The following is a 67,632-nucleotide window of genomic DNA, read 5'->3' as shown; positions in this document are numbered from 1 at the left end:
GCACACACTCAAAGAAGGGTCACAGGAGGACAAACCCGTTTCCTTGTGAACGGCAGGATGCGTGTGCACTCACCTCCTCCCAGGATGAGAGTTGCTAGCTGCCACTGCAGGACATACTTCAGGCACTTGCCCACTCCCTCAGGCGTCATGTTGAAAGAGCACATGGGATCTCCAGCGATGGTGTCTGCGCCCAGCTGCAGCACAACCGCGTCTGGGTTAAATGCGGCGTACACCTCCTTCAGCACGCTGTGGAGAGGAGAAGTGGTGGGGGTTACCGCAAACATGGCTCAGAGGGATGCTGGTGGCATGGCCCTGGTCCCTCAGATCCACCAATGCCTCTCAAGGTTTCTGCATTATCTGCTCCCACCCCCCTCAGGCCAGTTACGCCCCCTCTGCTTCCAGTTAGCCTTCTGCCTCTGCTACTCTCCTGCAGTAAGTTTAGCTCTCAAAGCGCTCATCGCAAGGCTGATGAAGGCAAAAGCATCACTGAGAACACGGGGGAGGGGGATCTAGTCCTGATCAGCTTAATGGAAGCATCAAACCACACGTTTACATTGGCCGCCCTGAGCAAAAGGGCTGCAAGCCAAAACCGGGGCTTTTCTCCTCTGTAAAAGTCATGGCTAAGAGCAGGGTCTGGCGAAACAACAATCCTAAACTCTCAGACACCTCTCACCAGGACAGAACAGGATGACCAGAAGAAGGCTCCGTCTAGGTTCTCACTCTCCTCTCTCCCATATGGCTCTTGAGGCAGGAATACATTTCCTCCGGCTCTAGCGGATGCTGGGGTACAGCAGGGCCAGTGCCCTGGAGACAGTTTATTAGAAGTATTCCCTCTTGCAGAAGGCAATTGGGCACGTCAGACATTTGGCTTTGCTCCAGGATATTTTTAGTATTACGAACACCACAAAGGGAATAATCCTGTTCCCAGCACTGTGCTCCAAAGCCCAAAATACAAAGCAAATAGTAGAGAAAAACATGCTCCTTTCACAACAGTGTTTTTATTTTGCTAAAGTAGAAACACATGTCATCCCTGGAATAAGCGGTTTTGCCTTGGTTAAGAGAACGTAAGCATTGCCAGTTCTTATTTGATATGCAATTAGAAACCACTGTGGTGCCAAATGAGAGAGCTGCTTCCCCGTGACAAAGAGCTTGCATTTACCAGCACTGACCCCACGAAACTTAGCCACTCACTGCACCCAGATAAGGAACCCCACTGAGCTCGGTGTGGTCTGCCAAGGCAGATGCCTGCAGGGCTGAGGCCATCAGCTCTACAAGCACCACAAATTCACTACCGAAATATAGGCACCGCTGCAGAAAAACTTGACCAGTGATGAGAAAAACTCTGGGAAAAAACTCAGCCCTCTCGAGACCAAATATGTGAGCCTGGGGGAAAACAGGATTTCCATTCCGTATGCATATTCACCCCAGTTAAGGCAGCACAGCCTGAACATGCTGAACAGAGCCTGGCACCAGCACCCCAGGTACGTGGCAGGGCCAGGTAGCCAACAGCTACTCACACCACTCATGTTTTGACAGCTACCAGGCCATGTTGTCCACACAGTCCCACCAAGCTAAGCAAACTGAGGCAGAGGGTAAAAATCACAGTGCCAAGGAAAGAGCAGTCAAATCGGCATAAGCTTCCTTCTTGAACTGGGCCCAAAGTCAGCCTCTCTTCTGCAGATGTCAAGGATGGGATGAATGAGAGGGGCTTCCACCTCTGCCCAAGGCCCACGTTGTCCTACCCTTCCTTGGAGTAAGGAGGACTGAACTGGCTTCCTTCAAACACTGTAGGGCTTCTTGACACTGTCTGCTGCTGGTGAGGGCTTTCGTTGCCTGCACTCAGACCTCTGCAAGCACGTCTAGCTCCTGTGAGCTGTCTCTGGGTCCCTCTTCCCCCATCTTGCTCAAACACACTTCTCCACTTTTGCTAGACAGGCAGCTGACACTGGCCAGTTCAAACAGCTCACTTTTTCCCTAGGAAGTTTTACGTTCCTCGTGGATCCGCCAGAAACGGGCAGATGCATGTGAAATAACACAGACAGCAAGAGGTAAACCTTCCTCTAGCAAAGTCTGGGGGTCCCCTGCCCCCCCCCCCGCCCCGATCTCACTGTGCAAGGACAGCCACTTCCACCAAAATGCAATCACTATCACAAGTCCTTCTATTATTTCCCCAATGAAACTCACTTCAGGCCAAGGCTTCCTACTATTTCTCAGCAAGGTCTCCCAGCGAGGATGGAGAAGAGTCTTTTAGCCCATCCCTGCAGGTTTTTGCTAGCTGCATGAGGAATTTTAAATAAAGTTCACTCTCTCCCAGGGCTTTTCATTTTCAAAGCACATTGCAGACATTACCTAAATGATAAACATCTCCTTGACATGACAGCATTTGTCTGTAGCTGGGATCTCTGTTAATGCATAAGGGTAGCTTAGCCCCCTTCTTGCCCCACACTGTGCTCAAGAACAGAGTCATTCTTTCTGGTGTTTTAGGAAATCAGCAGGACTGCTTTGCAGTCTCAGCTCTGTCCAGATGTTGACAGACCCTCACACGCATGCAGGCTACAAGCTTGAGCTGACAATAAAGCCAAACTGACCATACAGCAGCAGGTAGTCCCTTCCACCCATCCTTCCCAGCCCCTTCCTTTTGCTTATGATGGAGCTGCTCTGATCCCACAGTGTGCAGTTTCAGAGAGCTGAACTAGTAGAAAGCTGCTTAGCAGGGTTAGTTTTCTGCTAGGTTAACTCCCTGAACTGGGTCGTGGCAAGCAAACGAGGGGAAGGGAGTGGGTAGCCAAGGATAAGGCAGTGGGAACGGAATTCTTCTCCCCTTCTGGCAGCATCCCTCAGGGAGACCAGCTCAGTCACGCCGTCCCAGCTCCAAGCCTGTCTGGGAACTCCCCATACAGCTCCCTGCCAATGGCAGACTAATCCCAGCTAGAGAACTGACGTTGCATCGAGACGCATCATGAGCACGGCAAAGATCTCTCACCGCCTCACAGCTGGGGATGCAGGAACCTCTGACCTGTGACAGCTGGCTCCAGTGGGATGGTACCCCATCACTGCAGCCAGGGCACAGCGCAGCCAGCGAGGACGTGCGGTCTGGGCTGTGCACTCATTTGGCACATGTGCAAAGGGGACATTCTGCTCCCTTTCTGTTCCGGAACTAACAAACAAGTTCAGGGAAGTCTCGTGAGCGACGTAGGGACACGAAGACAAGGTGACCCCAGCGCTTCCTTTCTGGCCCTGGCAGAGCAGTGTGCCAAGGCAGGGCTGCACTGCCTGCCCTTGCAGCGGAGATGAACAGATGTTGCCAGTTTTCAGACTTCTCCAAGCTCTTTCTTTCAGCAGTATCTAATTCACTGCCCCCCCTGCCAGCCACTGAAGGAAGCGGCTGACAGAGAAGTCACCTTTTTTTACCCCCAGAGAGGTCAGAAGAACAGCTAAAACAGTCAGTGGCTGACAGGGAGGATGGAAGAGAACGGTCTTCTGCAACTGCTCAAGCAAACCCAGAACAGCAGTCAAAATTTCACAGCCCCAGTGAGATTGTCAGTGGAAGAGGACCAGTGCCACACGACGTTTCCTCCTATCGGTGTCAGCAGATGGCCAGCAGCATGGGAAGGAGCTCCCCAAATTGGAGGGCTTTCCTTTACCTGGATATACAGGCAAGATTGTGACTTACACCTCTGACCTCCAAAAAGCTGCATCCAAAACCCACCAAGCAATCAAGTTACATCCGCTGTCACCTTAGCAGTAACACATGGGCCTGCCTGCTCCTCCTTCTGCCCACGCTGCAGGCAGACAAGACCCAGAGCTGCCCGCGGCCTTGCTGCTCTCCAAGCCAGCAAATGCTCCCCACTCCTTTCTCCCATGGGTCTGCAACCCTGCTGCTGACTGCCCCACTCTGTACACGTCCCGGCGAGACCCATGATATGCCAAGGTGACACCTGCACCAGCAAACACCACAAGCCCTGTCTGTAAGCTAAAGAAAGCAGCCAGACTAATTTTGTCACCTGGAAAGTAGGTTTGAGCTGGGGGTCGTGCCCAGACGCAGCGCACACATAACGCCTGCCAGCACAGGCACTCAGAAAGCTCCATGATCCACCAGGTTAACTTGGGCCTTTTTCCCATGTTAAAACTTGGGACCTTTCAAAAGAAAGCAGGGGTCTGGAATTTCAGCCCAAGTTTCAAAATTTCATCCCAAACCATGAAAAACTCAGAACATGAAATCTCTGCAAAGTTTGTGGGACTATGGATGTATTTTAAACTTTTAGAGTCTGGAAGAACATTTAGGATTTGTGCTCTGCTGCATGAAAAGCGACCAATGAATTCCAGATGGTGGGCTAGGTCTCCTGCATTCTCCGCCTGCCCTGTGCTGTGTTCAACCCTTACAGCAATGAGAAGTGGAAGACCAATCCCTTCCAAGCAGATCCCAAATCCAGCTGTCAATCACATCCCTAATCTCCAGAGCCTCCCAACCACACGGCCACTCTGGGGTCTGTATTGTTCAGTGCCTACGCGCAAGGACCAGATTCAGAACCAGCCTCATATTATTGCAGGATTTCCAGGCCACACAGTGCTTTTCACGCCACGCACACCCAACACCTAGAGGAAGTGGGCACCCTCTCGCCAGGAGTCTCCATTTATACCTGCATGACATCAAAAAGCCCCGCTAGATGCTGACAGTCATGCAGGAATTGCTTTTTATCATGCTCTCCATTTTTTGGCCTCATTTTCCCCCACCGCTGTCTGCTTTAGACTGGCACTCCACTGGGAAGAGGCCGCTCACCTCTCCGCTGGCCTCCTCCCCAACACTGTAACAGGGGGAAGGATGTGTCAGTAGATACCCTTGACCCATCGTAGCTAGGAACAGGCACAGCTGGATGCACTGTGAAAGCAATACTGCAGCCTTGCAAGAAACAGCAGTCTCTGCTTTTAGTCTTATTCTTGCAAGTGGAAAACTTTTGCTTCAAAAAAAAAAGAAGAGTCTAGTCTGGGTTTTCCCATCTGGGGCTTGTCTAAGGGCTTCACAAGAGGCACCAAAAGAAAGACAGCCAACGATCAGGAGGCTGAAATTGGATCTACAGAGAGCCATGCTGCCACCTGGGACACTGTAGGTGCCCACATATTGACAGAGGTTGAAAGCTCTCGCTTAGAAGGATTAAAAAAAAAAAAAAAAGTATTTTTCATTTTGCCAAAAGCCTGCAGAATAGGAAAAAGTGGATCAGAGAAGGGGGAACTGGCCTTGCTGCTCCTATATTGTGCCCCGAGAACAATCAGCCTCACTCTGTCTGTGCCACTGCAGGCAGCACGACGAGACCCCAGCCCATGGTCCCACCACCAGGCAGTGCCACACCAGGTACAGCACCTACGTCGGCTGAGTCCATGGGAACCGAGATAGCTAGCTGCTGGGATGCAATACATCCATCACAGTCATCCTGTTTTCCTTTACTAAGACACTGTAAATAGAGAAATAGTATCTTCTTTCTAGATAGCAGGCAAGCCTTTGGTGCCAAAAAGGTCCCGCATGCTTTCCTTGTAAGTGACCCATGTTACTAACGGGTTTCTCCACCAACAAAATGGACATATCACAACTTCCACCCAAGCAGATCTTTGTCACACAGTCCAGCCTGCACCAGCTAAAGCAGAATTTCACTAGATCCATACCTACACACTACTAACAAAGCTCTCCTGCATCATGTATAATGACAGGCCAAACAGCATCTAGATTTTGGGGTGGGTTTGTTTGTTTGGGTTTGTGGCGGGGGTGGGGTGGGGTGTCAGGGTTTTTTTGGTTGGTTGGTTTTTTTTACATTCTGGACCATACTAGAGGACAAACAGCTGATTAGTTATCTCTTTCAGCTATAATTAATTGCGAGTTTATCAAGCAAACTATTACAGCCATTTAAAATAACTCAGATTTCTCTTTGTCTTTGGAGCAAAGAATGCTTTTGAACGTCTCTGGATTATTTCTGAGTTTACTTTTCTGCACTTGCAATGTTTCTCACATATTGCATTTTTTTTCAGTCTTCAAAAGGTTAATATTTAAACTCCAGGTAAAGTTACTGACATCTTTTCAGAACCAATTTCATTCATTAATTTGGGCAGTTTTGGAAGGTGATCAAGCAAATCAGCTATTCTGGATGCTTACAATTAGCCAGAACCATCATAACTTTCTCTTTTGATGGAGAGACTATGTAAGCAGGTAGGCTCCCAGAGTGCTCTTAGTGGGAACATGCCTTGGACACATCTCTGCACGAGCAGAGCATACCACAGAAACTCAGCATCCAGCTCTGGTGCTGTCACTCTCATGCAGCTCTGAAACTTTTCATCCCTGGCTACCTTTGTCTTCAAAATTTTAAAGACATCAGACTTTCCAGAAAATAAATAAATGTCACACTTTTGGCCCCCTTTCCACGCAGCAGCTATTAGTAACAACATACTTTAATTGGAGCCCGTGTCATTCAACTTCCAGAAACAATAGGCAGTTATCGGTGTGCCACACCACCTCGAAAGCAGGATAGGAGTTTATCTACTAGAACAAAAGCGATCAAACACAAGCACTGTAATTTATAGAGAGGCAAGTTCAAAGTGCACATGCTCTGAGATGCCAAGAGCAAACTTCCTCCCTGCTTATTTATATCGCCGTGCTGCAGCAGATCAGCCTCCACTGAGACTGGGGAGGCAGCTGTCCCCGGCACCGAGGGAGGTGACTGTTTTGCACAGCGTCTCCCTGGCTTTTTGCTCTGGGAATGCCTGATCTGGCAGCACCTCGGCAAGGAGCAGAGGGCTGCCAAGGGGCAGGTCTCCTCTCACCAGCAGGGGACACAGGAGAAGAATACGAGGAAATGCTCTGCGCAGGGTGTAGTCAGCCTGCAGAAACCCGTGTTGGAGGGAGTCACGCGCTCCAATCCCACCACAGGTTTGGGAGGCACAGGCAATCATCCTCAGACATCAGCTGGATGAGAGACACACAGTCATGCACATGACTGTCTCCCAGCCAGGACAGAACTCTTTGTCTTTGCCCATGAGATCTCAAAGTTTCTTTGTAGATGCTTTGGTTATATGCAGCTTGGAACCTATGGTACGTTTTGATGTCCTTCAACTGGGAATGCATGCAACGGGCTACTCCTGACTGGGCTCCTAACCCCTACTCAGCCCCTAAAGCTGCCCTGCCTTTTGGAAACACGTTCCCTGGCAGGAAGATGGCTGCTCTACCACCAGCAGTGACAAGTACCAACAACCTAGCAGGAGGCATGGCCACAGCATGACTGCCCTAACGGGCTAAAAGTCCGGAGAGGTTTTAGCCCTCAAGTGTTAGAGCTGAGAGGTGGATGTGCTACCACGTCTGGCAGCCCTAGGCTGAGGTTCCTCTCCCCTTGAAAAGAGCAAGCCCCGCAGCCCAGTTTTGACACGGGCAACGGCTTGTGAGGTCCATCACCAACTGAGTGACAGAGGGGCCTGCCGGGAGGCAGCTCAATCACTGGCAGACATTCAGCCTTTCATTCTTCCAGCATAGACAAAAGGTGTTTGGAAAACACTTTTAGCTCAGCCCCAAGCATATCTCCCACAGATGGTCAGGGTTCAGAGCATTTATTTGAAGAAAAGGCATCTAGCCCTAAGTCCACAGCTAAAAAGTACTTGTCCCTTCTCAGTCTCTCCTTAAACACACAAGGCTGACCTGTGGCAAAGAGACCCTCCAGCCACCCACACATGCGTCTGTATGCTCAGTTTGCCTAAGGATTCGGACAAGACCTCTGAGACCTCTTAAGATCTGTGTTCACTGTAATCAAAAACTGTAAGAGGGGAAGGGGCAAACCTTAAGGAAGGACTGTAACTAAAAATAGTAAATAAACAAAATCTGTGCAGTCTCTGTTCTCTAAAATCCCATCCAAGTAAACTGTATTAGAGCAAGAGGGCTTACGTTTCACAGATCTGGTAATATTTCTCATCCTGAATGCCATCTTGAATAGGTACATTCACGCTGTAATAGCGACCTTTCCCCAGGCCAACATCCGTCACATCACCGGTGCCTGAAAACCAGAAACACCCCATGGTTAATTACAAGGCAAAGGGGATCAGCAGCAAGAGAAATGTGTGGGATGTCTCAGATGAGAGCAGAGAGCCAGGACCTTTGGCATGCTTATGGAGAAGTCCACTTGCCACCACCAATAAAGGAGGGGTTGGATGGACCTGGTTCTCGCCCTCTGCCCAATTCTGTCATGCAGCTTTCAAGGGCTGCAGGTGGCCGCCCAGCAGTGGCTCTGCCCAGAGCTTAGCCACAACCAGAAAGGGGAAAATGCCAAACGTGTAGTTCTCCCCTCTTTCCTTCTCCTGGGTCAACAGGAGAGGCAGCAAGACACCTCTGCTGGACAGAAGGGATGGGACTTGCCTTTGCTGTGGCCTCGTCAGTGATGCGTGAACCACATTAGCATAAACGTCACAAGTTCAACTTGCCTGGGAAAAATCCTGGCGAAAACTTGTGCAGAGAAACAGTCATGACTTTCGAGGTGAAACTAAAGGCATCTTCAACTCCTATCAGAAAAGGGAAGAGAAAAAAGCTTTCATGCATCATTTATGCAAATGAGAGAGTTTAAACACACAAATGAGCCACTCGATAAACACAGGGCAGCAAGCAGAGCAGGAACAGAATGAACAAAGCAGAAAACCAGATGTGGCTCAATAAATCCATCCTTAATCAACAGAGACACAAATTCAACTGCAGTAAAGGTCACAACTGCAATGACTTTGGCAGGTCTCATGCTAATCAGTACTGAATGGACCTCAATTCCTCAGGTCAGTGCCCACATTAGCAGCACTCGCCTGCACTGCTTGGCCTGCAAGGCTGGGGGAGGGAGCTGAGCAGGGATGCCTTGGCCAGAGCTTGGCTCTGATTAGAACCAGAGCTACCGGGCTCTCTCGCTTTTTCTCAGCACTGCTGTGGCTCAACATGCCTTTTCTTTTCCTTAAAGACATATTAAAATAGTGGGGGTGGGGAAGGAAAAAGAAGTAACAGGAAACTTAACAGAAACCAAATGTGGGGGGAAAATGGAGCGAAATGAAACACACCATAAAATTTAGGAGAGCAGGAAATGTTAAATGGTGTTGAAATAATGTCCCTGAAGGAGAGAGCAGTTTCAGCAAGGCCAGCTCTGGCTTTAGTTTTATAGCATCAAGCCTTCTTTTAAAAGCACTGTTTACTACTGACTGCTTCCCTCTTGCACTGGTGGCATTAAACGATTACTGTCAGCAGCTGTTCTGCCGGGATGGGAGACAAGGGACTGGGGGAAGTCCTTGCTGGAGAGCCACTGGCAGAGGGGATTACTGGAATGGGAACACACTGTTTGTTGCCTTAGGGACAAGACTGCTGCCCAGACCCTCAAGAGAGGTCTGATGAGCAGCACAGGGCAAATCCATAAAGTAGGACAAGGCAGAAACGGATTGAGGGAACTTGACTGCACTGAAAGAAGGCAAAGCCACAGCTGTTGCAGCAGGTAAAGCCCTACTGCCCCAACAGGCCTTGACTTCTCCCATTCCTCCCCGAGTCTGTGTGGCTGTGCTGCTTGCTGCCAGCGCTGGGCCTTACCATCCCCATGATGCAAATCCAAATCGATATACAGGACACGGTCAAATTTCTGGCGCAGCCGCAGGATCCCCAAGACAGCATCGTTCAGGTAACAGAAGCCAGAAGCTTCATCTCTGTGAAAACAATGTCCGTGAGGCTGAACATCACCAATGCAATTGCCCCCGATCTCAGCGTTGTCACTTTTACTTTGCAAGCCTCCACCTCGCAAGGGCACAGAGGAGGATGAAGAGCCCAGCCAAGGCCCAGCAGCGACCAAGGGATGGGTCAGGAGCAGCTCAAAGCATGGCTGGGAAGCACAGAGAACATGACTGGTTGTGCCAATCGCTTCTCAACCCTGGGCTTGCTGGCAGCTGGTAAAGCATCAGCTGGCTTTGCTGCAGAGAGGCCCTGACCCATGGGGGGCTTGGCAGGGTACCTCTGACCATTTCACTGTTGCACAAACTAAACATTAGCTTTCTGCACCTGAGATACTTTAAAGAAGTTCAGAGCCACTTGACTCAAACCCACTCTCCACTGTACCTCCTCTCCCTCTGCGGCAAGAGGACGGGCCCCTGGACAGTCCCGCTTGGCCATTTTCCTGTGAGTGCTGGACAGGCACAGGCAGGCAGCCACTCCATCCCTGCTGTCCGGGTCACAGCTCCCGGCAAAGTCCTGGCAGTGAAAGGCAGGTCCAAGGTAGTCGCAACACTCTGCTGCTCTGCTCCAAAGTCTCAGGGTATGAAGGTTAAGCCTCTCCCCAAAGCAACACTCTCCCTTCCTCCCCAGGAAAATGCAAACAGGATGCCCCACATGCAGTGCCTCACAATACAGCCCCTGGGCTCAGCCAGAAGAGAGCCCCAGCAGCTAAACAGAGGACAGATGTTGCATGGAAAGATTTATCCCTGACATACATCAGGGGCAGCTTCCATATTGCTAGCATCAAAGGAACAAGAAAGTTTCTTAATCCCTACTCCACATTTGCTTCAAAGTCAAGTCCCCGTCACCACCTGGCACTAGCCCATATGCACTCCTAGGTCAGCCCTGGACAGCCGATTTAAACCAAAGCTTTACGCTTTGCAACAGGAGACTCCAAACCCCTTTTCCACAGGCTCAAACTCCTCCAGGATCTAAGGTGTGCCTCTTGGAAATGCTTCCTCACTTTCAGCCACAGCACTCGGCTCATTTCCCCTGACACTCCCCTGCTCAGCAAACAGCTGGAAACAGCGAGCAGCAAGCACGGGGTGGCAGAACTGCACTTGCTCTCACTCCCTGCAAATGTCATGGAGCACAGATGCATCCCAGTGACTCTGTTCACTTACAGTGATGCTGAGAACTGGCATGTTAGCAGGTATCCTGGGAATCTTCCTTAACTGTGATTACAGACTGTACTCCTCCCCTCCTTACCAGCCCGCAAGGAAGCAAAGTGAAGTATGTCATATCTCGGGCACTCTCTCCGTGCTGTAACACATGATCTTTTTCAAACTCGAGGCCAAGCAGAGCAGGACACCAGCTCGGACAGAGGCTGACCAGCATCAAAACTGCAGCTCAGGGCCAGCACTTGGGATTTCCCCCCGCACAGATCCACACAGCAGAGCTCAGACTGTCACTGCAGGAAGGGAGGGCAGGGCTGGGTCAAGAAAAGGCACCGACTCAGCATCTCGCCCTCTGCCCTAAACACATACCAGTGAACTGGGAGCTTCAAAAGCCCCAGGTGACAGTGGTTACCATTCCTACCTTTACAACCTTGGAAAGTAACTAAGCCACCAGAGAGGTCTTTTTTGACAAAAGGACATGTATTTTGCTAGGACGCAGGTCCTAGCACCATGCACTTGCAGTTGGGTGTCAGTCTGGCTGGACCTTCACACTGGACTGGCACCTACCACAGCTGCTGCCTACCCTGCAGCATCCCACGCCACCTCACTGGGGTGAGTGGGAAGGCTCCTTTGGGATCAGTAAGTATTAAATGCCTTTTTTAAACAGACTGTTTGCTTCCCAGAACAGTGCTAATAGCACAGCTCAGTGGCAGCAACACGGCAAAGGTTTCTTCTGTTACAGGCATTTTATAAACCATGTAATCAAGGTAAAAGAGAACAGAAGATTTTTAAAAAGCCATCCCTCCTGTGAAGAGCAAGAGGGCTCAGCTCAGCCAAGCTAAACTCCCTCCTTTCTCAACAAGCCGTAGCTGAAGCCATATTCAGCAAAGTGCTGACCAGGAAAAGGGTCCTGATGAGACGTTGCCATCTCTGGCGTTTGCACACCACTGTTACACCTCCAGAGTTTCTCTGCCAGGTCAGAAAAGTCACTGGAGCAAGAGGAGAAACCTGCGCACTCATGTACAAGTTGTTAGGGTTAGACACGTGGTTCATGCTAATTTCTGGGGCTCCCCAGGGAAATAGAACGGCCCTGCAAAGGCCAGTGAGCTGGGGACAAGGAAGGGTGCTGTCTTGCCTGCATTTGCAGACAGGCTTCATGTTTTGGGAGATGGGGGACAACTTAAAATAAAACATATATCCATGAAAAACGGGGAAGCCATGGAAACAAATTATTTTACCACTACAGAATCACAGGATTCAGGGACGAAATTTTTACTTCCTCTCCTGCTGTTCTGGAAGATCATTATTGACATTACAGCTCAGAGCAAACAGCCACCCACAGAACTCGGGGAAAACCAGAGGTCAGTCTTGCACTGTTTCAAACCTCTTATTAGGAAACCGAAAAAGCCACAGAAACCAATTTGGACAACATGTTGCCACGTTCCTGTTCTCTTCCAAGTTGGGAGCGACACCAATTGTTTGCCTCTCCACAGCCCTTCTCTATGGACTTTGCAAAATCAATTCTCACTTGAACTCCCAGAGATAACCAAGTATCAATGGATGGCAAGACACCTCTGAATATATCTGCCCCAGACCCGCACTGCAGTCCATGATAGCACCAGGACTGGGCAGTAACCAGCCTACTCTCAGGCCTCCGCCCTACACTCTGCCTCTTTCCTATTACCTCCTGCCTTCCCTCACCCCTCTCACACCTTGCCCTCTCTTCCAGCTGGACCGCTGCACCCTGAGGGTTCGCAGGGAAGCTGGGAGCTAGGAGGCAGGGTTCAGACACCAGGTGAGAAAACACAAGGGAAGAGATTGTTTTCTTACTTCTTTGCATGATGCCACCCTCCAGGCCAGTTAATCGCTACCTTGCACTTGCCGTCCAGCAGGCACTGGGCTGCGGTGATGGTGGCTCCTCCCACGGCTGCTGCATACTCAAAGATCCCTTCAGTAGCCGGACAGTCGTAACCTGCAGGTAGGAGTCAGTGTGTCAGACACAACAGGCCTTTTCCTCTGGGGGAAGCACATTCTCTTTGTTTTGAGCTATCTCTCTTTAACTGCTGCTCCAACTTTCTGTTCCAGGCACAATGAAAAAGCCACGGCACAAAACCCTCACAACAGGTATCAGATTTGGACTCACACAGCATATTTAGGGGGCCTAAGTAGGAAAAAAATTGTATTGGGTTTGTGTGGCAAGGTTTTGGTAGCGGCGGGGAGCTGCAGGGGTGGCTTCTGTGAGAAGACACCAGGAGCTGCACCCATGTCAGACAGAGACAGCTGCAAGACTGCTGCCCAAGGCCGAACCCATCAGCGATGGTGGTAGTGCCTCTGGGATAACAGATTTCAGATGGGGGGGAAACTGCTGCGCAACAGCAGCTGGGAGAGAGGAGTGAGAAGATGTGAGAGGAACAGCTCTGCAGACACCAAGGTCAGTGGAGAAGGAGGGGGAGGAGGTGCTCCAGGCGCCGGAGCAGAGATTCCCCTGCAGCCCGTGGGGAAGACCACGGTGAGGCAGGCTGTGCCCCTGCAGCCCATGGAGGTCCACGGCGGAGCAGATCTCCACCTGCAGCCCGTGGAGGACCCCACGCCGGAGCAGGGGGATGAGCCCAAAGGATGCTGTGACTCCATGGGAAGCCCGCGCTGGAGCAGGCTCCTGGCAGGACCTGTGGCCCCGTGGAGAGAGGAGCCCAGGCTGGAGCAGGTTTGCTGGCAGGGCTTGTGACCCCGCGGGGGACCCACGCTGGAGCAGGCTGTTCCTGAAGGACTGCGCCCCGTGGAAGGGACCCATGCTGGGGCAGTTGGTGAAGAACTGCAGCCCGTGGGAAGGACTCACATTGCAGAAGTTCGTGGAGGACTGTCTCCCGTGGGAGGGACCCCACGCTGGAGCAGGGGAAGAGTGTGAGGAGGAAGGAGGGGCAGAGACAAGGTGTGATGAACTGACCACAACCCCCATTCCCCGTCCCCTTGCACTGCTCAGGGGGGACAGAGGTAGAAGAGCTGGGAGTGAAGCTGAGTCTGGGAAGAAGGGTGGATGAGGGGGAAAGTGATTTTAGTTTTGTTCTCAATTCTCACTATCCTACTCTGTTATTAATTGGCAATAAATTGAATTAATTTCCCTAAGTCGAGTCTGTTTTGCCCGTGGCAGTAACTGGTGAGTGATCTCCCTGTCCTTATCTCAACCCATGATCTTTTCCATCGTATTTTCTCCCCTACCCTATTGAGGAGGGGGAGAGAGAGAGCGTCTTGGTGGGCATCTGGCAGCCAGTCAAGGTTAACCCACCATAAAAATCAGCAATCAAAATGTTTTCTTGCACTGAGATCATTCACAGATTGGTCCTGAACCAACTTCTGATCTGTGTGCCTGGCTAGCCTGACCTACTGGTCCCTCATACCAATCTTGCAAAAACACTCTCAGTTCTCTGGCTACTCTACCAGGAAAGCCCTGACACGGTCACTGATTTATCTCCCCCCTAAAACCAGACATCCACAAAGGAGACAGGCCTAGGTACGCTGCAGGTCTATAGCTAGAATATGATCTTCACCTATTCCTGCAGCAGCCTCCCTGGAGCCGTTCCCCAGCAAGGCGTGACCCCAGGGCTGCTTCTCTGCCTGCAGACAGATCAGCTTCAGAAACGTAAAGGGCCGATCTAGGAGAGACTCATGAGATCAGCACAGAATCTGCACCACTGCCTCAGTGCTGCGTCACTCCTCCTGTTCCTGAGACTAAGACAGTACCCACAGCCACCTCGCCTGCTTTAACAACTGCATTGCTCAGGCTGTCTTAAGTCCAGGCAGGCAAGAGCGCTCTGCTCAAGACATAAGCAAAGTCACCAGGCAAAGAGCAGCCGCTCTTGTCCCTGGCTGTAGTTTCAGGCCGTTGTTCATGTGTGCCCTCTACCACAGCAGGCTTGCGGCAGCCAGTCTCACCTCTGTTCCACAGGCAGCATGTCAGGGCCTTCTGTCCTGCCTGAGATCCTCAAAGCAGTAGCAAAAGGCACTGGCTCCCGGTATGCAAGGGACAGGCTGAGTTGCACCGAGCAGCAGCACGAGGCTGACAGTACCCTCTGCTGGCAACAGTGAAAACGCCAGCCTGACAGGTGACGGCTGGCTGATGGGGTTCAGCAACACCCCATCAAAGAGTGTTTCCCTCCACAAACAGCCCAGCAGCCCACCTGAGCTCACCCCTCTGTCTAACCTCAGCTCCAGCAAAAAGCATCCTGTACCTGATACTCAGTTAACCTCTCACTGAAGATACGCGTCCTTACCCAGTCCATACTCCACGGACTCCGGATGGTCATCATCCCCCTCCTCACTGACCTTCTGCAGGTGCTGCAAGTAGGCGTCCGTGTGGAAGCTCGCCATCTCCTCCATGGAGGCCACTTTTGGCTTGACTATCCTAGGCAGAGAGGAGGAAGGGAGCACGTCAGGACAAGAGGCTCCAGGGTTCGGCTGGAAGGCCCAGCCTTAACCTCCTCAGACTAGGAGCCTTCTTTTGGCAGTTACTGTTGAAAAAGCAAACAAAACCCCCTCCTCTCACACCGGACTGTCGCTTTGAGTGAGAAAGGTGCTCGGCTGAGCTGGAGTAGGCCTTTCCCCAGCTTGGCACTGTCTGCTGTGTCCACCCCAAGGAGGAATACCTGCAGGTGCTGCCTGCATTAACCTTTCCACTTTGCTTCAAGTTTTTTTTCCCTTTTCTGCATGTTCTCCCAGTTTGAGCAATCCCCAGCAGATCCAACATTCTGGTTACACACAGAGGAAATAACAGTGAAAACGTCCAGGCCCAGCCCAGTGCTGCGGCAGGACACCAGCCTGCTGGGTCAAGAGCTGAGCAGCACCTCTTACTCTTGCTCTTAACTCCGCCTGCATTCAAAGCAGAGACCGTCTCTGTCCTCAGCAACTCGCACATCACCTTTCCCGGGTTTGGGCGCTTTGCAACCTGCCTAAATAAATCTTGCGACATGTTGAAGCCCTCTCCAAACCTGAGGCTCTGGGGGTGCATGCATGCAACACAGTACAGCTCCATTGCTACTGGAAGAATGCAAGAAGCTCCCAGCTCTAGGCTAGCCCAGCTGCCGGGCACTCAGCCCACGCCAGGGCGAACAGCCCTTTGGGTCCGCCTCTGTAACGGTACCTGCAGCCATTTCCCAAGCATACTCTACCAAAATGACCAGAAAGAAAAACATCCTTTAAAAAAAAGTCCCAACAGGACTTTCTGGCCCTGATGAACTGGAGCATGGGATTTTTTTAAGATTTTACGAGATGCTACACAAGAGAGGCTGAGCTAAGCCTTTTTTTGGCCCCTCATATCCCCCAGTGTCAAAAGCCTAATGGGGCAGGAGGGTTGTCACTCTTCTGCATCAGACCTCATCTCGTCTTCTCTCCTGAACAGCACCAAGACCTCACAGAAAGTCTCCCAAATCAATCACAACACAGCAAAACAACACGGTCCCTCTCAGCACCAGCACTGGCCAGTGCATTCGCAGCAGCGCCAACAAGGATGGTTTCTACGCCATCACTTCTGCTCAGGGCCGCAAGAGCAGTGGGTGACAGTGTGCTCTACGGAGAAAGCACAAGGCAATTTGTAGTCCATTGGACCACGAAGGGTAACCATAAGTTATACCTGCCATAACTACCATAATCTTGGCCATTTAGCAAAACAAGCAGACTTTCCTTAGATCCTAGAAATACACACTGCGTAGGCCCCTATAATCATGCTGCCGGCAGGGACAGTGTAAGACCTGCAGTTACTCAGTATCTTCCAAACCTTAGCAGAGAAGAAAATATTCTCTTCACAGAAAATGGGGGCACTTACTTCATCTGGTCAAGTAAGGAATATGCTTCAATCAATGAATGTACCATACTGGCCTAAAAAAAGAACAAGACGACTGTGAGAGCAGCTCTAGCATAGGAGACAGAAGCACAGCAACCGGGGGCTAAACGACTTGCAGCGAAGGTGTAACTGTGACTTCTCCCAGCAGCAGAGCTAAACTGGCACCAGCCTGAGCTGGGTCCCTGGACAGGGTCTCCCCCACGGAGGGTGTGGGGCACAGCAGGGGGTGTGTGGGGGCACTTCCAGGTGTGTCAGGAAAAGGCACAGCAGCCCACAGCTGCTCGGTGCGGGGGGCACCTGGGAAGCGCCACTTCTGTGTGCCAGCCACCCGCTCCCGCCCCGCCAGAGGCGGCGTCAGGGGAGAGACAGGCTCCCCCTCGGACCCCGCGCTCCTCCGGCCCAGGGCCCAGGGTGCCCCCCACCGCTGCCCCTTCCCCCAAGCTCCCCGCACCCTCCCGCTGTCCCAGGTGCCGGCAGCCTCCCCAAAGCCCCCGGGCCTCCCGGCGACCTCCCTGGGGTCCCCTCCGACCCCAGGCCTCACCCCTGCGCTCCCAACACCCCCACGCCGGGGTCCCACAGGGACCGTTAACCAACCTACCCACCCACCCACCGCCCCGCAGGCCCCGCCAGCCCCCCGGCGCGGCGCTGACCCGCTTGGGCACTTTGCAGAGGGAGTCGCAGAGGGCCACGTACTCCGGGCTGTACACGTAGACCGGCGGCTCCGCCGCCATCAGGGCCGCCACGCCGGGACGCCCGGCACTGCCGCCTGCCCGCCCGCCCGGGGCACGCCGGGACGGGGACTGCCCCTCCGGGACGCGTAGTTCCGGCCCCGGGGCACGCCGGGAGGAGCCGCCCTGCCCCAAGCCATGCCGGGAGCTGTAGTCCCGCCCCGCGCGGGCAGGCCGCCGCGCCCGCCCCAGCCCCCCCCGCAGTGCCGGGGACCCAGCCTCCCTGCCCAGCCCGGCCGGGCGAGAAGAACAGGCTCGCGTTAGAGACATTTTATTGGGGGCCCCCACCCCACGCAGCTCGGGGGGGTGGTTCTTCTTTAAAAACGTAGTAGTAACTGTCCTTAAAAAAGGCCCGAGGCCTGCAGGCACCCCCCCGCCCGGCCCCCGCCCCGCGAGGGGAGGCCTCCCGCCAGGGAGGATGCGGCCCTGTGCCCCGCTCCCCCAGGGAGCCCCAGAAGGTGCCCAGTGCTTTCTGCTGGGGCTCCCTGCGCTCGGCCAGAGCCCTGCTGAGTCCCAGATGCAGCTTTGTCCTGATTTTATTGGGACAGAGAGAGAAGTGGGGCGGGGGCTTACAGTCTCTTCAAGCCTCCTCTGCCTGGGGCAGGCTTTGCCATGTGTGGAAGGATCAGCGTGCAACAACTACAGAATAGCTCCTATCGGGAAGCGGCCCTGAGAGACAACCCAGGAACTACTCTCAAGCCCAGCTTTAAGACCAAACAAACCTGGAGATCATAAACACACAGGAAAACGTCAGTCGCTGAGGGGAGCTGCTCTGGAGCCAGCCCCATCTGCAGCGGAGCAGGAGATCTTTGCGCACAGTGCCGTGGCCACCCCTGCACCTATATAAAGCAGCCTGGGGAGTGCTAGCAACCAGGAGCGCTGCGGACAGAGCGGGCAAACAGAGCATGGCACAGCAGTTTGCGCGGCAGTTTGTGCGGCAGGGCACACAAGAAGGGAGTCATCGCCCTACCAGCTCAAGAAGTGAGTTCAATGGTGGTCATAACCCTCTCGGAAGGAGCTTAGCTATGGTATCCACCCGCCAGAAAGCCATGTCCTCTGCGCTCCCCAGAATGGATGTGGCAACCCAGACAGAGCTCCCACGAAAACACGCAGCCATCCAGGCCTCAGGCTGCAGGGCGTGCCAGAGCTTTTTACTAATAACCAATTGCAGTAGCAAGAACAGCTGTGTGAGGTGCGACCAAGTGGACGATCTGCTCAGCTACAAGAAGTAGAAAGGTTAAGGAGCATCAGGGAGTCTGAGAAAGAGAGAGGCTGGTGGAACCACGCTCTGCCCTCCCTGAGACAGAAACAGGAACAGCCACCACAAAAAACCCCAAGATCAAGGGGATCCTGTATCCTCCCCCCGCCAGGCTGAAGGCAGTAGCTTAAAGGAAGGGAGTGGGGGCGGCAGGCGAACCCCTTCCTTGCCCCCCTCGCCTTCCCAGGTGCCTCTGTACAACAGGTATGAGGCTCTGGATGTGGAAGGCCAGTCCATGGATGATGTGGATGACGGTCCATCTACACCAGAGGTGTCACCAAGGTCAGAAAGGCCTACCCCCTGTACCATGACCACCTCCATGAGGAAGAAAAGACGGGTTATAGTTGTAGGTGACTCCCTTCTAAGGGGAACAGCGGGTCCAATATGTTGGACAGACCCTCCTCTTAGGGAAGTCTGCTGCCTTCCCTGGGGCCTGGGTTAAGGACATCACTAGGAAACTTCCTAGCCTGGTGCGGTCCTCGGACTATCACCCATTCCACGTGGGTGGCAATGAAGCTACAACGTGTAGTCCAAGGGCAAGCAAAAGAGACTTCAGGGCCTTGGGACGGTTGGCAAGGGAATCAAGCACGGGTTATTTTTTCCTCTCTCCTTCCAGTTGCGGGCAGCAACATTGGAAGAAACTGACGGACCCAATCTATTAATACATGGCTCTGTCGCTGGTGTCACTGCCAGTTTTGTTTTTTTCAGTAATGGGGTGGCCTACATGGCACCAGGCCTGCTGGCATCAGATGGGATTCACCTTTCTCAAAGCGGGAAGAGGGTCTTTGCTCACAAGCTAGCAGGGCTCACTGACAGAGCTTTAAACTAGACTTGAAGGGGGAGGGGGATAACATCAGGCTTGCCCGTGACCAGCTGTGGGACGACATGCCAAGGTTAGAGGGACAGGGTGCTAGTGAGGGCTCTCAGCCTGTTGCTCTGAGACGTGCTGTGTACACTGGAGCACACTTGAAGTCTTACGGAGATGAGCCAGGGGCTCCTGAGGTAATAGGAGCCAAGAGGAAAACACCAGTGAAACACCTCAAAGGAACTAAGGGGTGTTCCTCTAAGAAGGTGACACAGCTGACAGCCCAGCTGAAGTGCCTCCACACCAATGCACGCAGCACGGGCAACAAACAGGAGGAGTTGGAAGCCACCGTGCTGCTAGAAAGCTATGATGTAGTTGCCATTACTGAAACTTGGTGGGACGAATCCCACAACTGGAGTGTGGCTATCGATGGCTACAGGCTGTTCAGAAGGGACAGGTGAGGAAGGAGGGGTGGAGGGGTTGCCCTCTACATCAAGAAATGGATAGACTGGGAAGAGCTGTCTCTGAAGAATAGCCACGAGCAGGTGGAAAGCTTATGGGTAAGAATTAGAGACCGAGGCAACAAAGGGAACGTCGTGGTTGGTGTTTACTAGCGGCTGCCCGATCAAGGGGAGCCTATTGATGAAGCCTTTTTACTCCAGCTGCAGGAGGCATCACGCTCGCAGGCTCTCATCCTGCTGGGGGACTTCAACCACCCCGACATCTGCTGGAAAAGTAGCACGGCGAGCTGTAGGCAATTGTACTGGGTTTGCCTGGCAAGGTTTTGGTAGCAGCGGGGCTACAGGGGTGGCTTCTGTGAGAAGCTGCCAGAAGCTTCCCCCATGTCCGATACAGCCAATGTCAGCCGGCTCCAAGACAGACCTGCTGCTGGCCAAGGCCGAGCCCATGAGCGATGGTGGTAGTGCCTCTGGGATAACAGATTTAAGAAGGGGGGAAAAAACTGCTGCGCAACAGCAGCCGGAAGAGAGGAGTGAGAATATGTGAGAGGAACAGCTCTGCAGACACCAAGGTCAGTGAAGAAGGAGGGGGAGGAGGTGCTCCAGGTGCCGGAGCAGAGATTCCCCTGCAGCCCGTGGGGAAGACCATGGTGAGGCAGGCTGTCCCCCGGCACCCATGGAGGTTAATGGCGGAGCAGACATCCACCTGCAGCCCATGGAGGACCCCACGCCAGAGCAGGGGGATGAGCCCGAAGGAGGCTGTGACCCCGTGGGAAGCCCACGCTGGAGCAGGCTCCTGGCAGGACCTGTGGCCCCGTGGAGAGAGGAGCCCAGGCTGGAGCAGGTTTGCTGGCAGGGCTTGTGACCCCGCGGGGGACCCACGCTGGAGCAGTCTGTTCCTGAAGGACTGCACCCCGTGGAAGGGACCCACGCTGGAGCAGTTCGTGAAGAACTGCAGCCCGTGGGAAGGACTCACATTGGAGAAGTTCGTGAAGGACTGTCTCCCATGGGAGGGACCCCATGCTGGAGCAGGGGAAGAGGAGTGTGAGGAGTCCTCCCCCTGAGGAGGAAGGAGTGACAGAAACAACGTGTGATGAACTGACTGCAACCCCCATTCCCTATCCCCCTATGCCACTCGGGGGGAGGAGGTAGAGAATTCAGGAGTAAAGTTAAGCCCAGGAAGAAGGGAGGGGTAGAGGGAAGGTGTTTTTAAGATTTAGTTTTATTTCTCATTATCCTACGCTGATTTGATTGGTAATAAATTAAATTAATTTTCCCCAAGTCGAGTCCGTTTTGCCCATGACCATAACTGGTGAGTGATCTCTCCCTGTCCTTATCTCAACCCACGAGCCTTTTGTTGTATTTTCTCTCCTCTGTCCAGGTGAGGAGGGGGAAGTGATAGAACCCGGCTAGGGTTCAACCCACCACAGCAATCCAGGAGACTCCTGGAATGCATTGAGGATAACTTCTTAAGCCAGGTAATAGCCCTACCAGAGAGGATGCAATACTGGATCTGATGGTCACCAACGCAAGTGAGCTAATCGGCGATGTCACGATTGGAGGCAGCCTAGGCTGCGGTGATCATGCACGGGTGGAGTTCGCAGTCCTGAGGGATATGGGTCAGGCAAAGAGTAAAGTCAGGACCCTGAATTTTAGGCAAGCAAACTTGCAGTTGTTCAAGGAGTTAGTCAACAGGACCCCCTGGGAAACTGCCCTCAGGGACAAGGGAGCAGAACAGAGCTGGCAGGTCTTTAAGGATGCTTTCCATAGAGCGCAAGATCCCCAGCTGTAAGAAATCAGGAGAGGAAGGGAAGAGAGCAGCATGGATGAGTTGAGACCCGCTGGTCAAACTAAAGGGCAAGAAGGAAACGCACAGGCAGTGGAAGCAGGGACAGCTATCCTGGGAAGAGTATAGGGACGCTGCCCGGTTGTGTAGGGATGGGGTCAGGAAGGCCAAGGCGCAGCTGGAGCTGAACTTGGCAAGGGATGCAAAGAATAATAAGAAGGGCTTCTACAGGTATGTCAGCCAGAAAAGGAAGGTCAAAGAAAGCATGCTTCCCCTGACGAACAAGACTGGCAAACTAGTAACAACAGACAAGGAGAAGACTGAGGTACTCAACGACTTTTTTGCCTCAGTCTTCACTGGCAATCTCTCTTCCCACACCTCTCGAGTGGATGGACCACAAGACGGGGACTGGGGGAGCAAAGTCCCTCCCACTGTAAGAGAAGATCAGGTTTGGGACCTGACGAGATGCATCCCAGAGTACTGAGGGAATGGCTGATGTAGTTGCCAAGCCACTCTCCACGATGTTTGAAAAGTCACGGCAGTCAGGTGAAGTCTGTGGTGACTGGAAAAAAGGAAACGTTGCATCCATTTTTAAAAAGGGTAGAAAGGAGGATCCTGTGAACTACCGACCTGTCAGCCTCACCTCTGTGCCTGGGAAGATCACAGAACAGCTCCTCCTAGGAGCTCTGCTAAGGCACGTGGAGGACAGGGAGGTGATTCAAGACAGTCAGCATGGCTTTGCCAAGGGCAAGTCCTGCCTGACCAACCTAGTGGCCTCTATGATGGAGTGACTGCATCAGTGGGCAAGGGAAGAGCTACGGATGTCATCTCTGGACTTCTGTAAGGCCTTTGACACAGTCCCCCACAACATCCTTCTCTCTAAATTGGTGAGAGATGGATTTGATGGATGGACTGTTCAGTGGATGAGGAATTGGTTGGATGGTCGCATGCAGAGGGTAGGGGTCAACAGCTCAATGTCCAGATGGAGATCGGTGACAAGTGGTGTCCCTCAGGGGTCCGTATTGGGACCAGTACTGTTCAATATCTTCATCAATGACATAGATAGTGGGATCGAGTGCACCCTCAGCAAGTTTGCAGATGACACCAAACTGAGTGGTGCGGCTGACATGCCTGAGGGACAGGACGCCATTCAGAGGGACCTGGACAAGCTCGAGAATTGGGCCCATGTGAACTTCATGGGGTTCAAGGCCAACTGCAAGGTCCTGCACCTGGGCTGGGGCAACCCCCGGTATCAGTACAGACTGAGGGATGAAGGGATTGAGAGCAGCCCTGCCAAGAAGGACTTGGCGGGACTGGTGGATGAAAAGCTGGACATGAGCCGGCAACGTGCACTTGCAGCCCAGAAAGCCAACCGTATCCTGGGCTGCATCAAAAGAAGCGTAGCCAGCAGGGAGGGGATTCTGCCCCTCTACTCCGCTCTGGTGAGACCCCACTTGGGGCACTGCATCCAGCTCTAGGGTCCCCGGTACAAGAGAGACATGGACCTGTTGGAGCAGGTCCAGAGGAGGGCCACAAAAACCATCAGAGGGATGGAACACCTCTCCTATGAGGAAAGGCTGAGAGTGTTGGAGTTGTTCAGCCTGGAGAAGAAAAGGCTCCAAAGAGACCTTATTGCGGCCATTCAATACTTAAAGGGGGCTTATAGGAACGATGGGGACAAACTTTTTAGCAGCGCCTGTTGCGATAGGACAAGGGGTAATGGTTTTAAACTAAAAGAGGGTTGATTCAGACTAGATCTAAGGAAGAAATTTTTTACAATGAGGGTAACAGGAAACTTATAGTGTTACAGTGGTAAACACTGGCACAGGTTGCCCAGAGAGGTGATAGGTGCCCCATCCCTGGAAACATTCAAGGTCGGGTTGGACGGGGCTCTGAGCCACTTCATCTAGTGGAAGGTGTCCCTGCTCGTTGCAGGGGGGTTGGACTAGACGACCTTTAAAGGTCCCTTCCAACCTAAACCATTCTGTGATTCTGTAACCCCACTCCCCCCACCACTTTGTGGTGTGTGTGCCTGATCCCCATCAGTCCAGCCACACTATCCTACATGGGGTTTGACCTGCAGGATAGAGCGGAGCTGGGACCACTCTAAAGTCACCACCCCTCTCCTGCGCAAGGCTGTGGGAGCTGGGGCAGAGGCCAGAGCTGAGCGTTAAGAGCACATCTGTGATGGCACAGCTAATGCCAAGTCAAGCAGCCAGCTCAGAGCTGCTTCACAGGGCATGCATGAACTCGGGAACCTGCGACTTAGCCATTAGCAACACCGCCAGGGACAGAGCAGGCAGCACGGAGGGGCTGCCACTGGCATCCCCCAGCCAGCCAGAAGCCCCGTCCTCACAGCCTGGTGGTAACAGGGATCTGTTACCACCTTGGGATGCTCCTGGCTCTCACAGCCTCCCCAGCTCTGCACACAGGACCCCTGAGGGGGGCACGATGGGCTGCCTACTTCCAAGCAGCACAGCTATGGCTGGGTTGGACTGTTTTGATTTTGGGTGTGCTGGGAGAGAGACTCAGGCAGCATCCCCTATTCCTCTAACAAAGCTCTTCCATCAGCAGCAGGAAGAGCAAGAGCTCCAGCCTACACTAGTATAAACCCTGCAGATTTGGAATGAAAAGCAGCACAGAACAGGTTAAAAACCTCAAATCTGCTGGAGGCAGGGAGAGTGTGAGCTGGCCGGGGAGCGCTGCAGTGCCAAGCACACACGCCTGGTGAGGGAGGCCCTTTCCATCTCCCTCAAACACCGGCCCCTCCGGGGCTGATGGCCCAGGAGGAGCCGTGCAGGCAGATACTTCTAACACAAGCAGGCTTCAAAGCTCAGCCTTTCCCTGCCAGCCCTTGCTCCACAGGCTGCACACAGGCACAGGTCAGTTTAGCACACGTGTCTCCTGCAGAGCTCCTCAGGAGAGCCGCTCACCCACCGAGAGGCCAGGGACTGGGAGGAGAGATGGCTACGCAGGCTGCCTGCAAACTAGCCTAATGCCCGTCTTTAAAAGCTGTATGAAACAAACTTCCCACGGCGTCTGCAACCTGGGGAGAGGAGCTGCAAGAGCTACTGCATGGCGCAGCCGTCAGTGGGCAGGAAGTCGTACACGTACATGGCCACCGACTTGGACAGGTAGGTCATGGTGCCGAACCGACCACTCGGTGCGCTGTCGTACAGCAGGCTGCAGATGCCTGTCGTGGGATCCCTCTCCAGCATGTGGTCATCAGCGCCCAGGGCTTTCTGGATTTTGGACAGGGAAGGAGAAAGGCAGCATTAGGAATAAGGGCAGCCCTCTTACCACCTTCCACCCCAAGCATCCTCCGTTGCACTCGCAGCGCAACGCATCGATGGTGAGCAGCGGGAGGAGGACACTACATCTTTGCTGTGCCCCATGAACACAATGGGGACAACAGGCAGGACCCTCCAGGTGGGTGAACCCTGCGTAGCTGTGGGGAATGCAGCCAGCAGCCCTGGGTGCAGGCCGTGGCCCCTGCATGAGGCCTGGCCCCTACCTGCTCCTCATAGAAGAGGTCATTGGCCGTGTGCAAGATCTTTTCCACAGCTATGATGCTGCCGATGGTGTGCACCTCCATGTCCACCAGCATGGTGAGCACTAAGATAGCCTCCACCAGCAGCTGCCTGTACTCTGGCTGGGGCACACGGTTGAGGACCGACTCCACGTGCACAGCAAACTTCATTTCCCCTGGGGTCATCTGTGAGGAGGGAGAAAAAAATGCACCCAGAACACCGTATCACAAGCACAAGTCCTGAGCTATGCTGAGCACTCGGCCAGGGCAACCCAGTACCCAACACCGACCCACCTGCCCTGTTTCCCCTTCACATAAACCTCCTACCTCTCTGGTTGTTGAAGAGGGGAGAACAAAGCCCTCCACGGAGAGGCCATGGCACTGCAGAACAAGAAGGAGAGACCACGGTTATGCCTTGGAGAAGCACTGTGCTAAGACATGTAGGTCCAGCCCACCAACTCGCTCCTACTTGAGCACTGTTGCATGCTGCCCGCACACCCCAGCTCCACCTCCTGACTCTTTGCACAGCATCACTCCTTTCCCATCAGTTCAGCATCAGCCAGAGCCCTCCCACACACAGCACAGGGCTCTGCTCCCTGGCTTACCATGCCAAGGATGAGCTGTGCCCGGAGCTGCTTCAGCTGTGGCTCCAGCCTTGCCCCTGCCTGGCTAACGTGTAACGCACCCAAGCAGACCTAGCCCCGTTCTGCAAGGGTCAGCACAGTATGAGGTAGGTCCTGTGTGCCTACAAGGCAGCTCCAGGTCTTCCCCAGCTTTCCAGGGCCAGCTGCAGGCCTTGTCCATGAAGCACGTATCTACACAACATCGGGGACCAGCCCTGGATGCCTAAGTCCCCCTGGCAAGGCTGGTGCCTGGGACCACAGGCTCACATGCATGGAGAGGAGCCAGCTGGATATCCAGCTCACCTTCTGCAGGACCTTCCAGACCTTCTGGTAGAAGCCCACAGGGACACGGTTGAGGGCCCCATCCAGCCGCCGTCTCCGCTGCCACTGGCCGTGGCGGCTGTCCTTACTGCCCTGCTCTTCCAGCATGCTTGAAAAGGAGCCCTTGCCCAGCAGCTCTGAGTGCCCAGCGGACTGGGCAGACAAAACAAGGACCACAGAGACTGCTGCAAAGTTAAATACCCCACAAGAACGCAGCCCGCTGCTGCCCAAGAGTTTGTGCTCACCCAGCCTGGTTCCCAGGGCAGAGCTGCCACCCCCTTCCCCCAGCAAAGCCCACCCTGCAGCCCCGGCTCCCTGCAGCACCCCCCGGAGCACAGCTCCTTTCTGCAGCCACAAACAGGACAGACCCCATGCGTGCAGCCAACAAACACAGGTTACCAGAGAGGACTTCAGGTCGGTGTCCCCGGACTGCAAACTGAGGGGCTGAAGGAGAAAGGGAGAGACAAAAAATCAGACTGTGCCGGAGCAGGGCAGCCATCATGGCAAGCAGAGCAGCAGCAGCACGGACCAAGCTCAGGTCTTGGGGCAGTTATCCCAGGGGCTGCAGTTAGCTGGAGATTGAGAGGTAGTTTTGAAAGGCGAGCTGCGGAAAGTCTCACGTTAGCATCAGAGGGGAAGGACTGCACCGGGGCACGGAGCGGCTGCAGGGCCCCCACACGCCAGTGCTTGTGGCAGCAGTGGGCTCGTGCTGGCCAGCACACAGGAGCAGGGCTGCTACTGCTCTGATGGCTGCTGCCATGGGCAGGGATTTAGTCTCAGGCAGACTGGAGGGCCAGCAGCAAGGTGACTCACTGCCTGTGGATGACCCTCCTCGCCACATACGTGGTCCCTCTGCAATGCCAGGTTTCACACTGCAGCAGGTTGGCCATAAACCTGCTGCATCAGCCTGGTCCCTGCAGGCCCTGTCTCTTTGAGGACAGGACCCCTCCTAGAGCTCAGGACTCCTCCTGGACACACGCCAGGCACCAGAGGAGGTCCCTGTCATTTGTAGCTGCGCAGGAGCCTCTTCCCCCAGAGACGAAACAGCTGGAGAGGCTACAGGCAGGATCCAGCGATCACAAGTGAACTGCCCAGCAGGGCCACTGCTGGTCATGGCACTGGAAACATCATGCCATCCTGCTCAGCAAGTTTTCGTGGGTATAATGGAATCTATTCGGCCATAGCAGCTATGGAGCACAGCTCCCAGCTGGTTGTAATACAATCTCTAAGCCAATACACCCACGGCTTAGAGAAGCCTTCCTCCCTGCCAGTCCAAACACAGCAGGTCCCACTCAAAGGGGAGCTCCCTGAAGCTTGTGGGGCAGTGCCAGCCCTGGGCCCCCACAGTACATTAAGCCATGCTGACCTCTTCCCAGGGAGCCAGCCTCCTTCCCCCGTCCTGAACAGAGCAACCCCGAGCCTGCCGAGCGGGAAAGCCAGCTCATTGCTGCAGCAGCTCGCTCAGCGGGTCTGTTTAGGAAAGCTCATTAACTCATGCATGCTCGGAAGCTGCCCTGGTGTGTGGCGTGAGGGATAAAAGCTGAGGCTGCAGGAAGACCAGGGTGGCTTCACCTTACTCCCAGTCAGAGACTGCCTACGTTTATCCAATTGCTGCAAGAGAAGAAGGAAATGAAGTTTCTGCTGCTGGAAGAGGCCCACCAGGACACCAGCCACGCGTGGGACACTGCGTGGTCCTCCCCACCCCTGCACCTTCTCAAGTACCCCTGTGCTCCCCCCATACTGCACTGCCAGAGCAACCCCCGCCCCCACTAACAGATTTACCCCAATTCTCCCCCCAGGGCAGGACTGGAGCCAAAAGGAGCTCCTGGAAGCAGCTGTAAGCTCTCTGAAGCCCAGGAGCGAGCTCCTTCCTGCTCTCCCATCAATCCTGCCTGTCCTGTAACTGCTTGTCACCCACAAAACCTGGCAGGAGAAGACTGCACCACCTGCCCTCACCTGTTTGATCTCACTTTTCAGCCTGACGATGCCGACACGCTCAGGCTTGGTGGCCCCGACAGCCCCCACCTCACAGATGGAGATAGCGGTGGTGAGTGACGAGTCGACCGATCGCACTGGAGGGAAAGAGAGGTCTAGAGTGGGTACCGTGGCTCAGGGCACAGATGTCCCTCGTTGCTGCTCGGGCACTGGTACCTTTGCACACCCTTGCCCTCTATCCCAAAGAGCACCAGAGATCCATGAGCACAGCACAGAACTGCTTCAGTTCAGGCGTGACCGGGCCAAGTGCCAAACTAAGCAAAGCCCCAAGAGCCACAGGACTCGGGCTCGATCCCCAGAAATCGGCTCAGCACCACCCTGCTGAAGAGCACGGCTTCTCGCTGGACCACTGCAGCGCAGAAGCAGCTGTGCTGAACATGCGGGAAGACAGGGATGTCCCCCACAGGTAGGAACACCCAGAGCTGTCCACGCTCTGCACCAGGACCCAGCTTTGCCCACAGATGCTCTCACAACCCTGCTGAGAGACTCACCGCTCCTTTCCACCCCAAACTCCTTGCCGGAGAGGATGTGGTAGAGGAGGCTCTTCATGTCTGATGGGCTGAGATTCATCAGGTTCTCGGTGGCTTCTCCAGCTGGAGAGAACAGAGTTGGGATGTTGTACCCGGCTTCGCAGCCCTCCTGGGACATTTCTACCTTGCACCCCATTCTGTTAGCAGGGGAAGCACTGGTACAGGAGCTCATCCTCCAAGGATGTACAATAACTCCAGGCGTTGCCTACAACAGGGACTCTTCCCTATGCCAGCCCAACACATGCCTAAATAGAGACCGCAGTGAAATCACCCACCTGTGCTGCCCAAGAACAGTCCCAGCTGCAGACCCCAGGCACTTTCATGCAGGGTCTCATCCTGGCGCTGAGCTGCCCATTTTTAACAGCACTTCTCCTTCCTGGCTGACAGGGCCCCAAGCACCACAGCACCCACCCCAGCCGGGGTGCCGTCCCCACTGCACGTACCCGAGCAGCGCAGGGAGTGCGCCAGCTCCGTTGCCATCACCTGGATGATGAGCCCGATGCGGATGCGGAACATCTCAGCGAAGAGTGCAGGCTGTGTGCGCATGCACATGGCCAAGTACACCATGATCTCCTGAAGGGGAAGAGGCAGATCACCCCACTGCTGCTCACCAGGGCAGACACCCAGCTGTGGGGTCCCCTGCCACCCCAGCCCCTCACCTGGGTGAGGATGGACACACTGAGGTTCTTCTCACTGGCTTCATCAATGAGGCGAACGAGCTCCTCGTAGGGGATCGGGCTGGGGAGGGAACAAACAGCAGAGCAGGTGAGAAGCAGCAGAGCAAACCCTGCATCCCTCCTGGTCTGTACAGCCCAGAGAGGAGAGATACAGGCTGGGGACAGCCACCCAGAGCTGCTCCTGCCCACGGACTCCATAGCAGCGGGCTCACATCCAGCCCCAGCCCAGCACACGTTGGGAGGGAGAGGTGCCACACTCACGCAGAGATCGTCTTCTCGCGTGGCTCCGGGGGCAGCCCCACCGTCAAGTGCTTCTGGTGAGACAGGAGGTCAGTGCAGGCCTGGGGACAGAAAGGGTCACCCCAGGCATCACCAAAAGCTCAAGGTTTGGGGTCTCAGCACAAGACAGAGGGAGACAGAGCTGATGCAGCCACGGTTCGCCTGCCCACTCTGCTGCCTCCTCCCTGACGGACCTCAGCCTGCTAGAGGCCGGCTGCACAGTTCTTACCTCATCCAGAGCTTCCACCTTCTTTTTGAGGATGCCAGAGATGTAGCGGATCAGGGCCCACTGGCGTGTGTCCCCCACTCGCACATACAGCTCAGTGAGGAGCTCCTTGACAGTGGGGCCAGGCTCGTTATCAAGCCCCGTGTGCCACTCGGGCCCCCTGCAGTAAAGGAGATGCCAGGTTATAGCCAGCAATTTGCCCCGCGGCAGCTCCCTGGCAGCCCCCAGGCTTTGCAGGTTGGGACGCATGCATGGCTGTGCTGGCTCTCTCTCTGCTCAGTGAGCGAGCCGGACTTAGAGCTCATCGTACTTGAGGATGTGGAGCATGTAGAGGATGTCCGCTTGCTCCTGCAGCGTGGGGCAGATGCGCAGCTGGTCCACCAGTGCCTTGCAGTCCACATTGCCATCCTCATCACGGGGCAGATTCATCTCTGCATGGAGTGCATGGCTCTGGGGGAAGGGAGACCGACGCTCCTGGTTAGCACCGCCAGCACCCCACACCAAGTGTGGTCTGGTTACGGAGCAAAGGCCGTTCACCCATGGATATTCCCCCTCACCAAGCACCAAGCCTTCCCCATGGAGCCCTGCAAGGACCCTCTGGCTCCAGCTGAAAGGATGGCACTGCTCGGCCAGTCCGGGAGGGACAGCGCTCACCTTGCCATCCACATCGTGCTGGTGGGGTGAACTCAGCAGCTTGACCGACTGCTGGGACGCCTGGAAGATCTTGCTGGGGACATACATCCCAACATCTAAAAGAAAACCAAGGTTGGTGCAGACACTCCTCAACCCCAACCACCACTGCTGTGCCCCAAACCACCCCACATCTGACACACTGCTCCCCCAGCAGCCCCTGCAGAGAAGTCGGCTGTGGGAGAAGCAGCCCCTGCCCACCCGGTTAGAGGAACGCCACGGGGAGCTGCCATCCCTTATCGTTCAGCAGTTTCCACAAGGACTGCACAGGCACCAACCCCAAGATACTCCATGGCCAGGACCAACACGACAGACACAATGTGCCTTTGCCCAGGCAAAGGCTGGGTTGCTCTGCAGTCCATGGGGCCCCCAGCATCGCACAGCTGGGAAAGCTCCCAAAGCGCCTCAGCCTCACCCCCGGGCTTGAGCGAAGGTGCTGAGGGTGCTGGAGTTACTCACTCTGGACATGAAGGTCCTTGGCCTTGGACGCCAGGGACATGAGGTCACGGGTGGTGTGGACAGCAGCCCGGAAGCGGCTCAGCCCTCCCCGCTGGGCAGTGGGAGGGAGGTTCGACTGGGGAACCGTGCGCTGCAGCAGGTGGTCCAAGTACTGAGCAACCTCATCATACGTGTCCGCTGGAAGGAGAAGCAAAAGAGGAAGGGTTCAGCTGCTTTGCGCCAGGGCACCCCCAGACCCCAGAGAGCTCCCAAGCTGTGCCTCAGCGAGGGCAGAGCTTTGCTGGCTGCACAAAGCAACAACGTGGGGCTAGTGCCGGCAGCCAGATGGACAGACGGACAGTGGCAGCAGCTGGGCTCACAAAGCATGGCAGCCACGGCACCCCTGTTCTTGCACTACTCTGCTGCCTGGGACACTGGCTGCCAGCTGGGGCCAAAGTGGGGCTCCCTCCAAGTCCCACCTGGATGAAGGACGCGATGGGGCTGCAGCGTGTGTCTGGTCCAAGCCTGCGCAAGGATAGCAGAGTCTGCTCAAACCCCGCCATGAAACCCATGCACTCTTTCCCTCCAGGGAAGAAGGGGTGGTACAGCCAGGGGCAGCCTGTCCAAGTAGAGACCACTCAGGAGCACGCCAGCATGGCAAGGGCCTCATCCAAGCAGGACTCCAGCACAGGAGCAAGGCAGGGTGGGGTTTGCAATAGTTATTTCTAATTAGGAGTTAGAGGAGGAGTTACAGCTCCTGCCTTGCTCTTTGCCCAGCCTCCAGCAGCTCCCATTGCTCCCAATGACACATTGGGAGCGCCAGAGCCACCACTCGCTAACTGCGGCATGGAGGAGGGTGCTCAGGGGCCATGTGTCTGCTCAGCCGGAAGATAACAGCGCAGTGCTGCCCAGCAGTGAGGGGGATGCCCTAGGGGGGAGATGCCCCACGCCAAGGCAATGCAATACAACACAACGCAGAGCTGTCGATGCACTTCCAGCCAGCGGGCCAGGGCAAAGCCTTGCTGCTCTCCAGCTGGCAGACAACCTCCATGGTGTGCCTGCCCCAGGAGGTGAGCTGCAGACTGCATCTGAGGCTGACAGCACAGCATCCCCTTTCCACACCTGGCGGGGATGCCTCATGCCAGTGCCTGAAGGCTCGGCTGGAGGAGTCCCCCAGACACCAGGCTTGGGAACATCATTCTGCCTGGCTGTAGCATCTGACCACAGGAAAAAAAAAAACAACTTAAAATTGAGCACCTTCTAGCTGCTGTAGATAGGCCAGGCAGGCCCTGTCTCCCATTGGGGCTGGGGGGAAGCAGACACCTTGGAGAAGCCCGGGTGCAGCCTGCAAGGAGACCGCAGGCGAAGCGAGAGGAGGGCAAGAGAAATAAGTCTTCAGAGTCACAGCAGTGCAAACATTGGCTACACGAGCAGCAGAGGCAGAGCAGACTGATGGGAAGGCTGGGAAGATGACCAACACTAGGTCATGCAGGAGGAGGACGTACCCAGGCTTGCTTGCAAGGGGAGCAGCAAAACTTGCACCCCACCATGGTCTCAGGACAAGGTGGGTTGATCACACTGTAATGGGCCAAGGCCCTCTCGGGCACCCTATCCACAGCAGCAAGGCCTCAATTTGGCACCCACTGGAGCAGCTCTGCCCAAGGAGGGTCAAAGGCTTTGGTAAAACAACACTCAGATTGCTTGGGGACATGGTGGCTCTTCCCCACCATCTTGGGCACTGTACCATCACTTTCTGCACCGTCACTTGTGCACCAAAGATCCTCAGCCAAATCTCCCGAGCGGAGGCAGGTTGCTGACCCTTCGTCTCTTCCCCACACAACAGCCTATGAAGGTCGGAGACGCTCGTTCCAGAGCATCCTCCGTGCTCTTCACATCCACCAGCCTCAGCCCCATCTGGCTGGAAAACCCCTCCAGTGAGGGGGCTACAACAGCTGCATCAATTCACCCAGTCCCACCCCACTGGTGTCACCATGAGTGTCACCCAGACAAGGTTAATTGATGGAGGGTCAGATGGGAACAGAAACATGGTGAAAACCCAAGTGTATGAAGAACACAGTGGCGGACACTGGCAGGGAGGTTGGGTGTTACGGGTTTACAGGTGAGTTTGGCATTTGTCACGCCACAGCAGCGACCAGCCTGTTCCCCCTTACCATCCTCTGCTATCTGCAAGCCATGCAGCCACTCCTCGGCGTCTAGCTCCTCAAAGCTGTCAATGCTGAGCTCGTAACTCTTGGCAAAGACCTTACCCTCTGGCCCAGGGTCCATAAAGCTGAGGTGCGTTCGGCACGACGTTGTCAGGAACTCCGACAACTTACCCGTCTGGATCCTGGGCGAGAGGAGGGGAGGTCACACAGAGAGGAAGGGGGACGCAATACCCTTGGCTTTGCCTCCTGGATCCAGGGCAGGCCCTTTGGCAGGGAGAGATGCACTTGCCCAGGAGCGTACACATGGCCCAGTGCCTGCTTTAGCTGCCTGCAACTCCTCCAGCCACAGGTGGGCATGGAAGGGCTGCCCAAAAGCTATTAGAGGGATCCTGCAGCCATGGGTTTAATAGCATGAAGAGCTACGCCCTCTCTTGCATCTCCTCTGTTGGGATTGTAGCCCTGGGGTGCACTTACAGCCTAGCACACCCCAATGTATCCTCCACAGCTTGTTCCCCAACAGCTGATGCTCAGGCCCAGCAGGTACCCTCATAACCTGGCTCTTGGAGGCCACCAGCCCTCTCCCCTCCTGCACCCCAGGAAGCTACGCTCACCTTGCGCCACCGAAATACCCGTCCTGCAGCTTCCGCAGCGTTGCCAGCACTGCGGGGTGCACGCTGCTGCCGGTTTCATCTGTTGGGGACAGAGATACAGGCAGTCAGGCTCTCCCACTCAAACAGGCTCCCAGAAGGTAACACAGGGCCAGGTGGGCATTCAGACACACAAAGCACCATGGCATCAGCCAGACCCTTGCTTTGGGGTGTGCGGCCAGGCTGTGGCACCAAAAGCACCACCCAAAAAGGGAAATTCAGGACTGTCCAGGCTGGATTCCAGGAAAGTCAGGCCAAGACACACTGCAGGCTCCTGGGATTTCACCTTGGGCTGAAGCTGACAGTACCGGACAGCAGCACCCAAACAGCCCCCTGCTCTGTCCCTGGCTTTCACATGAGGCAGCGGAGGGGGTGCTGCTGTCAGGGGCAGAAGACACCACAGCAAAGGGCATGCTCAAGACACTAAGGGGATTTCAAGTACACAAGGAGAGCCAAAAAGGCCTGAAAGCCGAACAGAGTCCCCTCCCTGCACCAGGCTCATGGGGAAGCTGTGAGCTGCTCCAGAGAAGCCATTGCACAGCTCTTTGCTCCTTCTGGTTTGCTGTTTTCCCCTCCCTATTGTCTAGGAAAGCCTTTAGCAGGTGCTTAGTCTTAGTGAAGAGTCAAGATGCAGGAAGCGTCCCAAGAACACTTTTACAGGGGGATTATTTTTTTAGTCTTGCTCCCAAAAGGCCTCCCAACAAGCCTAGCTGCCCAGAGACTGAATGCTTCCGTGCCAGCAAACGTCCTTTGAGCTGCAGGCACTAGTGCTTGGCAGGCAGCCCCGCTAGCTGCCAGGAGAGCTGCCAACTCAGTGTGGCTCCTTTGAGCGGCAAGCTCTTTACAGGACACTACTGGCTGTTCCAACCCTACCGTGTCCCCATTACTGGGACGGTCCCACATCTGCCCACCCCCTTCCTCTCACAGAGGCTGCTTCCCAGGGCTGCTCTAGCCAAATGCCTTGCGAGGCCGGAGGATCTATACCGAGCATGGTGTGGGAGATGGGGAAGGTGATGGTTGGCCGCCCGGTCATCCTCCAGCGGCTGCAGAGGTACGAGAGGTCCGTTCTCAGCATCTCCACAATCATCTTGTTGTCGAGAGCCAGGTAGAACTGCTGCTGGTCTATGAACTGCGAGGACAGCAGGAGATGTGAGCGGCCCTTCCCACAGCCACCAGGTCCCTTTTGTGCCACCCATGTCTTCCCACAGGTGCTCAGCCAGGCCAGCCACACAGCGCACCCAGGGGAGATGCTCCTTTGCACCGACAGCTCATCCCACCTTACCTGGCAGGTGTCAGTACAGTCTAGCAAGGGACACTTAACCCCCAGGGCAGCTACTGGCCACGAACAACTACGAGGAGGTAACACAGCTCAGCAGCAGCATCACCCAGGCCCCACACAGCCGGTCCGTGCTGTGCCTATCCCAAGCGAATACGTGCTTCCCACAGTGCCAGGCTTGCAACCCTGCTCGTCCCCACATCATGCTGGACACAGGGGACAGAGGGATCCCTGTCCTGCCATCAGCCTCCTTCTGGTGTCCTTGTCAGGGTAAGCAAAGAGATTTTCACCCAACACTGATCATCAGAAGGCTGAAACCATCTCCTCCCAGCAAGCACGCAGCCAGGACCACCAACTCCGCTGCTTCACACCACGGAGCTGGGGCTGCTCCAGCCTCCCAGACCATTCAGAGGGTGTTGGGCCACCCCTGAGAACAACTCGAGCACTCAGCCAGTGGAGAAACCTCCTGCCATTCCCTCGCATGACAGCTGGGAATGAGCCTGTGCAATGCCACCCACCTGCGGGGTAAAGGTAAAGATGTTCTTCCTGATGTTGTAGAGCTTGGAGGTCCCAACGACGCCCATGTGCCGGTAGGGCCGTCCTGTCAGGCACATCTGCTTGTTGCGGCCTAGGGGGGCAGGAGGAGGATTTTTTAGTGCAAGCTTCCTCATGAAAGGGGATGCATCAGCAAACAGACAGGCCGCTGTGCTACCAGCCAGCGGGAAAAGGCTGGTTTGTGGTTGGGGTACCCCAGGACCCTGTGTCGAGCTGGCACAGCTCTAAGGGACAATGATACTCTGTCCCCCAGCCCTGCCCAGAGGGCTAGAGACACCCAGGCCCTCCCCAGGGACTCTTGCTGAAACAGGGACATACAGCCTGTCCTGACCTCTGCAACATGCCACACCTCCAGGTCTTTGGGGATGCCAGAAGCTGGGGCAGGGCCACAGGTTCCCCCCTGCACAGGGCTGGCCCCCCAAAGCTGACAGCTCTATCAGTGTTCCTGCTACTCCTGAATTACTCCCAGAGCCCAGGATGGTGCAGCAGCAGCATCGCCCCTTGGTCATGTCAGCCCTGGCAGCTGCCAGGCTGCTCCCCTGCCCCCTTTGCCCATGTCACACTTGGCCTTTTGGTGGCTTAAATTAGCCAGTGCGTGCAGCCTGCGGTGGATCAGGTTTCTCCTTTGGCCCAGGCTGGGTCTCCAGCTCCTGCACAACAAACCCCATGCCCAAGGGGTTACAGCACCAGGGAACGAGCATGCAGAGCTCTGAGCACACACCCCCCTCGCACTCAGCCCTGCTAACCCTCCAACAACAGCCGTCCCGCCTGAGCTACAGGCGCTCTCAGCCAGGGACTGCCAGGAGACCCTTCTCTGGGGTCTGGCTTGCCTCCCCCATTGAGATCTGGGTACAGGAACAAAAGCTGGCTCCTGCCCACACCAGGTCCATCCTATATGGATCAGAGCCTCTGCCTGTCCCTGGGGCAACTGTGCAACTGCAACGCCAAAGCCTTATCCCTTTCAGAATCACCCTGAATAGCACTGCCTGCCACACCAGTTCCCCTTGGGCAGGAGTAGCTTTACCAGGCCCAGGAATGGGTGGCAGAGCCCTCATCAGCCAGGCAGAAAGCAGCAGGGCAAGACATCAGCATCTATGAGCAGGAGTGCCAGGGGATGGGACAGACCCTTCTGCACCCCCTTTGCTGCAGGAGCAGGGAGCCCAGCTCACCCAGTCGGGTGTAGATGTGGCTGAGGATGCGAGCAGGCTGCACTCTGATGGGGTAGACGTCTGCTACAGTCTCCACGTCGATGTCCTCCTTCCTCAGGACAGCCTTGATCTCCTCTGTCTCTGCCAGGATGCACACTGCGGAGGGAGGAGGACAGGCTCAGTGCAGCAGGGGCACAAGGGTGTGACAGCACTGCCCCTGGCCTTTGGGGACACATACAAGGTGTCACGTCACGTAGAGGCAGCTGTCTGGGGTCCCTTCGGGAACCAGTTCCCACTGCAGAGGTCTGCCTTCCTCCTCCTAACACTGTGTACACCCAAGCCTTCCCCACCGAGTGGCAGGAGGACAGGACAACTTTCAACCTCTCTGCAGGGCAGGCTGTAGCAGGTGATATTTCCCTGGGGCAACACAGGGTGGAGCGGAAGGACTTGCACCCCGTCTTATACCCACCTTGCCAGGGCTGAGATCTGGCTGCACCGGCAGCCACCCAGCAAGCAGAGCCACCCCCGAGCCACCCCCGTGAATTCCACACGGGCAGAGTTCCCAGGCCTGCCAGGCACAGGGGTTTGGGACCGGTCCCTTTCCCTCACCTTGGACCACCACATCAGGCTTGGGGACAGTCGCAAACCGGCGGTTGAGGGGATCTATTTCACCGGGAGCTAGAAACCCCTGAGGAAAGAGAGGCATAAGGAGATGAATATTTCATGGGCAGCGTAGAACGGGTGATGTCTACAGACAACCCACCTTTAAGAGGCCCTGGGGGATGGAGGTGACAAATTCCCCACAGTAAGTGGCTCAGGGTGGCAGCATTTGCCCTTTCAGAGCTCAGAGCCTGGCCCCACAGCCCTCCCCAGCACCACGGGTGACCGTACCTCAGCCATCAGGCAGCCCAGGATGTAGAGGGACTGCCCCCACATGAGCGGCAGCTTGCCCATCGGTATCCTGTCCACAGTGTGGGGGTTCCTGTACTCCTCATCCACCTGGAAGACAAGCCAGGAGGTCAGGGAGGGATCCACAGACACAGGATGCTGAAGGAAGCATCATCATTGCATTTTGAAGTCCAGCAGTTTAAAGGCTTAAAACAAGAACCTGTGAAAGCATTTGCCACAGAGGGTCCAAAACATCCTGGCTACATTCCTCCTCTCTTCTCGTGATTGCCCCAGGCACCCGCATCAGACAACAGATCAGCTGCTCAGACAGTGTTTGGGTTCCCAACACTGGCCATTCCAAGGGAACGACTGACATGCCCCAGGAGCACCGGGGCGATGCTCTCAGATGCTGCCAAGGAGAGCATCTCTCCTGTACCACCTGGGCACCAGGAGGCCGTTGCTCTCAGCCCAGGCCCACACAAACACCCTCACCACTGAACGGGAGCTCAGCACAACCTCCTCAGCCCAGGTCCGTGTGTCCTGAGTTCTCAGAGCACCCTGACTCCAGGCTAGCAGACTGTCAGCAAAGCACCCTTGTGTATGGGGGCAAGAAATGCTTTGCGGAAAAAGAGCAGTTTATTTATCCAACATGGTTTTATAACAGCTCCAAGCCACACTTTTTTTACATGGGGTTTCCGTGCACTACATGTGCTGCTTTCCTAACGATTTGGCTTAATAAGCAGTTAAAACCTAATTATCTGGTAATGAGACATTTCTGCTCCCACCGTAGCTCAGGACCGCTCACCTTATCCGGTGGGACACTGTACAGCTCTGGCATCAGGCGCACCCCATTCTTCCCCTTGATGAGAACCCCCTCAAGGGCTTCCCGGTACTCCTGCACCTGAGGAGAGAGGAGAGGGGATCTGCCCCTGGTCATGGCTCCCTGCGTCCTTCCCCCGCACGCCTGTCTTGCCAGGGACTTCTTTCTACCAGCCCAGCAGGTCCTGCCTCCCTTACCTGCTCCATGTTTCCACTGAAAATCCCATCAATGATCAAGTACGCCCAGAAGAGAGGCCACTCGCACTCGATGTTCTCAAACAGCTTCAGCTCAGCAGGTTCGTAGTAGAGGCGGTTGGGGTCCTGCAGGGAGGGCGCGACAGCAAGGCAGGTGGTGGGTGGCAGGATCCCCTCAAATTGACAGGTCTCCCCCCAAGACCCCAGCCTCAAATGCCCTCCCAGTCCTCCTCTGCGGATGATGGCTGAGACAGAGCCAAAAAGCAGTTTCACCTCCAGGCTGTGTCCTTTCCATCAGACACCCCCTCCCAAGCCCCCTGCACTGAGGCCGAAGGGACTCGCCCTTCCTGGGCAAAGGGAGCCTACCCAGTCCCCAGGAGAGCACCCCAGAGCCTCGTACAACAGCACGTCATCCCCACTGCTGCACTGGGGACACCTGCGTCCCCTTCACCGCGCCTGCTCTGCCCCAGCCCCTCAGCGCCTGCCTCCTCCAGCACCACCAGGCTGGCCCAGCCGGGTGCGAGGGCTTGGGCTGGTCACGCAGGGCCAGACAGCAGGGTCCCTCCTGCCATGTGGTGCGACTGCGAGCCTGACACGAGGGAAGTGGTCGGGATGGAGAGCTGCCTTCGCCGAATCCTCCCACCCCAGATGTGCGTGGCGTAGTGCCCCAAGGGACCTATGCTCGACCCTCCCAGCTAAGTGCTTTAACTCTGCTACAGAGAAGGGAGAGAGCTGGCCTTAGCAGACTGTCAGGCAGAGAGAACAGCAGCGACAGAGGGAGCAGATGTTTTCTATAGTGCCTGCACACCGGCCACAAGCTCCCAAACTCCCATTTGACTCCACCCAGCTGCAGTGCCTCTGCAGGCAACGCTGCCCTTCCCGCGCCTCACAGCTCCCCAGAAGTAATCCACGGCTTTGCACACTGGCAAAGCTTGTGAGCACTGGGGAAGTCGGACTGAAGGTGCTGCTGCTCTTCTCTGGCTCCGGAGAGACACAGCATCACACGCTGCCTATTATGGTCAGGTCTGAAGAGGCACAGCAGAGGAGAAGCATTTAGAGGCACTCATGCCCAAAGGAGCCCCACCAGGTTATGGGCCCAACAGCCGGTGATGATTAAAGAGCCTCCAAGTACCATTTCCTGGTTCTGTGGTTATCAAATGCAACTGTTGCTTATAAAATTTTCCTGTTTTCCCTCCCCCAAGCAGCAGAATAAAGTCTCCGCTCGCTCCGCTGACAGCCAAGTGTGGCAGTACACAAGCTGGCTGCTGTCCCAGGACAGGCAGAAGCAGTTTTGTGACCTCCAGTGCTGCCGCAGAGCTGAGGCCATCAGGGAGGAGCACTGCACGGTCACCTCCACAGGCCTCTGGCCCTCGCTCAGGGCTTGTGCAGCCCTGGGAGAGTCGGGGCAAGAGCCCACCTTGGCAGGGCTCCCACATGGGGTAGTGGTCCCGTCTTCCCCCAGCCTAAGAGATACACAACACCACCAGGTCCCAAGATGCAGGCAGAGCCAGCCTCTGCCCATCTGCTATGGGCACGGGTGGGATGTACCACCTCTGCAATAGGCTCTGGCATTTTGGGAAGCCTTACCCAGACCCGTGACACTGCCTGGGGCTACTCAGGGCTCTCATCTTCCCGGTGCTCCCCACCGCAGCCTTTGCACTACACCCAGGGGGGCTGCAAACGCAACCCAGGGCAGCTGCTGCTTGGCACTCAAGTTCTGGCAGGTGACAGGGCTGGGGACACTTACCTCTTTGGGGGTCCTGTATCCATCCCGGAGGAAGCGGCAGCAGCCGTAGCGCCCCTGGAAGGGAAGGAAAGAGGTGCTGAGCAGGAGGCACGGCGTGAGATACCTTGTACCTTCAATGCACAAGCATGAGGGGGGGATCTCCTCCAGCCAAATACCCCGTCACTCGCTCACCTAGGGCTCAGGCACCATGATCACAACCTAGGGCCACAGCACACAGGACTGTTTCTTTGCACATCCCTGCCACAGGTCACAGATACTGGGAGAGGACACGCCCCAGCACCCCCTCCCCAAGCACGTTTTTGGGGAGAAAAGGGCTACAACAGTTTGGACTGCAGCTGTCTCCTGGGAAGGACGAGACAAGGGCAGAGCCGCTCACCTGCAGCTTTGTGATGATCTCTTGCTTGGTGATTTCCACCAGCTCGCTGTCCTCCACGGCGAACGCTGGGTAGGAGATGACAGAGAGCACGCTGGCATCCACCTCTTTGGATGTGGAGGCCCTGGGCAGCATCGAGTGGAGGATGGACTGGGCGAAGGGGAAGGAGGGGTGGTTAGGTTGCCAGGCCGGGCATTGTTCACACTGCAACCCCAGCAGATCACAATTCATCCCGCGATGCTGTAAAGCCCGTGCGGCTCTCACCTGGCAGTGCTGCACCTCGTCCGATAGCACCCGTATCACCGACTGCGGGCCTCCCTTTGCTCCAAAGAGATCCAGCTCATCCAGTGCCTCCAGGGCAGCCTGCAAGCAGGGCGAGACCCAAAGCAGCAAGTCCTCCACCATGCTGCTCATCTGTAAGAGCTCTCACCCCATGCCAGCCCCTCTGTGTAACGCACTGCCCAAATTTAAACCCTGCTGTGGCTGCAGAGCACCCCTGGTCAGAATGTGACCACATCTCCAAAGCCACAGGTAGCCAGACATCAACAAGGCCCTGGACATTTCTGCCACACACCCCAATTAATTTCTCACTCCCAGTTCAGGCAAAACTCAGGCAAGAGGGGCACAGTTTTATCCCAGCACACAAGGAGAAAGGTTTTCCTCCCCAGGAACCTATCACTGCATGGGGCATTGAGCCTCGATAGTACAACATGCCCAGCGTTCCCTGTAAAAAAGCAGCACGGGGCCACTGGTGCTCCCTGGCACCCACCCAGCACCTCTCCCCGACTCACCTTGGCCATGCCAACGGAGCTAGCGTTCAACTCAGTGATGCCCTGGTTCGTCTTGTCCCCGCGCTCCCATATCCCAAAGTCCTGTGCAGAGGCAGCGGCATGTTGGAGCAGGCAGCGGTTCACAGCACACCCAGAAAGCCTTCGAATCCCACCCGTCGGTGGTGCTCCCAGCAGGCGCCGTGGGGCTCTGCCCACCAGGGCTCAGGAAGGACCCACAGCTGCCCCTAGACACCAGCCCACCACCTGCACCCCCAGGGCACGCTCCCCTTCCCCAGCACGGGCTACCCACCGCGGTTTTGTAGGCTGCTTCAATGTAGAACACGAGGTTCTGGATAAAGTTGACTTCATCCAGGCTGTGAATTATGTGGAGGCCTGAAGCAGGGAGAGGAATTCACATTAGTCACTCCAAGCCCAGAGGCATCCCTAAGAAGGGGCTGCAGTAACCCAGGCCAGACCCCTCCTCCTCACCGCACGCCTGCCCCACGGGAGCCACATCCTGGCTGGCTCCCATCCCCACTCCCACCCCTCTACGGCAGCTCTGGGGCTTCAGGCAAACGGGGGCTCTTAGGGAGACAGACATCGAGGGGCCCAAATCCATCCTCCAGTGAGGTTGGGGAGGCCATCGCAGCAGCTTGGCACCCAGGAAGCTGCACCCAAACTGAGAACGTGGAGAGCCCTGGAGATCAGCATGCTCAAAGCTGCAATGGCATCCCCCAACAGCGTCACCTGAGGCCGTCATTTGCGCCAGCATGAGCAGGTAGAGGGAGGTGGCATCCAGCTGTAGGTGACCCCACTCGTGGTCCCCCACCACAGTGGCACAGGTGTGGGTGTTGTACTTGGCATGCAGGCAGTCCCTGGTGCTCTGGCTGTACTTGAACGCCTCCACTTTGTCCACCTTGAGAAGGGCAAGGAGATGCAGGGGTTCATCAAACCCTGTCTCCAGAGAGTTCTGGCAGCCCCAGAGCCAAGGGCTGCCCCATGCCATCAGCCCAGCACGTGGAGCTGTGCCTGGCAGGGCAGAAATCCTACAGCCCCCGGGCTGAGCCCCTCCATGCACCAAGGCAGTGAGCGCAGGCTCACGTGCCACCCTAGTGCAGGGCTGCAGCCATGGAGGGCCCACAGCCACAGTTGCCCCGTGTGGAGAGAAAAGGGTCACCCCAAACGCCCTCAGGGAGAAGAGCTGCCGAGTCCCAGTGCCAGCCAGGCCACAAGACAGCGAGCAGCTGGCAAAGGCTCCACTGGCCACCAGCCCGCAGCACTGGGACTTCCATCACACCGGGACAGATGCCAAGTCAGAGCTCATTTCAAGACTTGCTGGAAGGAGGCCTTCCCTCCGCTCGTCAGGGGAGAGCCGGCACAGCTGGGACCGACGGTCTTTGTGGCAGAGCTGGGCTCTGAGGAGACCACTCAACTCTCGGAGGCGCTCCCCAGCCCCTACCTGTCTCATCATGCACTGGAGCAACCCCCGCATCAGCTTCACCACGCTCTGCAGGAACAAGGAAAACAGCCTTGTTAATCCCCATGCAGCCAGGAGAAGCCCTGACTCAGGATCAGCTGGCCGCTGACCTTTGCAGGGCTCTGGCATCTGTAATCAGAGCCCCTGCTCACATTTCCATGGCTCCTGCTCCCGAGGCGACAGCAGAGGGAAGCAAGGCTTCTTGGCCCGCCAGCAAGGCCAAGCTGCTGTGCTGCGCAGGGGGAGGGAGGGCACGGCTGCAGGACGCAGCTCCCCAGCCCTTGGGAGAAGGGCTACATCCCCAGATCACCCCAAAGCCAGAAGGCTGGACCCTCCGGCTGGGCTCCACTGAGCTCTGGGAAGAGCGGGCTCTGATATCCCTTCCTATTGCCCCCCGCGCCTGGGGACAGCCCTGTCCCCATCCTCGCTGCACAGCCTCCCGTGGCCTTTCGACCCCAGAGCTGGGCCGTGCCAAAAGCAAACCAGCCGGGAGGCGACGGCCGGCTCCCGGGTACCACTGGCCGGGCCGGGACGGCTGCCGCGGGCCCTCCCTCCCGCCGGCTCCCTCCTACCTGCTCCAGCTCGTAGGCCTTGGCCTTGTCCTCGTCGCGGTCGGCATTCTTGCGGTAGGCCAGGCCCAGCCCCCAGACGGCCAGGATGCTGTAGACGTTGTCCCGGACCCAGGCATCCCGGTGGTCGGCGCTGGCGGGGAGCAGGCCCGTCACCGCGTCCTGCGGAGGGGGGAGACACACCGAGGGGCCGCGGCCCCCCTTCCCAGTTAACGCCACCTGAGGGTCAGGCGGCGGCTCCCCAGGCCCAGGGGCCGGCGGGGAGCACCGGGGCCCGGGGGCCCGCGGTGAGGCGGATTCCGCACCGCCCGCCCCGGGCAGGCCCCGCACCTGGTGCCGGAGGATGGTCTGCTGCACCAGGCGCCCGTAGCCGTCCAGCCGGACGCCCGAGTTGCTCCGGCTGCGCATGGCGGCGGCGGCGGCGGCGGCGGGACCGGGCGGGCGCGGCGGGCACCGGCACTGAGGGCCCCGCCCCGCCCCGCCCCGCCCCGGGTCCTGGCAGCGCCCCCGCCCCCCCCCGCGGCACCGCCCGCTCGCCGCCGCCGGCAGCGCTGCCCCGAGCACCGCGGCACTCTGAGCGGCCTCCCCGCCCGCGCTGACCCGCGCTCCCCGCCGGCGGCGGCGGCGGCCCCGGCCCGCGGGGCGCTCACTACCGAGCGGGCAGGACCCGCCGCCATGGCGGCCCCCGGGGGGCGGGGGGAGGGCGGCGGGCGGCGCCCCCTGCCGGGCGGAGGCCGCGCAGCGCTGCGGGCGGACAATGCGGCCACGCGTGGGCGTGTACGGACGGACACGCGCACCGGTGTGCTCCTATGGACGGACACACGGACACGCGTACCGGTGTGGGATTGTACAGACAGACACACAGACACGTGTGCCAGTGTGTGCATACGGATGGACACACGGACACGCATGCTAGTGTGGGTGCATGGACAGACGCAGAGACATGCATATGGACAGAGACATGGACATGTGCATAGGTGTGGACACACACACACAAAGGCACAGACAGGCTCGGACGTGCACACATACAGGTATGCACGCGCGCACACACACCCCCCCACACCTGCACGGGCACATGTGCACAGGCAGACCCACGTGTGCACACATGCATCCATGCACACGTGTACACACCTGTGCATACACACTCTTACATTTCCATGTGTGCACAGCACACACATACACACATACACATGTGGCACATACAGGCACACACACATATACACACAGAGACAGGAATACATGCACCCACATGTATACACACAGATACATACCCACATATACACACACACATCTATACATGCATAGATATATATACACACAAGCACACACAGATACTTCCCATGCACATACATAATCACATGCACACGCACACACACATGTACACACACACATAGGCACAGGCATGTATATACACCTACGTGCATAGGCGCAGGCAGACATGCATGCATACACACAAATGCTCACACACACACACACAGGCGCACCGGCAGCGTGCGGGTGCGGTGGGCTCCTGAGGACCCCAGCACCCCTCACCCCAGGGACCCATTTGGGCAGGTGGGGTCCAAGCGGGTGCTGTGGCGGACTCAGCACCCATCGGGCGAGAGGCAGGAGCCCGTGGCTGCCACGTGCCACCCTGTGCCATCCTGGGGCGCACGTGGCCCTGGTGCCCGTGTAACCTGTCTTTGCACAGGCGGGCAGGGGCAGGAAGCTGCTGGACGCTGGCAGGGGGGCAGCGGGTTTATTGCCTGCACAGAGCATCTGAGCCGCAGCGTTGCCCCGGGGGGCTCGGGGGCACAGTCCTTCCCCAGCCCAGCCCCGCGGGGCACGCAGCTGCTGAGGAGTCCTGTCCCGGCAGCGAGCGCACGGCGCGCCCTGGTCTCCAGTGGTCCCGGTGCAGGTTGGGCTTTCCTGGGGTTGTCGGTGGCTGTCAGCACTCATACTGTGGTGGGGCACAGTGCCCGGCCCTGTGGGGCAGAGCAGCCATGAGCGCTATGCCAGGGTCCCTGGAGGGGGGCATCCCCGGGCTGGGGGCACCTAGGGTGGGGGGCAAAGCTGGGTGCTGCTGGGGCTCGGCCATGGCGGGGTGCCTAGGCTGGGGGCACTGGCACTGGGGGCACTGGGACTGGGGTGCACAGGAGGTCCCTGGGCTGAGGGCAGCAGGGTGTGACGTAGGGGTGGGGTGTCCCAGGGTGGAGAAATCCCAAAGCTGAGGAGGCTGGTGGGGTTGGGGTACTTGTGGGGCCCCACAGGGACATCGGGGTACATGGGGGGGTCCCAGGCCTGGAGACACTGTGGGGGTGGAGATACATGCGGGGTCCCAGGGACGCAGGCTAGGCTGGGCAGGGGGTGATGCGGGGGACGGGCAGGGGTCCCCGCTCACCTGCAGGCCCTGGTGACGCACTCAAGGCCATGCCGGCAGTGGGCACCCAGGGGTCTGCTGCCCACCATCCTCCAGAAGGGCGTCATGCGGGGCAGCCGGGGGGCCGTGTGCCCCCCCACCCCCCGGGGCGCCTGCAGCACCCAGAGGGGTGGACGGGGCAGGGAGGGGGGTGCTGAGCCCCCCAGCCCCCAGCGCCCACCCCCTGTGCCCGGACCCACCTGGAGGGAGCTGGGGAGAAGCAAGAGGAGGGAGAGGAGCAGCGCCAGGCCAGTGGAGGTGCCCAGGGGGGCAGGGGGGGCCCCGCTGGCCCTGCCACCTCGGCCAGTGCCCGGCGCGACGGGGGCTGAGGCTGCCATGGTGCCGCCAACTCCAGCCGTCCGGTGCCTCCACTGGGCACTGCTCCTCCCCGGTCACAGCCCTGCACAAATATTTGAGTGGCCCCGGGCAGTGGGACAGCCCCTTGTCACCCCCCTCCCCCCCGGCTGGGGGCTGCCAGCGCCTCTCTGGGGCACCCACGGGGCACCCACGAGGCATCCGGTGCCTGGGCATCACCATCTGCCTCCAGCTACAGCCCCCAGCAGGGTGCCTGGGGGGCAGCTGCGCTCCACAGCTGGGTGAGCTCCACACCCGCTGCCCCCGTGCCGTGCCTGGCCCAGTTTTGCCCCAACGCTGCTAGGGCATGCGGGGCAGGTCATCCCCCCCCGCCTGGTGTCACCCCAGAGGATGGGGCGTGCAAGGTGGCAGTGCCTGCTCGGGTTGGGCAGCAGGAGGGGGTGGCGAATGGGGACCCGGTTGAGACAGAGCAAAACCCCAGCGTGAGGTTTGGGGCAGGAGAAGGGGCTGGGAGTGGGGCAGGGATGTGCTGCCTGGCCTGGGGGAGAGCAGGGGCCCGGTGCAGCCCCCAGCGCAGGCAGCAGCCTCACAGGCAAGACACCTGCCAGAGCATGGGGTGGGGGCACGTCCCCATAGCCAGGGCTCCTGGTACTCCCCAGAGGGCTGGCACAGATGGGGTGCGAGGCTGTGCCCAAGGGGTTTGCATGGCTGTGGGACCCCCAGGAAAAGCCACCCCCGAGGTGCACCAGGCTGGGGGCCCTGCACCCTCCACCCGACTCTCCCTGGCAGCCCCGGCGCTGATGCAGGCACAGTGCCAGGGTCAGCTGGGGACAGCAGCTCTTTCCCTGAACTGCTGCTCCTCCGTCCCTTTGGCAGCACCTACCCTGCCACCAGTGCAGAGGAGATCACGCTGCTGGGGCAGCCCCTCAGTGCCTGGGGGTACCCCAGGAAGGGGTCCAGCCCAACAGGCACAAGAGCCCACCAGCACAGTGTGTACAAGGATACAGGGCTGGGACAGGCAAACTCCAGTGCCCATCCGTCTCCAGGCACCCAGCAGGTCCAAGGGGTGCCTGCAGCAGGCCAGGGTGCGGGTCCCTGCTAGGGGCAGCACCAGGCACTGGCATCCAGTGGTGCCCAGGGCTGGGAGCATGCCCAGCTCCTATGCCTTTCATCATCACTTGCCTGGATGAGTCAACACCACACGCTTAATGATTGACAAGGGAAAAATCTTCCCTCTGGGGTCAGGTCTGTGAGCTTCCAAAAAAGCAGAAGACATTCCTCTCCCACAGCCTCCTGGCTGGAGGTGTCCAGGATGGAGCCAGCTGGGGACAAGGGGCAGGAGAGGAGCCTGGGGCTCTGTGGCCTCTCACTCTGCCAGGATAGGGGAGAAACTTTGGGGTAGGGGAGGGATGGGTGCTGGCAGCACCCTGCCCCACAGCAAACACCCACAGGAGGGAAGAAGTGCTGAAACATCCCCATGGAGCTTGGACCAGCAATAACAGATGGGGCTGGAGGCCATGCGAGAGATGAGACCCTGGCAAGAGCCATGAGCTGAGGATGCAGAGGCAGTGGCAGTACCCAATTGGCAGGTGGCCCTGCCACCAAGCACTGGGGACAAGGATTACAGCTGCCACCCATGCCTCACTGCTCAAAGCGGAACTTTGCCCCAGCTTTGCAAACACAGGGCATTGCACCCAGGAACAGGCAGGTTTGCCTGCAGACACCTTCCCAAAATAGCCCTGGCAGCCAAATGCCTTGGCTGCGGTGACAGACAGCCTGGGGAGACCCAGCTCATTGGCCCCCCCATGGTCCCCCAGGAGCTGCCCCATATAGAGGGATGTGGGACATCTCTTGTCCCCAGCCCCACCGAGGCAGCTGCCTGCAGCCACATCTGGTGTCCCCCCCGCGCCAGGCCAGGTCTGTGCTCCAGGGGAGCCTCTTCTCCCAGCTCCTGCTTGAACCAGCTGGGATTTACCCCCTGCACACAGGAGGGAGCAGCACCCACCCTCTCCAGTGCAAGCACAAGGGTAGCTGCACAGTGACATAGTCTATGCCAGCCTGTCCCGCGGGGCACCCGCTGCACCCCAGGGACAGAGTAAGAACAGACCAAAATGGTCTTTAGCAAAATCCATCAGTTTATTTACACAGTCAGCAATAAATAGAGGAAAGCCAGGCGGCAGGGGAGCTGGGAGTGGGACCGACCCCTCTGGGAAAGGGGACAGGCCGGGAGCCCAGCAGAGCCCAAGCCCCTTAGGACAACAAGGGTGCGAGAAGGCAGAGGGACACCACGACAGGGGTCTGACCCCTGGAATAGGGTGAGACCCGAGCCCTGCTAGAGGGCAAGCCAAGAAGGTGAAGGACAGGGGTGGCAGAGGCAGCAGCGGGCAGAGCCCAGCACAGGCAGCTGCCTGGACCCCAGCACTGGGAGCAGAGCTGGCAGCTCAGGTCCCTCCAGTTTTCACAGCCCCCCAGAGCAGAACTGCAGGGGAGGAGAGGGGCTTCCCCCCCCCAGCCCAATTCCCAGCCCAGTGAGATGCCACCACAGCTGGGACTAGACAGGATGGAGTGCATGTGAGCTGGGAAGGAATCCCACGGGCAGGGTTGCGCCGGATACTGACGGCACCAGCTTGGTGCCAAGCACAGGGACACCTGGACCGCTCACCCTCCCTGCCCTGGCTCCACCAGAAGACCCCAGCCACCTTTTAAGAGCTTCGTGCTCCAGACCAGGGACCCAGCTCTTCTCTGGGAGCATCAGGCCAAGCCCCCCCACCCCCAAAAACAGGCAGCGGCCGTGGGGCTGCAGGAAGGACAGATGCCACAGGGCAACCGCCCTAGCACAGGCTCCTGCCTTTAAAAACCTACACTTTACATAAAACTGCCATTGTAAAACCTTCCCACAGAGCAGTGCCGCGCGGGGAGGGGGGACAAGCCCGCCCCAGGCAGAGCAAGACAAACCCTAAAGTCCGGATCCAGCAGGGACAGGCAGAGCCTGGGGGCGATGTGCCAGGGCAGCAGGCGTTACCGGCAGGTGCAGGACTCTGCGATCATGTTCTCGTACTCCTTGTAGAGGATGCTGCCGTCGCGCTCGATCATGAGGACGCTGATGGGGCTGTACCGGTAGGGAACGCAGGAGGGCCAGGGCACGTTGGCATCCACCAGCTGATGGACGAAGCTCTGCACCACGGCATGGTTGGGCGCATGGTAGTCGTAGCGGAGCAGGCGGGGACAGGCGCCCTTGCAGTAGCGCGGGTTGTAGCGGTGGGGAGCGATGATCCAGTGGTCCCAGCCCAGCTGGGCGAAGCTGACTGGGAAGGGGCGCAAGGAGCAGTCACTCTTCTCCCCTCCCTGCTCCCGCAGGTAGCCAGGCAGGTCGTGGGCCAGCGTCCCCGTGTCACGCCGGTGCCGGTGGGGCTCTGCCGCCGGAGGTGCCAGCCCAGCCCGGGTGTCATTGAGGTAGAGGAGGAGGAAGGGGTGGCTGGGGGCCACTGGGGCATCGCGGCCCCCCGCCCGGCCGGCACGCACACAGACATGCCGCAGCGCCAGGCTCCCCGCGCTGCCATTCCCCGGCATCAGGTAAGGGGTGACGTCCGCTTCGGCCCAGCCATGGCGGGGGTGGGCAGCAGGGCTGAGCAGCACCCCGGGTGCCTTGCTGGTGGCCACCAGCTCCAGGGCGCAGAGGAGACGACCACGGGCCAACGGGAGGCTGGGCAGGTAGACCACAGTGGCTCGGAGGAGGTGCTCGGCCTCAGGCTGGCCCTCCAGGCGGTAGGTGAGGGGCTGCATGTACCAGCGACCTGCGGGGAAGCAGTGGTCAGTGCCCCCCAGTATAGCACAGCAGGCACCACGCCAGCACAGCCTTCTCCCAGGGTGCTGCCGCAGCCCTGCACAGCGCAGTGGAGCCCGTGGCATCACCACCCTCAAAGCCCACAGCAGCCAGGTGCCCCAGTACGAGGAAGGAGCCTCAGCAAACAGCAGCCGTGTGCCGCAGCTCACCGGTGAGGTGAAGGGCAAAGAGCGGCTGCAACAATTCCCATCCTCTGCACCAACACCTCTGGCCTGGCACAGCATCGGGCAGGATGGGAAGGGGAGAAGGGCACGTGGGGCCAGCGATGCCCTTGCCCATCTCACCCCTGCAGCAGGGAGAGCCTGGACCCCCTGCCAAGGGGGACACCACAGCCAAGGGCAGCCCCACAGGGCACAGAACATGCCAGCCCTGGCTGGGACACTGTGAAGAAGGGGAAGGAGGCAGGCAGAGACCCCCCCCAGAGCTCAAGCCCACCCCACTACCTCTGCTAAGCCCCTGTACTGCCTTTGGTGCCCGCCTACTCCTTACCTGCCCAGGGCTGACCCCCGTGGGAACTGGCCTGGACCAGGCGGACGGTGTTGGTGTCCAGGCTGCGGCCGTGGCGGGGTCGTCCTTCGCGGTCGGCGGCACGCCGGTACAGGTCCAGCATGTAGCGCAGGGGCTGCCCGCTTGCTGGCCCTGCTCGCCAGCCCCAGCTGCCTGGTGCCTGCACTTGCAGGGCCTGCAGGAGGGGCAGGGGGGGGACCGCAGGCAGGGAGCCGGGGGGCAGCAGGGACTGATTTGCAGCCCGGGAAAGGGGCATAGCGAGGAGGAGGAGGAGGCTGGTGAAGGGATGGAGCAAAGCCATGATAGGTGGGGGTGGGGTGGGTGAGCGGGGCAAGGTAGGGCTGGCCGGCAGCAGGATTAGTGGGAGCCTGCAGTCATGCTTCTCCCCCCCAGAGAGGCAGAGCTGGTCGTGGGCACCAGCAAAAGGAGACCCCAAGGTGCTGCCAGCTGTTATCAAGCCAGGACAACCATGCCAGCTGCTTCAGCTTGGCACAGGAACAGAAAGGTGCAGGGGGTCTGTATGCAAAAAGGGGTGCAAATTCCAGACTAAAACCCAGACCAGGGGCAAAGCCAGCCTGACAGGAGCCTGGCTACAGGGGCTGTAAAAGTGCCGGGGTGGGGGAGTGGGGTGGAGGGGAGGTGAGGTGGGGTGGGTGGGGAGGACCAGCTCGCTCAGCCCACCTGCTCCTGGCCGGCCTCCTCCTGCAGCATAAGAAGTCCCGGCCCCCGGGGCCCGTTTTAAAGGCATGGCCCCAATCAGGGTTTAAAGGGCCAGGAGCTCCCAGGGTCCCAGGGGAGCGGGGCTGGAGCCCAGCGGGGTGCTTCGCTGCCCTGAGAGCCCCTCCAGCTCCCCCCCGCTCCGTGCCGCCTCTCCGGCAGCGGGCTCGGCACCTTCGTGCCCATTGCTGCAAGCTGGTACGCGCTGCGAGGGCAGGCACAGAGCCTGGGGGTGTGCTCCCAGACCGGCCCTGCGGCACAGCCAGGCTGCCCAGTGCCTCACTTTCCCCAGCTGAGAGATGGGCATCAAGCCCAGGGACCGTGGCACTGAGGCACGTGGGTGGGCAGAGTGACCCAGAGTCCAGCAGCGCTGAGCACAGCCGGGTCAGCCGGTGGTACCCACGCTGTGGGCATCACCATGCCCGCAGCTTTGCCGGGCTTGGCCATCCCAGCTCCGAGGTCTTTCTGCTAGCACCTGCCCAAGGCCGAGGGGTTGCGAGAGTGATGCCCACCCTCTCGCTGGCACGGGTCATTTGAGGCATTGCCCTTACATGGGACATTGCCCTCCAGCCCCGGTGCCACTCGGTGGCTCCATGGTGCTTGCCCGAGGCAGGCTCTGTGGGTGCACCACAGAGCAGGGTGCGGGCACCCGTGGCCCATGCCCCTGGCAGAGCGCCTGTCGCAGTGCCCAGCCCCATCGGACACTGCTGCTCTCCTGCCGGGGTGGAGGGGGCCGGGTGGGGTGGACACTCTGGTTGGGAACCACTGGGGCTGGCACAGGGATGTGGGGGGAGCTGGGGGATGTGTTGGTGCCTACCTTCCCCTGGGTGCTGCCCACCCTTCCTGGTGCCAGCCAAGCACAGCGGTAAAGGCGGGGGGGGCCATGTGGGGGGGTGCCGGGGCGGGGGGGGATGCGGTGCTTAATGGAGTGTGGGGCCACGTGACGAGCCAGGGCGCAGAGCCCTCACGCCTGGCCAGGCAGCCCTGGTTACTCATTTGGGAAAGGGCACGGGGGCAGCCGAGCCCAGCGGAGGCTGGGAAAGTCCGGGCATGGCAGGAATCGGCCATGAGTGGGGGGCACGGCAAGGGGGGCAGCAAGGCCGTGGGGGAGAACAGGAGAGTCGGGTGGACATGTCAAGGCCGTGTGAGGGGGGCCGTGCATCGCTGCTGGGTGGGCTCCAGCACCACAAACAGCCTGGGGACCGCCCCGTCCCTGTGCCCTGGGACCCCTGGGCACAAGGACAGGGCACACGTACTGGGCTGCCTGCAGCCGGGCTGGGCAGGGCACAGGCAGGGTTCAAGACAGGCGCCAGTGGACGGGGGCTGCCAAGAAAAACTCGAGGGACCCTTCCTGCGCCAGGGCTGAGCAACCCTGGGGGGTAGCTTGCCAGCCCGGCACAGCAAGCCCACCCTCCCGGGATGTGGTGCTGCGCCGCCCAGCCTGCAGGCAGCCAGGGGCCGCAGGCATTGCTGGCAGGGCAGAGCTTTCCGGGCCGGCTGCGCTGTCTGGGAAGGAGATGAGTAAGAGCCGGGGCCCCGGGCGGGAAGGGGAGGAGCGGGACTCCTGGGCTCCCCTGGGAACCAGCGCCGATCCACTCCCACCGCCCCCAGCTGCCGCCCGCCGCCTCCTTCCCCTGCCTCAGTTTCCCCAAAGGGGCACAGCAGCCCCTCCTGGACCTGGTGGGGGAAAGGCGGAGGTGAAGCATGGCCATACTGCCACGCACGCCCCGGGGTGCCTGGCAGGACAGGGTGGGGGCCGGAACGGGCAGGCCAGACAGGAGCCGGCAGCACGTGCTCGCCCGCAGGCAGCAGGGCTCAGGGCGCCAGCGTGATTGCCGGGGCGGGGTGCCGTGGGGAGCCTTCTACACTGGGGAGCTGTGGCGGGTGCTGCATCACCCCACTGCCGCTCGAGCAGGCACTCCCTCGCACCTGCGTGAGCACTGCCAAACTGCCGGCCACACTGCGCCGCTGCGCTGGGCTGAGCTGTGCCAAGCCGAGCCAAGCCGTGCCATGCCAGGCTGAGCTGTGCCGAGCTGGCCCTAATGGTGCTGGTCTCTGGCGGCACCATACTGTGCTGGGCTAAACTGGGTCGTGCTGTGCTGAACCGTGCCAGGCCAAGCTAAGCCAGGCCAGGCCAGCTGTGCTGAGCCAAACCGTGCCAGCTCTGCTTGTCCATGTCAACCCAAGCTGAACTGCACTGAACGAAACCAGGCCAGGGCAAGAGGAGCCAAACCAGTTCAGGCCCCTGGCCGTGCCATGCTGTACCAAACTGAACTGTGCCAGCCCTCTGTCGTGGCATGCTAAGCCGAGCCAGAACGTGCCAACCCAGATGAGCTGCACTGAACCATGCCGGGCCGAGCCATGCTGGGCCAGCCATCCCATGCTGAGCTGAGCCAAATTGTGCCGGGCTGAGCTGTCCTGTGCCGTGCTGTGCTGAACTGAACTGTGCCAGCCCTCCATGTCATGCCATGCTGGGCTGAGCCAGACTGAGTCGAACCATGCTGGCTGGGCCATGCCAAACTGAGCCAAGCAGCTCAGTGCAGGTCCCTGGGCTGAGCCGTGCTATGTCAAGCCAAGCTGAGCTGAGTAGCAACGGTGCCGTGCTGTGCCATTGTATGCTGAGCCATGCCACGAGCTGAGCCACGGCAACCTGTGCCATGGGCTGTGCTGAGCCGTGCCATGGCGTGCTGAGCTGAGCCAAGCCGTACCGAGCTGAGCTGTGCCGTGGCTGTGCTGAACTGGGCTGAGCCGAGCCGTGCCAAGCCAGGCTGTGCCATGCCGTGCTGAGCCATGCCATGCTGCGCTGAGCCGAGATGTGCTGTGCCCAGCCAAGCTGAGCCATGCCAAGCTGAGCTGTGCCATGCCGTGCTGAGCAGAGCCGTGCCATGCCCAGCCAAGCTGAGCCGTGCCAAGCTGAGCTGTGCCGAGCCGAGCCGTGCCGTGCCGTGCCGAGCCGTGCCGTGCCGAGCCGAGCCGAGCCGAGCCGAGCCGAGCCGAGCCGAGCCGTGCCGTGCCGTGCCGAGCCGAGCCGTGCCGTGCCGTGCCGAGCCGAGCCGAGCCGAGCCGTGCCGTGCCGTGCCGTGCCGAGCCGAGCCGAGCCGAGCCGAGCCGTGCCGTGCCGTGCCGTGCCGTGCCGAGCCGAGCCGTGCCGTGCCGAGCCGTGCCGTGCCGTGCCGAGCCGTGCCGTGCCGTGCCGAGCCGAGCCGAGCCGAGCCGTGCCGTGCCGTGCCGTGCCGTGCCGAGCCGTGCCGTGCCGAGCCGAGCCGAGCCGATCGCCGCCGTCCCCCCGCGCCTCATTGGCGGCGGCGGAGCAGCCCCGGTGCCGGGCCGGCCCCGCCCCGCCGCTCGGCTCCGCGCCGCTCAGCCCGGGCGGGCGGGGGTGTCATTTCCTCCGCGGTGCGGGGCCGGGCCGGGCCGGGCCGGGCCGGGATGGGGCGGTAGCGGCCATGGAGCGGGCCGAGGGCCGGCCCGGCGCCCCCCAGTACGTGCATGTGCAGCTGCAGGGGGGCGCGCCCTGGGGCTTCACGCTGCGCGGCGGGCTGGAGCACGGCGAGCCCCTCATCGTCTCCAAGGTAGGCGCCGCCGGACGCGGTCCCGCGTGGGGTCCGCGGCATCGCCCCCGCGAGGGGCCTCCGGCCCGTGGCGGGGCGCGGGACAGGGGGGGACACCCGATGCGCGGCGGCGCTGGGGGCGCGGGGAGCCCCGGCCGTGGGATCGCGTGTCCCGGCGCGGCGGGGCGGGGCGGGGCCGTGGCGGTCACCCGCACCCACGTCCCCGCGCGATCCGCCACCCCGAGCCGCGGGGCAGAGCGGGAGCGGGGGCCGTGGTGGCCGAGGGGGCGGAGGGACAGCCCAGGCCCGGCGGCAGGAAGAAATTCCTCCGGCACATCCGTTGGGCTGGCGGCGGGGGCGGCCCCCACGTCCCCCCCCGTCCCCCGTTCCCCCCGGTCCCGTCCCGCGGGGCGCAGCCGAGGCGGGGGGGCAGCCTCCCTTCGCGTGCCCACCCCTGGGTGCCGCGCCCGCGGGCACCCCCGGGAGCGGGCTCTGCGGGGTCGTTGGGGGCCACGGGGGGGGGGGGACCGGCGTCCGCCCCGTCCCGTCCCGGCACCCCCGAAACGCTTGGGCAGGGCCGTGCCCGGGACGGGGGGGCTGCTGTCGGGGTGCGGTGCCGAGCGGGGGAGGCGCAGGGCCCGGCCGCCCCGGTCCCTTCCGCAGCCGGGAGCGGGGAGAGCCAGGGTGGGGCCCCACGGCCGCGACGTCCCGCTAGGCAGGGGGTCACCGATTCCCGTGGCCCCGCCGGGGCATCGCCCTCCTCGGAATCCTGCTGGGAGCCGGGCAGCAGCCGGGGGTGCCCCAGCACCCCGTCCCCCCGCGGAGCCCGGCCCAGCCCCTGTCACCGGGCTGGTTTGGCTGCCTGCCCGCCCGGTGCCACCGTCCTGCCGGGGCAAGGGTGCTGGCGGGCCGGGCTGTGCCGCGGCCCCGGGGCTGCCTCCCTGCCCCGAGCCGGGCTGGCTGCCCCCCCGGGGCCCTCCACGCCCTGTGCCGGGACGCGGGCAGCGTGGTCTGGCTGGGGGAGCTGGAAAAGTGGCTCCGGTCCCTGCCCTGCGCCCTGGGGTGGCACCGCCGGCGGGCGGGAGCCGGGGCCCTGCCGGGGCCGGGGGGGGGGGGGGGGCCGCTGCCCGCCCCCGACTCGCTGCTGGGCCGCCGGGCCTCGGGGCAGTGGGTCCCGGTGGGTCCGCCGGCTGCTGGAGGAGGGGATGGGGCGGGCCGCGGGATGTTCCCCACCGCTGCTGAGAATAGAGGGGGGGGGGTCCTTGCGGGCCGGGGGGTGCCGTCCGCCGCGCTCCCCCGGCCGGGCCGCCGCTGCCGCGTGTGCTCTGCAGACAAAGGGGGCTTGTTCCAGTGCTCTGTGCATTCAGGGGAGGGTCCCCCGGGGCGCCCGCTCCGCCGCTGTGGCCGGCCGAGGTGTGTGCGTGACGGCCCGTGCGGGGAGGGGGCAGCCCCCGCCTGTGGCGCAGGGGGCCCCGGGTCCCGGGCCGGAAAGGGGAAGGGGGTCCCGGTGCTCGGTGAGACAGTTTGGCCTCTGAGCCCGCTATGGGCAGGATCCCTTCCTGTGGCAGAGTCCCACGGTGGGGCTGGCGTGGGCTCCGGGCCCTCCATGGGGCTGCTGAGTGCCCCCTGGCATGGGCCCCCCCGGGCACGTCAGGGGCAAGGAGGGAGGTCTGCGTGGGGCAGGGTGGGCACAGCTCGGGCACTGCCGTGGCTGTGACACTTTCTAAGACAAGTCTCTCCTGGGACAGGCAGATAGTCCTGTGAACCAGCTGGTGCCCACCATTAGGGCCCAGAGTGAACACCAGGGGTGGTGTCGGGGAAGTGCCCGGGGCTGGCCCAGCCAGGCAGGGCAGCAGACGGCAGGGTTTGGCTGCCAGCGCTGAGTTCACTGGTGGCGAAGGCAGAACAAGGGGCTGTTTGTGCCAGATTTAGCTCCTGGTGAGCGATGCCAGGGCTGAGCCGTGTCCGTCCCGGCGCATGCAGTGGCCCAGACGCGGATGCAGCCCCGGCGGTGTCCTGCACTGAGGGGGGGACCCGTCACCGCTGACTCAGCCCTGTGGCCGGGGCAGGCAAGACAGGGTGGGCACGTGGCCGGGCAGAGGACTGGGGTGATGGTGCAGCCTGCCCTGCCTGCCTGCTCTGCCGGAGCTGCCTGGTGGTGGGCGGCAGCGTGGCAGGGGTTAAACCTGGGTGCTCCAGCGAGTGCATGGTGGGACTGGGAGCCCTTGCAGGCAGCTGGGGCCCCCTGCCAGGAAGACAGCCCCACAGCTGACTCCTGGGTGGGAGGGCAGCCTGCCCACACAGGCAAGCGCATCAGGCTGTGCCCGGCCTGGGCATGGCATTGCAATCCCCAGGTTCCTGAAAAAATGGGAGAGCTGTGGGGCGCTGGGCACAGCCGTGCCAGGCAGAGCCACGGGGCAGTGCCGGCCCGGGCAGGAGGCCTGGCTGCCCCTGCCTGGCTCCCCAGGTGCCATGTTGCCCACAGGGAGGGGATGCCCCCTGAGCCCTGCCCGACACCAGGGCTGGGAAGGGGTGCCCCGGGGCATGTGCGTGGTGGCTGACCTGCTGGGGAGCCGCGGGTGCCGCCGGTGCTGGGGCGAGGCTGCCGCCCAGGCTGGGCTGCGGAGATGGCGCTGCGGGCTCTGTGGGCAGAGCTCATTTCTCTGCTGGGCCGGGAGCGGCAGGACAGGATGAGGAGCCCGTGGGCAGGGTGGGTGCAGGAGCCCTGGCACAGGGCCAGGCCAGCTCTGCCCGTCACCCTGTGGGCGGCTGTAGGCTCCGGCCAGGTCAGGCTCCACATCCACGCAGGGCACGGGGGCACGGGGCACCCCTGGTCCTGCCCCATGTGCCTGCATGCCCCATGCCACTGCCACCATGCAGCCCAGCAGCCGGGCTCGCTTGCCAGCCCTGCGGTGTGAGGGGCTGGGCATGGCGATCCCCGGCCATGGGGAGCGGCAGGATGGGCAGAAATCAGTGCCAGCACTGGGCGCTCTGCCTGCCCCGGCTGGGCGCTGCTCATCCCAGGGCTGCCCGCGCTGCACCTACCTGCTGGGGCAGAGGGGATGGGCTGGGGCCCCTCTGTGCCGGCAGCACCACGGCCCTGTGTCCTCCAAGCCGTGGCGGTACGGGGTACCAGGCTCATTTCGGCCGTGGCTGCCAAGATGGGGTAGGCGCGTGCCAGGGCCGGGCACAGCTCGGCACTTCCCCTGCTGTTGGCTCCCCTGGGCACACACGGCGTGATGGCATCCTTCGGGCATCGCAATAACCGCAGATGCCCAGGCAGGGCTGACGTGGGGCTGGGAGCAGTGGCAAGGGGCTGGCATCCGCGCCGGACAAAGGGCCCTTGTGCTGCCCGCGCCCGCGGGGGAATCTGCTGGGACGGGACATTTTTGTTCTCCCCCCCTCCCCGATGCCCTTTCCTTGCTCAGAAATTCATGTGACCGGGGCAGGGGGGAAGCCCGGCGCCGCAGATCCCTCCGCGGTGCCTGGGGCGCAGGCACCCCCTTTCTGAAGCCTCTTTCTCCCCTGGCACTCAGCGGCAGCGGCGCACCCCCCGGGGTGTTCTGGGGGGCCGTGCCCGCCCTGACGCCCCTCTCTGTCGCCCAGGTGGAGGACGGGGGCAAGGCCGCGCTGTCCCGCCGGCTGCAGCCGGGCGACGAGCTGGTGAACATCAGCGGGACGCCGCTGTACGGGTCCCGCCAGGAGGCCCTGATCCTCATCAAGGGCTCCTACCGCACCCTGAAGATGATCGTCCGCAGGTTGGCAGCGCTGCGGGTGGGGGGCAGGGGGGCTGGTGGTGCCAGGGCCTGGGGGGCATCACCTGCCCAGGGGACTGGCGGGAGCCTGGCGGTGCCCCTATCTCCAGTCTGGAGGTGCCCCATGCTGGGACGGGGTGGGGGTTCCCCAGCCCGGTGTGCCACCAGCAGAGCCGGGGCAGCGTGGCGGGCTCGCCACCCCCTTGCTGGGCGGTATCCTCGAGCGTGGCCGCTCCTCTCCCTTCCTGCCTGCCTGCCTGCTGCCTGCCTGGGAAAGGAAGGAGAGGCAGGGCCGGGCCCCGCAGTCGTCCCCCTCCCCCGACCCGCATCCACTCCCCGGCTGCATCCCGACCGGGCTCCAGCTCCAGCGGCACCCAGGGGCCAGGGTGGCACAGGGCACTGCCCGCAGGGCAGGGGGTGCCACGGGGCTGTGCCGGGGCTCAGCATCATCCATGGTGAGTTTGGGGGCTCTGGGGGGGGGAGGGACCCCTGCGCTGACCCCGCAGCTCGTCCCTGCCACCCCCCCTGCCCACCCGGCAGATGCTGGGGCAGCACCGGGCACTTGGGGGGTACAGGAGGTGGCATCTGCCCACATGTCTGTGCGGTGGCACTGGACACTGCTGCCTGCGTGCGCTGTGGGGACTGGAGACCCCCACAGCTGCCTGGCACAGGGGGTGGGACGGGGCCTGGTATGGGACCCCTCCCTGGGGACGTGATGTGGCCGGTGCTTGCTGTAGATGCTGAGGGACTGAGGAACAAGGGGGGAAGGTCAGGCTTGCGGTGGGGACACAGATGTGGCCCCAGGGTGTGCCCGCGGAGCTGGTCCAGTCCCGGCAGGGACCCTCGCCCTGCCGGGGCATTGCCTGTGGGCTGTGCTGGGGCCACGTCCTCGGTCCCCTGTTGATGCCGGCAGCAGGGACGCTGCAGGCAGGGGAGCCCTGGCAGCGGGGGGAACTGTGGGATCCCCCTGCCCAGCACCGGTGCTGGCAGGGCTGGACCCTCCTCGCCACCGTCCCCCTCGGGCGGGCGCTGGCCTGGGGAGGACAGGAAGCCCCGTAGGAAGTGACTTCAGCCCCGGTTCCTCGGCCCGGCTTCCTCCCCATTCTTGTCCTCTCCCGCTGTTGCTCTTGGCAGGAGGAGCGTGCCCGTCCTCCGGCCCCATTCCTGGCACGTGGCCAAGCTTGCCGAAAGCCGCCCCGACGCCCCCGCCATGCACTGCCCCGCTGACGCCTTCAGCCTCTCCTGGCCCTCGGGGTGTGATGTCAGGTGAGACCCCCGACCCACCCCCGGGGGCACCCATGGGACCACGCGAGGGGAGGGGGCGGACGGGGCACCCGCTTGGGTCGGAGCAGGGGGGGTGCAGGGTGGGTGCTCGCTTGCTTGCCCCACGCCGCTGTTGGGCATCCCCCCGCGTCCTGCCGCTGCGCTGCCCTTTCCCCTGCCTGTTTACTCGCCGGCTCCAGGCAGGAAGGGGCGGTGGCTCTGCCGGAGCCGGCCAGGAGCTGCCGAGTCCCAGTGCCCCCCTGCCAGAGCGGGCAGGTCCCGAGTGGCCGGAGCCACGCACGCCCTGTGTCCCCGTGCCTGCTCCCCCTGCCAGCACCGGGGCAGCCTTGGTGCTGCCCCCAAACCTGGGGGTGAAGGGCAGGTTGGGGCTGTGCCGGCCTGTGCCCCCCTGTCCTGGAGGGGCTGTATGTGGCGGTGGGGTGGTGGGTCCCCGGGATCTCGTGCCCATTGGAGGGGCTGGCGGGGAGCTGGGTGGGGGGCGGCAGGCGCCCCTAATGCCGGCGTGGGGCCGGGCGGCAGCGAGCTGTCCCTGCAGTGGAACCCGCTGTCCCGGCACTGCAGCACCGACCGGAGCAGCTCCATCGGGAGCATGGAGAGCCTGGACCAGCCCGGCCAGGCCTACTATGAAGGGGACCCCTCACCCGTTGACCAGGGCATGTACCACAGCAAGCGGGACTCAGCCTACAGCTCCTTCTCTGCCAGCTCCATCGCCTCCGACTGCGCCCTCTCCCTCCGCCCCGAGGAGGCTGCCTCCGTCGACTCCAGCCTCCAAGGCCCCTGCAAGCCCCCCGACGGGCGCTACCTGACCACAGGGGCTGAGCCGCCCGCCAGCCGGTACCCCGAGGCCTGGCGAGCACCTGTGCCACCCCAGCCCCCCGTCAGGAGGGACAGCCTGCGGGCAGCCCCGGCTGGCGGAGGGGACAGGCGCCGGGCGTCGGTGTCAGCAGACATGCTGCACGCCAAGGGCCGGTGGATCTCCGACACCTTCCTCTGCCAGCGGGACGGGGAGGGGGAGGCGGCAGGCGGGAGGACGCCGGCGCCGTACCCCACGAAGGACCGTCTCTCCACCGACCAGTATTACATGCTGAGCTCCCACCCGGACCGGTGCCCAGCTGAGCCGCTCCTGGGGGAGAGCACGAAGCCTGGCGACCGGCTGTACCCGGATGGCGGTGTGCACCGAGTGCCAAATGCCACGGCAGCAGGTGACAACCCATTGCTGTCCCCCCTCAAGGGTCACGCGCCGCACCGGCACAGTGCTCCCGAGCAGCTGCTGGCCTCCCAGCTCCGCTCCCTCCAGGTGGGCACCGGCAGCGGGCGAGCCTCGCCGGCCCCTGATGGGCACCGCTGGACCCTCTCCCCGCTGCACCCTGAGGACAGCCGGCCGGGGGCCGCAGGGGCTGCCCAGGACCCCCCGCTCTGCCCGGAGCCGTGCTGCCGCCTGCCGCCCTGCCACTGCTGCCCCGAGCTGCAGCGAGCCTGCGGGCAGGATGGGCGGGGGGCCAGCCCGGCACGCGGCACCGAGGGGCCAGTGGAGGAGGAGAGCCGGGTGGGTGGCCGGCGGGCTGGGGGTCCTCCCCACCGCTCCGCTCAGATGCGCCGCCGCAGTGACCGCTTCGCCACCAGCCTGCGCAACGAGATCCAGCGGCGCAAGGCCCAGCTGCAGAAGAGCCGGGGTCCCAGCGCCCCGCCGCCTGGTGAGGAGCCGGTGGAGGAGGCAGAGGAGCCCCCTGAGGGCAGCGTGCCGGCGGACAGACCCCGTGCCCCGGCCGAGCATCTCAGCCCCACACCGAGCGAGGACAGCAGGAAACCCGGCCACTCGGGGGACCGGGGCATCCCCACCCCTGACCCGCTGCCGGTCCCCAAAGGGCCCCCGTCCCCCGAGCGGGCGGTGCCAACGGGCCGGGGTCACTGGCGCTGGTCCCCGGAGTGCAAGCTGCAGCCGCAGCGCTCACCCAGCCCTGGTGAGCTGGAGGGCTACGGCCAGGGGCCGGCGGCCCCCAGCTCCCCGCCACGGGGCAGCGATGAGGCCGTCCTCCTGCCCTTCGCCGACCGCCGCCGGTTCTTTGAGGAGAGCAGCCGGCCGGTGCCGCCCCGGCACAGCAAGCCCCCGGCGGGTGATCCCAGTGCCTTCCAGCCCCCCGGCCCTGAGCGCCGGGACACCCGCCGCCTCTCCGTGGACCAGCCCTATGGCCCCCCTTCACCCGGCCGCCCTGGCTCGGCCGGCCCCTACGCCGAGTGCTGCCGGGAGCAGCCCCCCTGCTACAAGCCGTTGGGGAGGCCGGGGGAGCTGGAGTACCTGCGGGGCTTCTCCTACCCCTATGGGGTTCCCCTGCGCCCCGAGCCCTGCCGCTACTGCGGGGGGGACCTGTGCCCCCCACCGCTGCCCCGCGGCCACGCCTGCCGCTGCCACCCCCAGCCCTGGGTGCGCTGCCCCGACTGCTGCTGCCCGGCCCCCCGCCCCGGGCGGGAGGAGAGCGACGCCTGGCCCCCCCGGAGAGCTTTCGCCCCGGTGAGTGAGCCCCCTGGGACTGTGCTGGGGAGCAGCACTGGCACCACCCCGCACCCCTGACGCATGACCCTGGGTTGGGGTGGAGGGTACTGTGCCCACGGGGGGCCCCAGCAGACCCCCTGCATGCCTACTGCACCTGGACAGGGATGGGTCGGGGGGTGCTGGAGAGGGGGATGCTGACCCCACTTTCACACTCCCTCTCCTTCCCCCACACAGGAATTTCCTCTGGATGAGTGGGAACCACCGACGATAACCAGGAAAGCCAGCCAGTCCATCAGGTGAGCCCACGCTGGGTGCTGGGGTGCCAGGATGTGCATGCCACTTGGCGGAGATCTCTGCCAGTGAGGCATGGGGACCGCTGTGATTTTGGTTGGTGATGTACAAAGTGCCTCCCGTAACACCCCGGCCACAGCCGCGCTGTGCCCTGCGAAGCGGGGACACTTGCCAGCTTGGGCAAGCAGGGCCCGGGCGTGCGAGGAGGTGCCCATGGCTGGGGGGTCCCTCCTTACCCGTCTCCGGGGGACTGTGCCCGACGTGGGGGCACTAGGAGAGCCCGGGCTTCCCCCACCAGCAGGGCTGGGTGACTCTAGCTGGAGAAACTGAGGCAAGGGTGGGCATGAGCTGCCGGGGGGATGACTGTCTGGGGGGGATGGGTGCCCCCTTCTCTCCCCAGCGAGCTCTCCCACTACCAACTGGGCTTCCCAAGGCTTGGCCCCTTCCACCCCTGCTTTGAGAGCGCCGAGCCGGAGTGGCCGCCCTGCTACCGGGCCACGTCCACGCACGACCTCTCATGGGATGGCGACCGCCTGGCCCGCTCCCCCGAGAGCCCTCCAGACCCCCTGCACCGCCCGCTGCGGGGCAGAGCCTTCTCCGAGAGCCACCTCAACCTGGAGCCTGCCAGCCCCCGGGGCCGCGACCGGAGAGACCTTCTCCGTGCCAAGCTGGACCCCCCCGGCATCCCCAAGAAGAAGGGCCCCCCACCTCCCCGCCCACCTCCCCCCAACTGGGAGAAGTACAGGCAGCGTCGGATGTCCCAGCGCCTGCCAGATGGTTCTGGGCACGGCTCTGCCTTCACCGCTGCCCCGGTGCCGACCCGCAGCATCGCTGAGGCTGTGCGCGAGCGGTCGCAGAGCCTCACCGGGGAGCAGGGGGGCCGGTCCCGGGGGCACGCCGCTCGCCCCCCCGCCCCGCCGGGCGCCTGGCCCCGACCCGAGCCCCCTGGATCGCTCCGCAGGACGCCCGAGCCTGATGCTGGCAGTGCCGAGATCTGCAGGCAAGTGCCGCCGCGGCGTGGGGGTGGGAGCGGGGCTGCAGGCACAGCCTGGGCATGGGGTGGCTTTTGGGGCCGTGTGGCCCTTTGATCCCTGTGTCGGAGCATCCCAGTCCACCCCTTGGGGCGGGCTGTGGGGTTTTCTTGGGGTGGGGGGTGTCCCTGACCTCTTTCCCTGGGGTGGGTACGGCTCTGCATGTCCCCGTCCCCCACGCGTGGGCAAGGGAGCTGACGTGGGTGCCCCCGGGTGGGTGTCGGCAGGGCGGCGGGGGCCGGGGAGGAGCGGCCGAAGGCGAAGCACCCCTGGGAAATGGAGGAGCAGCCCCAAAGGCTCAGCCGGAACCAGGAGCGGGGCTGGGCCGGCCCCCGCGGGGTGGGTGAGTGCTCTCTGCCCCTGCATGGTGGCCCCGGCCCCGCCACCCCGGAGGCACCCAAGCCCAGCCCCGGGGCAGCGGAGGGGGCGAGCTGCCAGGGGGGCCGGCCCCAGCCCCGCCGCATGGACTCGGAGGAGCTGCTGTGGGACGTGGCGGGCAGGGACCACTCCCTGGCTGGTATCCTGGCCCCCTCGGCCCCCCTCGGCACCGCCACCGAGGTGATGGGTGAGCTGCTGGTGGCGGGGGAGCGGCAGGCCTGGCGGGAGCGTTTCCAGCAGGACTGGCGCCTGGAGGCCCTGGCGCAGGACAGGTAGGGCTGGCGCGGCACCGGGCACCGTGCCGAGGACAGGCTGCACCCCGCCGCCCCCGGCGCTGAGCCCCTGTCCCTGCAGGCAGGGCTTCGAGCCCATCTCGCCGCCCCCCGGGAGCAATGCCAGCTCCACCTCCTACCCGGTGTATTACGGCGCGGCAGCGGGCAAAGCCGAGCCGCTCGGCAAGGTGAAGGAGCTGCCGGAGGTGGTGGAAGGGAGCTCGGAGGATGAGGAGGAGGAGGTGGACCGTGAGCTGGTAGAAAAGAAGGTAAAGCAGGTGCTGCTGGGGACGATGCCCTTGGGGTTTCCCACTGCCATCGCCAGGTGCTCGCGGGGACCGGGGGCACTGCCGGATGCTCACGGGGACCGGGGCATCATTGGTTGCTTGCGGGAACTAGGGGCATCGCCAGGTGCTCACAGGGACCAGGGGCACTGCTGGATGCTCACAGGGGCTGGGACATTGCCAGATGCCTGCGAGGACCAGGGGCATTGTTGGGTGCTTGCGGGCCCTGGGAGTGTCACCGGGTGCTCATGGGGACCAGGGGCATCACTGGATGCTCATGGGAACTGGGGGCATTGCCGGATGCTCACAGGGACCAGGGGCATTGCTTGGTGCTTGCAGGGACTGGGACATTCCCGGATGCTCATAGGGACTGGGGGCATTGCTGGGTGCTTGCGGGGACTGGGTGCATTGCTGGTAGCTCATGGGAACCAGGGGCATTGCTAGATGCTTGCGGTCTGTGGGACCCAGTGCAGCGTGGCACCACTGCACCCGTGTGCCAGTGCCCTGGTCCCAACAGGGGGTGGCCCCAGTCGCCCCTGACCCCTTCCCTCCGGCAGCTGCAGCTGATCGAGAGCCTGAGCCGCAAGCTGGCGGTGCTGCGGGAGGCACAGCGGGGGCTGCAGGAGGACATCAGCGCCAACGGGGCACTGGGCGAGGACGTGGCTGCCCGCCTGCAAGCCCTCTGCACCCCGGGGGAGTTCGACAAGTACCGCCTCTTCGTGGGTGACCTGGACAAGGTGGTCAACCTCCTGCTCTCCCTCTCGGGGCGCCTGGCTCGGGTGGAGACCGCCCTGGGCAGCCTGGGGCCGCACGCCCCTGCTGAGGACAAGGTGGGCATGGGACAGGGGGGCACCCACGGGGCATAGGGGTGTAGGACCCGCGGCCAGCGTCGCCTGTCTCGCCCACAGGTGGCCCTGCGGGAGAAGCAGCGGCTGCTGGTGGCACAGCTGGAGGATGCCAAGGAGCTGAAGGAGCACGTGGGGCGGCGGGAGGAGGCGGTGGGCGCCATGGTGGCACGGTACCTGCCCGCCGAGCACCTCCAGGACTACCAGCACTTCGTCAAGATGAAGTCGGCCCTCATTGCTGAGCAGCGGGAGCTGGAGGAGAAGATCAAGCTGGGCCAGGAGCAGCTCCGGTGCCTGCGCGAGAGCCTTGGCCAGGCCCCCAAGGGCTGCTAGCCCCCTGCCCAGCCTCCCCCGGGACCCTGGCCGTGACCCCAGCTTGCTGCCAAAGCGGATCTGGCCCCTCGGGGACTCTCCCTGTGTCTGTCCGTCTTCCACCCCCTGCCTTATTTATTTTTCCAGTTTACTGAGCAGGGGAGGGGGTGCCAGTCCAGGTGCTGGCAGGGAGGGTTGTGCCACAGAGGCACCCTGTGGCCCAGCGGGATCAGATGGACGCATCCTGCCACCCCCCTCGGGTCTTTCTGTGCCTGCAGGGGTCCCTCCACCTTGTCCTGGACACCACTGCCTGGTGCTGCACCATGTGCCTTAAGCAACCCCCCAGCTGCCCTGGGGCATCCTCACGCAGCACCTGGAAGGGTTAAACCATCCTCATCCTCCGTCATTTGTCCAGCTCTGTCCATCTGTCCGGTGGGAGCTGGAGGAATTTTGGCCCCCGGCATCCTCTTCCTCTCCATTGTGTCCAAAACAATGGCCCTGGCCAGCAGGTCCTTAACCCACTCCCCGCCGGCCTGAGGCACTGCAGGGGGCCGAGGCGGGTGCTGTGCACCCCTCTCCCGGGGGACACTGCAGTGGGTGCCCCTGGGATGGTCCCCTGCCAGGGAATGGGGTGCTGGGAGCAATAGACCAGGTACCCCCTGCCACCGGTGCTGTGGGCACGGGGACCACGTGGCCTCATCTAGCTCTCGCCTCCAGCCTCTGCCCTGGCACTGGGAGGGATTAATAGAGGAAAAACCATGCCAAGGATGAAACGGGGTACCTCTGTGCTGCAGCAGCCCCAAATAGCACTTAGACCTCACCCAGGGTCACCCCACTGCCCTGCTGCTGTCCGTCTGTCCCCACGGAACGGGCAGGCGCCTTGATGCTGATTTTGCACAGGGGTTTCATGCAACCGGCAGCAGCTTGGGGCAGGGGAGGGAAGTGTTTTGGGGAGGCAGGGTGGGCCCCAGCCCCTTTGGGGGTGGCCACAGCTGGGCAGTCCAGCCCCAGGGTGCAGGCAGTTCCCGTGCCTGCCTGCTCGGCACTGCAGCAGCCCCCCCTGCATTGCTGCTCCCCCCGTGGGGCCCCCCCCCAGCCTGTTGAACACTACACCCCATGCCTACCTGGCCCTACACTGGGACAGTGCCTGGCAGGAGCAGGGTCCGCCACATGCTCCCCATCTCAGCCACCCCCCGTGCAGGCCCAGGGATGCTGCTAGGACCAAAGACTGCACCCATTGGGCGCTGGGGGACGTGCTGCTCTCGGGGGGACCGGCAGCCCTCAGCAGGTCAGCGTGCCAGGGGAGCATGCCAGTGCCCGTGCCTTACTGCGTGCCATTGTGCCTCTCTCACACTAAAGGAGCAGCAGCAGCTGCACAACTGTCCGAGTTGTGTCTCGCGTCGTTTGTCCCTGCATCCCCAGCCAGTGGCACCGGGGCTGGCGGGTGCCCGCCGTGGGGGGGGACGCTCCAGCTGGCGTGAGCCGAGCCCTGGCAAGCTCTTGGGACCCAAATGCCCCCGCGGCACTGCAGGCACCTGGGGTGCAGCTGTGGGCAGGGGGGTACTCTGCACCCAGTGCTACTAGGCTGGGTCAGGGCAGGGGGCAGTGCCTGGACCCCTCCCCAGGGGCACATGGAGGGGGTACAGTGCTTGGGTGACAGTTGTAGTGTTGTCCCTGGCACTC

General features: G+C 60.7%; 4 protein-coding genes across 8 annotated transcripts in view; 1 reads left to right on the top strand and 3 right to left on the bottom strand.

Annotated features, from left to right (window-relative positions):
• Nucleotides 1–17,430, bottom strand: part of HDAC8 (histone deacetylase 8) — a 35,944-nt gene extending 18,514 nt beyond the window's left edge. The window contains exons 1-8 of one of the 3 annotated variants that reach the window (XM_050901774.1): nucleotides 17,353–17,430; nucleotides 16,685–16,737; nucleotides 15,138–15,268; nucleotides 12,700–12,841; nucleotides 9,578–9,690; nucleotides 8,449–8,526; nucleotides 7,916–8,024; nucleotides 74–246 (exon numbers count right to left, since the gene is read on the bottom strand). In XM_050901774.1, coding sequence (XP_050757731.1) covers nucleotides 74–246; nucleotides 7,916–8,024; nucleotides 8,449–8,526; nucleotides 9,578–9,690; nucleotides 12,700–12,841; nucleotides 15,138–15,268; nucleotides 16,685–16,731 — 793 coding nt within the window. In that variant the 5' untranslated portion in view covers nucleotides 16,732–16,737; nucleotides 17,353–17,430. Of the gene's footprint in view, nucleotides 1–73; nucleotides 247–7,915; nucleotides 8,025–8,448; nucleotides 8,527–9,577; nucleotides 9,691–10,096; nucleotides 10,229–12,699; nucleotides 12,842–15,137; nucleotides 15,269–16,684; nucleotides 16,738–17,352 lie in introns of those variants that run through there. The other 2 variants (XM_050901775.1, XM_050901773.1) reach the window with 2 other exon arrangements.
• Nucleotides 17,431–24,478: 7,048 nt separating this feature from the next.
• On the bottom strand, nucleotides 24,479–44,082 carry PHKA1 (phosphorylase kinase regulatory subunit alpha 1). 3 transcript variants are annotated; one of them, XM_050901651.1, is made up of 31 exons: nucleotides 44,005–44,082; nucleotides 43,678–43,836; nucleotides 43,088–43,135; nucleotides 42,376–42,544; nucleotides 41,939–42,021; nucleotides 41,650–41,730; nucleotides 41,123–41,221; nucleotides 40,862–41,008; nucleotides 40,486–40,539; nucleotides 38,742–38,864; nucleotides 38,530–38,625; nucleotides 37,728–37,835; nucleotides 37,446–37,524; nucleotides 36,858–36,992; nucleotides 35,652–35,761; nucleotides 34,842–34,986; nucleotides 33,822–33,900; nucleotides 33,217–33,392; nucleotides 31,067–31,243; nucleotides 30,584–30,666; nucleotides 30,228–30,391; nucleotides 29,921–30,077; nucleotides 29,674–29,753; nucleotides 29,395–29,473; nucleotides 29,179–29,308; nucleotides 28,697–28,798; nucleotides 28,157–28,282; nucleotides 26,193–26,392; nucleotides 25,594–25,647; nucleotides 25,252–25,452; nucleotides 24,479–24,979 (listed from the first exon to the last, which is right to left on the bottom strand). In XM_050901651.1, the coding sequence occupies exons 1-31, from the start codon at nucleotides 44,080–44,082 to the stop codon at nucleotides 24,806–24,808; spliced, it is 3,696 nt and encodes a 1,231-aa protein (XP_050757608.1). In that variant the 3' UTR covers nucleotides 24,479–24,805. The 3 variants fall into 3 exon arrangements, with proteins under 3 accessions (XP_050757608.1, XP_050757609.1, XP_050757610.1); XM_050901652.1 differs by having other exon boundaries at nucleotides 26,193–26,363; nucleotides 28,167–28,282; XM_050901653.1 differs by lacking the exon at nucleotides 31,067–31,243 and having other exon boundaries at nucleotides 26,193–26,363; nucleotides 28,167–28,282.
• A 5,077-nt stretch (nucleotides 44,083–49,159) lies between these two features.
• BMP15 (bone morphogenetic protein 15) lies at nucleotides 49,160–51,371 on the bottom strand. Its single transcript, XM_050901877.1, has 2 exons — nucleotides 50,721–51,371; nucleotides 49,160–50,181 (listed from the first exon to the last, which is right to left on the bottom strand). The coding sequence occupies exons 1-2, from the start codon at nucleotides 51,037–51,039 to the stop codon at nucleotides 49,406–49,408; spliced, it is 1,095 nt and encodes a 364-aa protein (XP_050757834.1). The 5' UTR covers nucleotides 51,040–51,371; the 3' UTR covers nucleotides 49,160–49,405.
• A 3,530-nt stretch (nucleotides 51,372–54,901) lies between these two features.
• Nucleotides 54,902–67,327, top strand: SHROOM4 (shroom family member 4). Its single transcript, XM_050901975.1, is given in 12 exon segments — nucleotides 54,902–55,027; nucleotides 58,613–58,764; nucleotides 59,039–59,114; nucleotides 59,116–59,216; nucleotides 59,896–60,027; nucleotides 60,607–62,554; nucleotides 62,771–62,832; nucleotides 63,228–63,827; nucleotides 64,086–64,508; nucleotides 64,591–64,777; nucleotides 65,350–65,622; nucleotides 65,701–67,327. Coding segments are annotated over 12 exon segments (4,350 nt in total). The 3' UTR covers nucleotides 65,971–67,327.
• The last annotated feature ends 305 nt before the right edge of the window (nucleotides 67,328–67,632 follow it).

This window comes from Gymnogyps californianus, chromosome 9, assembly GCF_018139145.2.
Source record: "Gymnogyps californianus isolate 813 chromosome 9, ASM1813914v2, whole genome shotgun sequence".
Classification (NCBI taxonomy): domain Eukaryota; kingdom Metazoa; phylum Chordata; class Aves; order Accipitriformes; family Cathartidae; genus Gymnogyps; species Gymnogyps californianus.
This window is presented reverse-complemented; position numbering and strand designations above follow the sequence as displayed.

Bases quoted from the DNA above. Each gene is read 5' to 3' on its own strand.
- PHKA1 (XM_050901651.1), bottom strand. From the start codon at position 44,082: ATGCGCAGCCGGAGCAACTCGGGCGTCCGGCTGGACGGCTACGGGCGC. The intron at 43,837-44,004 runs GTGCGGGGCCTG...CCCCCTCCGCAG, and splicing joins AGACCATCCTCCGGCACCAG to GACGCGGTGACGGGCCTGCT. The intron at 29,754-29,920 runs GTAAGAACTGTG...TTCTGTCCCCAG, and splicing joins AGGTGGAAGCTCTGGATGAG to GCCTGCACTGACCTCCTGTC.
- BMP15 (XM_050901877.1), bottom strand. From the start codon at position 51,039: ATGGCTTTGCTCCATCCCTTCACCAGCCTCCTCCTCCTCCTCGCTATG. The intron at 50,182-50,720 runs GTAAGGAGTAGG...GCTTCCCCGCAG, and splicing joins CGGGGGTCAGCCCTGGGCAG to GTCGCTGGTACATGCAGCCC.